At 42.0% G+C, this 55,347-nt stretch overlaps 1 protein-coding gene and 2 non-coding genes across 3 annotated transcripts; 1 reads left to right on the top strand and 2 right to left on the bottom strand.

The window, feature by feature from the left end:
- Window positions 1-1,434: 1,434 nt before the first annotated feature.
- Window positions 1,435-1,506, top strand: trnaw-cca (transfer RNA tryptophan (anticodon CCA)). The gene has a single exon. It is a non-coding gene; the product is annotated as a tRNA-Trp (tRNA).
- A 20,603-nt stretch (window positions 1,507-22,109) lies between these two features.
- LOC148808713 (uncharacterized) lies at window positions 22,110-36,428 on the bottom strand. The gene is made up of 2 exons (XM_088909377.1): window positions 35,828-36,428; window positions 22,110-27,273 (listed from the first exon to the last, which is right to left on the bottom strand). Exons 1-2 carry the CDS (start codon window positions 36,120-36,122, stop codon window positions 25,163-25,165), a joined length of 2,406 nt encoding a protein of 801 aa, XP_088765503.1. The 5' UTR covers window positions 36,123-36,428; the 3' UTR covers window positions 22,110-25,162.
- A 13,892-nt stretch (window positions 36,429-50,320) lies between these two features.
- Window positions 50,321-50,414, bottom strand: trnai-uau (transfer RNA isoleucine (anticodon UAU)). Its single transcript has 2 exons — window positions 50,377-50,414; window positions 50,321-50,356 (listed from the first exon to the last, which is right to left on the bottom strand). It is a non-coding gene; the product is annotated as a tRNA-Ile (tRNA).
- Window positions 50,415-55,347: the final 4,933 nt, after the last annotated feature.

The raw sequence follows: 55,347 nt of genomic DNA, 5'->3' as shown, positions 1-55,347 counted from the left end.
TTTTAAAAAGTACGAGAAAAGTACAACATGCTTAAGAATATTTATGGTTACATCCATATTACAATGAAGGTAAATATACCAAGATATTAAAATACAATTGTACAGTCCTAACTTAATAATGCCTGTGAAGTTTTCCAACAAATCCGAACTGTAATTTTGAAATATTATTGCTGAGACTGATAAGAGAGTACAAAGATCAAATTCAATGAGTGAAAATGCACCCGTAGTTCTCTAAACTGAGTTTCTTCCCTGAAATGACTTGCTTGCGAAGCACCAAGCAGCCTTGAACGGATCGCGGAAATCAAATATACAGTACAGATGGATTCAGAGTGTGCTTTCCAACTTTTGTGCAACATTTTCCTTTGATAGGGCAGAGTTGTCTTCACAATCTGGGTTAAATAAAAAGGAGTGACGTCAGTGTTAAACAGCTTTCCTTTTTGGGGAACAACGGTTGTGTTCCATATTTCTAATTATTTTGGTTTCAAGATCGCAATTTAGTGTGAAACATAAAAGCCAGCTGGATAAGCTTTATTAATTTCCCTCACGGGATCAATAAAGTATCTATCTATAAATCTCTTACACGTCATTTACAATGGCCTTTCAACTAATAGCCCGTGCAGGGACCAAACTCTAGCTGTTGGTACAGTACGAGTTGCGTAAGGCTCTGTAACGCGCAGATGAGAAACTAACCTCTGCTTCTTCATTATATACACAGTGAGCTATACAGTATATGCGAGCTTACTGCCTCCTACGGGCTCTGTATTTGATTGCGGTACAAGACCGGCCGTGGAGATAAAGTGAGACTGCTTTGTACCTTAAAAGGCTCATAGCGTCCCTGGGAGGGCTCAAACCACCACCCTTTCGGTTAACAACCGAGCCACAAAGACTCATGTACAGCTTAACACTTCTCGGTCTCGGTGAAAGTGATACACTCCGTAAAATTTCCAGAGATTCATTTATTTTTAAAGGAAAATCACCAACAGCGGCCGAGAGCTACTGGAGTTTTTTCATTCTATACTGCGATTTCTGAAGGGTACCCTGTGAAAATACGAGTTTTGACGAGAAGGGATGGACATATAAGGTCAGAAGGCTTGAGGAACTGAACTTTAAGGTGAAGACTGCGGGTTCAGTAGCAGCAGAACCTGATCAGTATCAGTTGACTCCGATATACCTTGAAAATGAACTTGGGGATTTAGAGTCAGACGTGCTACCGTTGCACTATGGGGTACTTAATTTAAAAAAAAAATAGGAAAACAAATCAGTGTTCCTGGATCTGTAATTGAGAACAACACCTGCACAAGAGCTGCGCAGGAAGAATAAAATGTTGTCTGGGAAGAAGAGACTCTCTTCGGAAGAGCAGCGCTCTTCACAGGAGATTTTTTTTTGTGAGGCTGATTTGTCTCCTTTGAGGAATTCAAAGACGCTGATGACCGCGACCTCGTGGCGCAACGGTAGCGCGTCTGACTCCAGTTCAGAAGGCTGCGTGTTCAAATCACGTCGAAGTCAGCTGTTAGTTTTTCAGGTTCTGCTAGTCCTGAACACCATGCAGTTGAGTTCTATCTGAACACCACATAGATGATCTAAACAAAATAGAGCAGTACAGGACACGCAGTGTGGAGCTCACACAGCGAACAGCCTTGAACACGAGAAAAGGCACCGTTCACATCTGCTAAACATCACGTCCAACTTTAGAGACAGCTACATCATAGAATGGAATCCCGGAAGTTTCAGGTAACTTTCTTTTTAAAAAATACAGGTTCAAGCAAACCTGAAAGTTAGGGAGTTTCGGACACTTTTCTTTTATTAAATAGTGTCTGAAGCCTGAAAATGTAATTTGAAAAAAAAAACGCTATTGGACATTAGCAGGTGCTTTTTGTAACGATTTGCTATTTCATGCTGGAAAACAAAGGAAACAGACCCAACGTTTGCTTTCAGGTGCGGTTCATTACATAATAGACATCTATTACTGAGGAGCTTGAATAAAATGTACACGAGTCAGGTAGAAGTCGAACCTATAATCTTATGATCCGAAATCAGCTGCGTTATTTATTAAACCGCTGGTATTTCACATAACCTGAATTCCCCCATAGTGTGCTCAGCGCCGCTGCTAGTAATACACCGCCACGTCTAAAATTTCAAAGTGAGAAACGTGTTTTCTGATTTTTTATGTTTTAAAATATCATCTCATTAAATCAGACAAAGGGTTTATGTTTCGCACTGAAATTCCGATTGATTGAGAATTCAAAGAAAGACTTTCTTCCACAACACCGTATAATTATCACATCCACCAGACTCTCCAACCTCTCCAGACCTTGCTGGGTGAGCATTTGCTCCGATAAATTAGGTCACGTATCATGTTAAATCACTTCTTCTCAACACAACATTTCCTGGTGCACGTTTTCTCTATGAAAAAAAAAATACATTTTTCCCTTGCACGATTTCTCGTTTTTATCAAAGCGTACAGAAAGAAAAAAGAGGAAGAAATAGTGTTGCAAAAGAACTCTGTCGCCCTTGGGAGATGTCAAACCCATTGGACATGAAAAATGCCAGATAAAAGCCAGTTCTCTTCGTTTCTCAGTGTCGGGGCTGCTACTGTATGTAAAAGAGGCAATTTGCTCTGAGAGCAGGTTCAGCGCTTACTGAACGCAGATGTCTCAGAGCGGTGTGTCCAAGTGGCTGTAAAAGGAAACAGCTGTCCTGTCACCATAGCTTAGTTGGTTAAAGCGCCTTTTTATTAAACAAAAGAACCTAGGTTCAAATCCCAGCTGTGTATTTTTTCCTATCTTGTAGTACAGAACGTACCATTTTGGTCACTCACAAAGGGCTTGATTTCGTTAAATGCATGTGTTCATTTCCTTTCTGGAAAACTTGTTTTTGATGAAATTCACACAGCTTGCGAAAAATGAAATTCAATTCTTGGTTATCAGTGCAGAAGAAATATTACCGGCTGGCAAAAAGAATGGTAAGAGATTTTTTTTAACCGGAAACTTGTGATTCGAGAAAAAATGTCCAGCAGTTAGTCTCTGTGGCGCAATCGGTTAGCGCGTTCGGCTATTAATCAAAAGGTTGGTGGTTCGACGCCACCCGGGGAAGGGCTTCTTTGGCGATGTAAATATTGTCTTCGCATAGGTCAATTGGATTTCTCAGCGAAACCATAGCCATTTTAATATTTGTAGGAAATGCGAGTGTTCAACACGTGTCAAAAATGTCCAATAATGCCCAACATCGCAACTCCCCAGAAAACCATATTCTCACAAGAAAAATGATCGTCGAATCATTTATACTCCCGTCACATCCTCTGCTGAAATATTTTAAAAATACAATGCAGATTTGTTTGAGAACTTGACTAGCATTGTTACGTTAGCACTGTGCAGTTGGATTTTGATATTTTGACATATTTACCTTAATTTTAAACATAAATACAATCTATTGTAATTGTGTTGTAATATTAAAATATGTTAGCTGAGGATGCAAAGGGGTGAAAGGGAAAGGTCAGAGGGTATAGTAACAACAAGGTTAGGATTGGTGGAGGTGGCAGGGGTGTTGATGGTTTTTCTCTGTAGAGGATGATTGAGTTTTTTATCCTTCTCTGAAGTGAGAAACTGGAAGAGTTGGGAGTTGAGAGATCTGATGAGGTTAGATATAAAAGGAAGATGATGTTGAGCTGTTAGCGGTAAAAAATACTTAATGTCTTTGATGTTGTCATCAAAGATAAACTGCAGTAAGCAAAGATAAAAAGAAAATTATCTTTGCTTACTGCCCTGTCTTTCTCACACCTGAAGAAGGCTCCACGGCCAACAAGTTGTGTTTCCTTTCTTCTCTTTTCAGCATGGAATAACCCTTTACTTGTTCCTTTGCAGCATACGCATGCTGACGCAGCTACTCACCTGATATTTAAATTTCCTATAATCACAAATATGAATGTCCACTGTGGGTATTTTTTCCATGATTATTTATTCTGTCATTGAAGCATATTTTATGTCATACCGAAGTGTCATAATCACTGAATTTTTTTTTTTTCATTTAGAAAGTAAGAAAGTGATAAATCACTATGAATTGCATTTAGCCTGTTCTGATCTAGATTGTCTATATACTTTAACATGCCATGTTCACAATGTCACAACTCAGAAATGCAACAGTGAAGTGTTGTAATTACCAATGTACATAGTGTCGGAACATTGAGATGTTTTGGTAATGAGGAAGGAGGGACATGCCAGGTTCACAGGGTCATATTTAAAAAAATAGCACAGTAAAATTTCCTAAAGTTCAGGATTTTGATAGTCTGTTCCATTGTCTCTCACACCTCAGTGTCAGAATTTTTAGATGTTTTTATACAGATGCAGCCATTCAAAGTGCGCGTCACAGACACGTACCGCAGGTGACGTCGCTCAGTATGACGCAAGATGACGCGTGGCACCGCAGTAAGTGATTGGTTGACCGACAGGGGCACTCGTGGTCCGTTGGTCTGTCGTAGAAAGACTTACAGTAAAAACGTCTTTGCTGTGCCCGTTGTAGATATTGAATTTTACCACTGAAGGGAAATCTTAGTAGCTGAGCATAAAAAGAATAGGAGCATACTGTAACGCGTGTGAAAGCCATAAACGATATTAATTTTGGAACATAAACATACAGTATATAGCTGGTCTTGGTACTTTAAAGAAAAAAATACACACCGGTATTCCATTTCTCCCTAAACATTGTAAGCTTCGAAGTCTTTAACTAACGTGATACCGGAGTCAACAAGCATACTTTTAGAATTTGATTAAAAGGGAATATAATATGGAATCGCGTATCTCAAGAATTTAATAACGGTATGATTATATCCGTGTACTGCGGCAGGGCTGTGTAGGGCTGTTTCGCCTGCCTGCTCCAGCGAGCTGACTGTAGCCGACTGGTCTAGGTGCGTGCCTGCCAACGGGCAGGCTGTGTGCTCGAATCCAGCTGGACCTTCTAGTTTTATTTATTTATTTTTTAATCGCGTAACATAAACATATTACCGTATGCAAACTGTACTGTATACAGTATGTATATGTATATTTAATGTCTTAACTGTGCCCGTTTAATTGAATTTAAAAAAATTATTTAACACGAACATTAAGCTGTTTACATCTTCCGCCTGAGAACAGTCACCCGTTGCTACCCAACGCAGAATGGTGATTGGCTGACACCATCTGACACCCCTCTGATTGGAGAAAAAAGACGTGCTGGTTTGCTATACATACTGTAACAGGAAGAGGATTTCTTTCTATTCAAAACGTGTATTTTAAAAGTTTAAGTAAAAACCTTACAGCGTACACAGATTTCTAAACTGATCAGGATCGTTATCTTTGTCTTATGCATAATAATATTCACCGCTCTGTGCAGCAAATTAATAATAGACTTTATTTTATATAGCGTTTTAAACGAATAAGTAATTAGATTGCTCATAAACCTAATCACTTGCTTTTTCTTTTTATTTAGGCTCAGATTTCAACTATAGATCGTATTATTAATAACCATAATAACAACCAACCAACAAAAACAACCATATAAACATAATACCAACCAAAAACATAGATAACAACCACAATACAAAATCAAATATATCAAACCATTTTACTCTCGCAAAGTCCTCCAATTATCATAATCCCGCCCCTTATGCAAAACCAAACCTTCCTCCCATCCCAGTTTATCCTGTTTATCATAAACAAAATCCACCTCAATTTTCAACATAAAGCATTACACAAAATCAATACCTCAACACTCCATACTCAACAACGATAATTCACAAACAGCCAGAACATGTAACTACACATTCCCAAACAGACCTAATTTCCATAGCCCCGCCCCTTATGCAAAACCAACATCCCTCCCCTGTTCTCTCTCTCCCCTGGCGGTTGTAATTGTTTTTATTTTCAAATAAATTTTAGCAAAGTCATGCATTTTAAAAATCTTAAGATTTTTATATTTATGTCTTTCTTTAGTGGTTTCATTAGTGACAAAGGCTAAACTTTCTTGGAAAAATGTCTTTTATGTAAACCATGTTTGCTATTTATTCATTCAGGGCTAAAATATGTTCATTGTATTCTAATGAAAGAAGGGTTCCTTTCGCCGTAGTCGGGAGCCTAGCCTTTAACTAGTAAGTACTGTACTTACTGGGTTTTTGAGGGGGGGGGGGGGGGGGAGTGTCTTTCGCTGGAAATCTCGCCTCCTACTTTGAAAATACCCGTGAGACGGTTCAATTCGTCACAGCCAGCACTCCTGCAGAGAGGGGGGTTGTACTTGGAGTGTATACAGTACACGCGTTATGCTCTTCGTTAATGTCTAAGCCGGAACATATCATTATATCTCATTTTGTATTTCTTAAAAAAAATCGTTTTCCCAGCCTAACAGTATTGTTTTTAACCTGTAAATTTGCTGGACAGAGAGGTGAACATTATTACACAGAAGACAAAGATAGCGATTTACGTTGCATTGTGTATCGTGCTGCTTTAATACAGTTTTAAATAATTGGAAGTCTAAACAGTATCAGCTTTATTTATGGGTTTTAAATAAAGGTGATTTAAACGCGATTTAAATCAATATAAATGTTTATATTGTAACGCATAGGTGACTATTCATTGTTATTAAAATGACTTAAATTCGATCATGTTGTGATATTTAGAAATATACATTTGTTTGGTGCGAGTGAAGTTTTATTTAATCTCTGAGCCATACTGATTATTCTGGAAGCGAGTTTCCGCCAGGGAGTAAAAAAAAAACACACTATGGTATTCTCTCCAATGCAGTGCAGTTAAAAACATACCTCTGATGCTGCTCCTAAATGAATATCGTTTATGACCATCAGAGGCTTTATGCTCCTTTTCTTTTTTCCAGTGGATTGAACAGGGAGAGGCATTTCATGATGTACTTTTCACTGATGAAACAACAGTGGCTCTGGAACAGTTTTCAACCATGTTGTTTTATAAAAAGGGGAGATATGTACACGTTACTGAAGCTAAAAGTTTAGCCTTTGTCACTAATGTAAACACTAAATAAAGACGTATAGAAATCCCTACGTTACAGACTGTATATGGCTGGTATTGGTAGTTTAAAGAAAAAATACACACCAGTATTCCACTTTCTCCCTAAACATTTTAAGCATCAGAGTCTTACATGTGGTTATTTATTGCATAATTTAATTTTGAAAGCCACTGAGACATCAGGTACTACTGTTGTATTTATGAAAAAGAAACAAAACAAAAAACATACTAACAACTGTGCCATCCTACTCCTTAGTTAATACATTTTATTATTCATAAACAGTTAACATTGTTAGCAAAATATTTTGAATTATATTTATCCCTATTTTTTCTTTAGTTTTGTATTTAACTTATTATATGATAGTCAGACTTAATGTATATTTGAACAATGAAATGAAAATATATTTTTACAAGATTTTACATTAAGCACTTAAAATTAATATGGTTAATAAAAGTAAACTGTAACATGCTGTAACAAGATCGGTTAAACTGCGAAGAAAATGCTTTCAGAGAAAATGTTTCAGGTGTGAAGAACATAGATCTCTAATGCAATTTCAACCAAACCTGTTCCCACACACCCTGCCCCCACTACCATTAGAATATACACAAACATTCGCGTTTCATTCTGAGCAGAAGACCCTCACACCTGAAGAGTGCTGGCTGTGACGAATTAAACCGGTCTAACTGGCTTCAATCACAGACCATGTGACATGGGACTCAGTAAACTAACAGCGCCACTGGATTTGATAATACCTAACCAAAATCCGCAATATGGAAACAGAACCTGTGTGATTGTTGATAGATGATGTACTCGTAACATTTTTTCAAGACGAACTACAACATTTAAAAAATGACTTGTATGTACTTGATCTCTAATCAATCCACGGGTCCCAGCACAAAACGAAAGTAAAATGCATACCGTTTCGCGCTTCTTATTAGTTGCTCAAAAGTAATTTGACCGTATGAAATGCATAATATAAACCTAGAAACATATACGTGAGCAGTACTTAAGCACTGTAGTATCGGTGTTAAGACATACCTCTCAAATACTGTAAATCAAGTTAAAAATATCTCAAGACCGATTCTGGTCGTAATGAAACCATGTTTCGTGTATGTTTTCTTTTTCATCTTGAAATAACTCATTTCTAAATACCTTTTTCACTGTTAACATCTTGCAGCAACTTTGCGAGCAAAATATACACTCTGACAGTTCATCCTGCTACCAACATTAAATAAAACAAATCTTAAGATTTCTATATTTATGTCTTTATTTAGTGGTTTCATTAGTGACAAAGGCTAAACTTTCTTGGAAAAATGTATTTTATGTGTTGCAGAAAAAACTGACTTGCTTTAACAAAATATGTTTACAAATCCTTTCACCTGGCATTTTCGTAGTTAGAAATTATGGAACGCTCTGTTAAAAGCAAGGGAGTTTTTATGTCCGTTGCAGTTCTTTTGCAACATGAATATAATTATATCGTTATTAATTTCTTGAGATACGCGATTCCATATTATATTCCCTTTTAATCAAATTCTAAAAGTATGCTTGTTGACTCCGGTATCACGTTAGTTAAAGACTTCGAAGCTTACAATGTTTAGGGAGAAATGGAATACTGGTGTGTATGTTTTCTTTAAAGTACCGAGACCAGCCATATACTGTATGTTTATGTTAAGATTTCCCTTCAGTGGTAAAATTAGATATGAATATTCAATACTTAAACGGGCACAGTTAAGACATTAAATATACATATACATACTGTATACAGTACAGTTTGCATACGGTAATATGTTACGCGATTAAAAAATAAATAAAACTGGAAGGTCCAGCACCTTCCACCTGGATTCGAGCACACAACCTGCCCGTTGGCAGGCACGCACCTAGACCAGTCGGCTACAGTCAGCTCGCATGAGCAGGCAGGCGAAACAGCCCTACACAGCCCTGCCGCAGTACACGGATATAATCATACCGTTATTAAATTCTTGAGACACGCGATTCCATATTATATTCCCTTTTAATCAAATTCTAAAAGTATGCTTGTTGACTCCGGTATAACGTGAGAAATGGAATACCGGTGTGTATTTTTCCATGTGATATTTTAAGCTCTAGTTGAATGATAGGTGTCGCATTTTAAATCATTTTCGTAGTTAGAAATTATGAAACGCCCTGTTAAAAGCAAGGAAGTTTTTATGCCCGTTGAAGTAAAACAAAATGCCTGACAAAGTATGGCTTGGACAGATTCCAAGTGCTTGTACAAATGTGCTAAAGAAATTATACTTTGAGTATACAGCTTGTCCAAAGTCATCCATTATTAATACTATTAGTAATATCTTCGGTAAAGGCTTTGATGCATAAATATTTCTGATAAAGGTAGGTTGTGTACTTTTGTCCAACTGAGCAATCTTGCTTTCATAAAATATACCAACATTTTAATGACTGAAGATTAACATGCTGTAATACACTGTTCAAAATTAAAGGCTCAAATGCTGTACATGAGAGGTTAAGCTCCCCCTGGCGGTTTTACAAGGTGACGCCGGATAGTTTCCGGCAGAGCGTCAAATGATGCGCGATTAACCACGTGACACTGCGTGATACCGCGACACGCCCACCGGGGTATGCCGCAAAATAACGCACCCATTTTGAATGGCTGCATCTGTAACCAGGGGGTAGGTTTATAGCAAGAAGCAGAAAGTGCCATCACCCGTTGCTCATCCTCGGTTAACCATATATTCTCATATGCCATGTTCTAGACGTCCCATTTATATTAAAAAGTTCTTGTAAAATGCAAGATTTTAAGACTTTTTATGGTCAGAAGGCAAGGTCGTGGTAAATATGCAGAAAGTGCCTGTGAACTTCTGTTTTGTCTTATTTACTTATTGTGTTTGTGTTACTGTGAGTTTTGAAAATTGGTTTACAATTTTCTGAAATGTGTTTCACACAAAAATGTTATTTGGATAGTCACTACTTACATATTCCCATTTACTGAGGATAAATACAGTAATCCATCCCGATTAGTACTTTTAAAAATTACTGTAAAGAGCCATCTACAGGCGAAAGGCGGCATAACATCACAGCAGCAGCATTTAAGGCAGAAGAAGAAGCTGGCGAATAAGAAGCCAGCTTCAGCCTCGTTAATGCAATACCATTGGGTGAAGTGGAAAAATATTTCTTGCTCTGAATCCTAACATTTTTATAGGAGGTGTTCTAGTACTTCTTGCCTCAGATAAAATTGCCAATACACTTATTTCTACTCCATCAATAGTAGCAGCGTTATCGGTACTGAGTCCTAAATGTACGTCCTGTCATCATATAAAATGTCAAAAGTTTCAACTGCATTCAACTGATCAAAGTTCTCTTCGATGACAGTTATAATTTTATCCAAAATACATCCGAAACAAATTCGCACTGTTTTTTTTTATCCAGAAGAGCATCATCATGAGACTCAAAACATACCTGTTTTTTCTTCTTTCCAGGAGGAAGGATTGTTCAGATGCAAACACTGGTCCAAAATCAATGTACTCTCCTATCGCTGTTGCTTCTTTAAATCCTTCATTTGAACGTCGATATTGAGGGATGATATCGTACAAATTGTGGTTTTCTTTTAAAGCAAATTATATTAAAGTATGAGCCTCTGTTATACTGTAGTTGTCTTGGAAGTTTCGAAAGGTATAATATACCCCCTTGTGCCCTCAGCTAAAATATGATAAAATACAACAAAATTTATTTACATAGAACAGCACTTATGGTTACATGTATATTAAAATTAAGATAAATATACAAAAGTATTGAAATACAAATGTACAGTCCTAACATAATCATGCTGTCCAACTATCTTTTTTGCTTGTCAAGTTCTCCAACAAATCTGTGTTGTAATTTAATTTTAAATATTCTAACTAAGGATGCATCAAGAGCATAAATGAATTCTTCTGCCAGCCGTTCAGTCCTTGGCTGAATATGATGTCCTTGAATGTTGGTCATTATTGGCCATTCCCAGTGATATTGACTTACGTACTTAATTGTTTAACAAAAACATTCACATGTCTTGCAAATATCAAGTGGGTTAAGGTTTTGCTAAGAAATCCGAATAAGTAGAGATGAGGTTTACATTGCAATAATGAGAAGTGCATTTCTGGGTGGGCTCAAACCACTAACCTTTCAATTAACAGAGACTCACATGTGTCCCTTTTCTCCATTTGCAAGCTTAAAAAAAGAAAATAATGCTTTTTTCTTACCAGCCTGCGATATACAAGGCAAGATTTGTATTTCATCTTTCACAAGCTGTATGAATTTCATGAAAAGCAAGTTGTTCCAGAAAGAAAATGAAAACTTGCGTTAAACAAAATCAAGCTGTACGTAATCATCCATAGTGATTCATTTTGTAAGACAAGCACTGCTGGGATTTGAACTCAGCATCTCCTGTTTTAAGAGGAAAGCATGTTAACCAAATCAGCCAAAGTGCCATCAATGGATCAACACCATGTCTGAGTCAGTGATTGCAGCTGACAGTCACTGGAGGACAGTTCATCGTTCAACAAGTCAGCCTGCATAATGAGGGGGAAGAGACTGACTTCTGTGATGCAGTATCGACAAATACTAACCTTCTGTCCAACTGTTCTCTGCTGCATTCTGGATTAGCAGGTAAATATTGGTTTCCATGAATGTGTAGGGGTTTTGTGTATTTACTGGGACAATTATTAATTGTAGCAGTAAGTCACAAAATGATTCTTTGATGGCTATTAGAAAACCGACCTTGTGAGTTAACTCATTAACGCACACACACAGATACTAATACACTTATTAATACATAAAATGTGCATATAAACATAACAGATCTTAAGAGTGTGGGTTAGCAGAATACAAAAGGTATATATTAAATCATGAAGAGTTCCAAACCAAGAGGGACATACATTCCGTATACCATTCATTTAGACTGTTTCGTAAATGAACTGGGATTACAACTTCTACACTAGATACTCAAAAGCAAGTACATCACTCATAGGTATTAGATTGATATCAATTGTGGTTGAGGTAACAATTGAATTCTCGAGCTGTAATGCAGAATGTTGAATACTCATCCGATCTGTGTGGATTCAGATCTCCCGCGGACAAAAGAAGTAGTGGCAGGCTGTTGCTGTGTGCAATCGGCACTCTCTGGCTCGGTGCCAGGCAGTGGCCGGTGCGGCTGGCGAGAAGGAGAGGAGGGAGAGATTCCTGTTGCGATGCGCTGCTGATGCTCTTTGAAGACCGGCTAGTTAGTGTTGGCTGAAACTAGCAGAGCTTGTGCACATGGAAAGTGACTGCGGGTCCAAGCCAGTCACACTCTTTAGATGGGAAGAAGACCAGTTCGTTCCCGATGTAGCGCTAGCCCTGAATCCTGAGATTCAGCTGTCGACAGTTCCGACCGTAGTTCACTCGTTGATCAGGCAAGCTTTGGCGGTGGAGTACCGGTGGTTCACGAGGCTGTCAGCTGGGCTAACCTACGGTAGTTCAGTGGCTAAAAGTTCCGCGGGCATTCGAGACCCATGTGGGGTTACCCTGCCCTACCAGTTCCTGATTGGCTGATTGAGGTGGAGGATGAGTAACAATGACCTCTGTCCTTAGGGTTGTAAACCTTGGGATGAGACTCTCCCATGGAATCTCCCAGACAGTAAGGTGCCAGAGATGACCATTTATTAGGGTGGCTGGTGAATCTCAGCCCTGGGAGCTGTTCCTTATCAGGAAACTCTATCAGCTAGAAAAACACCTTAAATGTGAACCAGATGGAATGGCCTCTCTGTATCCAGCTGCACTGAGATGAGGGAGAGAGGGACTGGCAAGGGAGCAGCAAACTTAATTCCTGTATTTTAAATACGCCTTGCTGCTACAGAAGTGTCCATAGACAGAGAGATCGCTGAACCTCACTGTTCTGGCATGTCCGTTAGCCTCCATCCTGCTTCAGCAATGAATGCAGCGGGGCACATTCTGAGAGAGATGCGGTCAATCAGGTTGCAGGAAAACCACGCTATGCTTTTTTTTGAGATCCTGAAAAGGCCAGAGAGGCCATGTATATGTGTGCAGCTGGATGTGTATTTGCAGGTGGCGTAGCAAATTCTGCTGAAGCCCCACTGCCTGGTGTGGACGGTAGCTGTGCATGTTGCAGCAGAATTGTGCATGTGAGATCAAGGGGGCATGTCATGTGTTTCAGCACTTCACTCCCTTCAGTAGCACGTGATTCCCTGAGTCCAAAACAATTGTGAGTTCTTTAGATGACCTGTGGACCAATCTTTCACGATGAAGAATTCCTTAAGAAGAATAGATCTCGGCCCACCATCCCAATGCCCCCGTCTCAAAACAGCAACCTCCCACTGCCCTTAGTCTGCAAGGCAGTCCTTTCAAGTGCGATGACAACGCCGGGACCTTCATTGCCTATTGTACAAGCTGAACTTTTGTGCTCATCAATACAATGCTCTTTCCATCAACTCATCTTGTCTTTTGACGCTTCGTGTTTTGCGCTCCTTTGACCATCGGCATATCGGGTGACTGCAAACACTGAAGTTCTTGCTTACGGAGTGTGGAACATTGTTTTGAAAGGATCGCTGTTCTGTCATGTTGACGCCGAGTGAATCTTTCTTTGGGCAACATGGGCAGCCTGACAGCAGCGCGAAAGAAAGTAATGGCAAATTTCTTGACTTATTTCTGAATGTGAATGTTCTTCAGGAAAGGGATGCGGCATTGCTTCTCCCCCATGTAAAGGTCACACGTTCCAGACGTGGTTATGAGAGAACAGTTGCCGCAAGTGTCTGAAAAGAGCAAGAGAGGAAGTGGCCCTGCCCCGAAACTCACAACTTTCTGATGATGAGGTTATGAGGATGCGAGAGGTCCCTCATTTGTAAGGAATCCACTGTAACAGCTGCTGCCCTGTAGTCGTTGGTGCAGTAGGTGACTAAGCAGAACACCAGATGATATTAGAACGTTCCTGAATATAGTGGAAATAATATCCTCAGTCAGAAATGAACTTGCATCAGTCGCTTGAATTTTATTGTAATATTTCCCTAAAATTGCTATAAAGACACACCAGAAATATACACAGTGAAGTTTAATTAATTCTTGTTTATTAATCAGTGCAATTTAACAATGTATTTTAATGTCTATAAGATTCGATATTTCAGCTAATAGATGTAGAGCCTTAATATGCAATAGTGAATTTTCAGAATTCCTGGGGAGCAACAAGAACAAAAATTAAATACATATTTAAATTCAGTGTATGTCTTAAATGCGATCTGGCCCCTCTGGCTGTTAATTTAATAGATTTGTTGAAATTTTCATTAGGATGGTACTCTACACTTTTGAGAGTGAAAAGGGATAGGATTTGGGGATTCCGAGTATAACGTTTGTAGGCCAGTGTAAGGACATGTCCTCTTTTTAAAAGTCATTATTTAAGACAGTTCTGAACACTCTCACTTCTCTCACTCACTCACTCACAAAGTCAGAGGAGCAGATTGTTTCAGGTCATTTTAGTTCACTGTAGTTACAGAGGTCTCTCCTCTGTAGCATTTTTGACTTATAAGTAAAACAGAAATTATATTTGCAAATTAATTGTATTTGCAGCTCTAAAAAGATAAACTTCAGAGACTTCTGTAACAGATCTTTTCAGGTCATTTCAGCTCAGTGCTGCTCCTCTGACCTTGGGAATGAGTCTTAGGAAATTCAGAACAGCGTGTTGCTCGCCTCTGACTTGCTCTGCGGACCAGTCCAGTAGGAGCTGCACAGTCACTATGACGTGTGCAGTCCTACACCGCCTTGATATCAACAGGATGAACCTCCTCTTCCATCTGCAAGACTATCAGCACTCTGGCTGTATATTACTGGACCACAGCCACAGGACAGAGAAGGGGCAGTGTTCCTACGAACTATCATGAATAATCACTTTTAAAAAGACGTAGAAGGTTCTTTCCTTGAACGTACCCTTACATTTGCCACCACAACTTAATTCTCTGTACCCCCAAATCCCCAATATCCCTGCTTTCCCCAGAGAGTCCTGGGACCCTCTCAAACTGCTAGGCGGTGCGGTCAGTTACAAAATAAAAGAAATTCCTTTATTTAGGCATCGTCATTCCCCGACATTTCCTTGGCCCAGTGTACAACATTGGACACACACCTTCGGAAATGTCTAAGAGGACACATTTTGTGGATATCAGAGATGAACCGCTGTTAATAAAGACCCTGCCCTTCACAAGCACTTGAATATTCATTCAACCTCTGGGTGAAGCCATTTCCAATTGGGGCTCCTTCTCACCAGTTACTTCCCACAAGTAACTCCAGTCGTTGGGATGTTGGAATGACAGATGACCCAACTGGTGATGTGCTTGTGTGAGCCTCAGTTAACTGGTGTCATGGGATACCAGATTACAGCGAACAACAGTCCCTCGGTAACAACAACATAGTGAGAGCTATTACAGCAATCTACAGCTAGTCCATATTAGGAGAGCAGGACGAATGACCGGAGACAGTTCATCACATCCTTTTACAGAATACATTTGGTTACAAAACAGATCATGACCCTTTTGCCCTTTCTATTTCCACATAAGATACAAGAACAGTGTTAGATTGCAAGGCTTAAGGAGTTGTTTCAGACCTTGCACAGGGAAATGTAAATATAATTAATATGAATATATTTAGAGGTCTCAGGTTTTGCAGTCTTATTTTCCAATAATAGAAAAACACAGTGACAGCAGTTAATTAGTACAAGTACACATCTCATTTCATTTCAAGTACACCTGTACTTCACCGGGTGCCAACAGCGTCCGAAAGCGATGGTCGAACGGGGATTGATTTCTGTTGTTTAAGTTGTGGTACGTGTTGCCAACTAAAGTTCAAACGCTTTCTACAATCTTTGGCTGAACGTGGATCTTGTAGGTCAAACAAATGTGTCGTGACTGAGGATGCCTCTTCTTCGTGTCTTCGAACAGCTTCCAGTCCATTTCGTCCAGCAATTTCCCTCACGGGATCAATAAAGTATCTATCTATCTAGCCAGCCCGGCAGAAGAACATGCTGGATTCTAGGGAGATGCGCGATGGCCCTTACACAGGCGACGACCAGGCAGGAAGAAGGTTTCAGCAGATGAGACACGGGTCTGGAGATGTCCACCTTCACCAGGTTACTCAGGCGCCCCAGACAGTGGAATAATTCCTGCCAACCTCTTTCTGTGGTGTTGATGCTGTGATCTATAATGAGTTTATGAAGTCCAAGGAAATGGCCATTTTGAGTTGCCTTTGCTAAAAAAAATATTTATATTTATTTATTACATGGAATAAGATAACATAAGATCACTTTATTAGCCATATACAATTTCTTGCATTAGGAATTTGTCTTTTCGCATACCACAGCTTGCCTTCCATGAGACAGACAGACAGAGAGAATCTTGGGGTCAGAGCCCAGGGTCAGCCATTGTACAGCGCCTCTGGAGCAGTTGGGGTCAAGGGCCTTGCTCAGGGCCCCAACAGAGTAGGATTCCTCTGCCGGCCGCGGGATTTGGACCAGCAACCTTCCAGCCAGAGGCAAAGTCCCTTAGCCACAGAGCCACCGCTCCTCCCATAGGCTGAATACAGTTGTGGTATCACAGCTGTAGGTAAGGACAGCTAATCAAGCATTTTAATTCATTTGGATGTCATTTCCAGGAACGTTTCAAAACAGTAGTATCAACCAAGATAATGTTTTCCTGATAGATAGGTTTAAACAATATTATTTTTTGAGAATACTAATGCTACTAAGTTTATATATATATCTAATAAAAAAAACTTCAATTGCATTGAAAAATGAAATGCACTATTGTTAGAAATAGAACTACTGTTTTCTTACAACACAGTCCTAACTTAATAGGATAACAATTCTGGCATGCAGCTTATAAAAAATTAGAAAAAGCTCTATTTTATTTTAACCAGGATATCCCACACGGGGTCGGAGGGGAGCTGGAGCCTATCCCAGCAAGTAACAGGCATAGGGCAGGATACACCCTGGATGGCACACCAGTCCATTACAGGGCAGACGAACACACACTCACAAACAGCAGGGTTAATTAACCTACCAGCATGTGGGTGGAAGCCCACATCAACACAGAGAGAACATACAAACGCCACACAGATAGCATCTTAGGAACTGAACCCAGGGCCCCAGCACTGACAGGTTTGATTTAGTTCTTATTTTTACACCATTTGAAAATCATACAGTAGACTTGTCATAACAAGCACTTATTCTGTTCTAGATCTATTCTAAACATAAAGGATCTCTGTACAACTTACCAAATGTGACAAGACTGTCATCTTTCAAACAGGAGTGCATTCGAAGGGACCTCAAGCACGGCAGTTTGACAAACTTTAATAATCATCTCAGCTGCCTTTTTAATGCCTTTTCCAAACGGCAGATGCAAGACTTCAAGGTTTTTAAGTTTCTGCAGTGCACAAGGTGAGAACACAGATAATTAGCAGCACTTATTTACTCAGCTCTATCCTATCCTCCTCAGCCTATCCCTTCAGGACATTCAGTCTCTTTACTATACATACTGTACAAATATGTGCAAGAGGGGAGTGAGTCAAGACAAACTTGAGGTTCTTGTCTGGACCGCATTTCCCAGAATGCTGTGGGGTGTGAGCTGCTGCCCGCTGTCACAAGACCTGCTGGTGGAAGATTATTGGTCAGGTGTCAGATCACAAAGAAGGAAGCTCAAGCTACCAAAAGTCACATGTTTTTTGTGAAGAGTCACAGAGAGAGAGAGACTGGAGTTAAGAGTTGTTCAGTTAAGGCTGGCAATTAGCTTAGCTGCCCACTCCTGATAGTGAGAGACTGAAAAGGAGCTAGATTATTCCTTTGGAGTTTGTTTTTTATTTCCCTGCACTATAAATAAACAGTCCTGTTTCTGAGCCTTATGCCTGTATTTGTGCATGTCTGTTTCTCTGCATTAGCCTGTGTTTAAAGACTGTTACAGCAAGTCCAATGGACAGTCAAATGTTTTCATCATTTGGTTTTCCATCACAGGGCACATATAGATGCCAGCTGTAGATATTTTAATGTTTTATAGACACACATACAATACAATATCTATGCAATGTATTTGAAAAAACTGATAATTCTGTCAACCAAATTCATCCATCCATTTTCTAGCCATGTTATCCAGTACAGAGCTGCATGGCAGCTGGCGTCTATCCCAGCAAGAAACACGTGCCTGGCAGATACATCCTGGATGTATCTAGATGTGCACATACCTATATAACCTACCACTGTGGGAGGACTGTGGGAGGAGACCAGAGCATCTGAAAGAAACCCACACTAAATCGGAGAGAACATGCAAACTCCCCACAGACAGAACCCAGGACCGGAATTAAACCCAGGGCTCCAGAACTGCTAATGCAATGACAGGCAATGCCAATGTCCCAGCAATACACCCCAGGGAGCCACCGTGCCACCCATGGACAGAGCAAGCTAATTGGTTTTAGGTCAACACAATCATGCCCAACATCCCAAAGAAATTGGAGCTGAATTGCAGAGCAAACAATCATTTCGCCTATATTAAAAAACTCAAAGAACTTTTGATCAAATCATAAATATGTTACAGTCACATTGTCAATAAGACGAGTCGTTCACATGAAAGCTTCAATAACTCAGTGAGAAGTGCCTGGCTTTTTAGAAGTTAGTTTCCACCTACCGAAAGCTGGCGTTACTTCCACAGTTTCAAACACTTCATTACACAGCTTCAGCACTTTCAGATTTGTGAATCTTCCAAGCTGTGCAACTGAGAAAAAAAACAAAACATTACAATTAGCAGAGATCACAACTACAACTGTTAGAGTGATTGTTTACTTGATAAAAGACCTCTTACATTTTCTCTTCTATTATGTCCAGAAATAGAATACCTTCTGTACAGTTTGATCTGTGAAAAGGTTGTGCAAGGGAAATAAACCTAGAATCACAATTTATTTTACTTTTATTCACACACTGTAAAATACGTCCTCCAAGTGAAAAACAAATGGTCAGACACTCTAAACAGTAATTTCAAATGAAAATGAGATAGAAACACTGGCTGGACATCTTCAGAATGAACAGTGAAATGTGAACCAAAGAGGACAGAAGGAAACTATGAGAGTGCAGAACAAGATACCCAGGCATGTTGTTGAGGGTAATGCCCTGGATTCAAGTGTTTCATAGCAAAAGCAGTGAACTACTCATGCAAGTTACATTCTGTCTTAGATTTCTAATTGATTTGGGATGAGCTGTAGACTTTTGTTATTTTGACATTATTTTGTCAGTAATATGTGAAAAAGTCTAGGCCAGGGTTACTAGTTTTGATAAACTCTTTAAAACCCGTTGGTGTGGATAAGAACTGCTAGAACAACAATCTGGAATATGATCCATCAGAACATGGCACAGACTCATTGGCAGAAGGAAACGGCTCACCAAAAGAGCTCAGCTGAGAACCGGTGAACGCTATGCAGCCCAGTCTGAGCTCCTGCAGGCTAGCGCAAGGCAGGGGGCTGATGATGCCTTCCAATGCAGGACAGGAGTCACTTTCCAATACAAAGCTGGACAAGAGTGGGAAATGTGTGAAAAGCCACGCTGAAACAGAAACAAAAAAACAAAAACCACCCATCAGCAGCTTCATACTGTTACTGGTGCAGACGATGACTGGTCACTCCTCCTGAAAACCACAGCCTCTGGTTCTTTCACCAAGAAGGGCAGTGCAATCACATTGCAATAATACAGTAGGAGTTTTCCCAATAATAATTACTGTATATTGATTTGACCTCAGCATTGTCCTTACCTTGATTCATTTTGGTATTGGTATTCTTAATTTATCTGCTTGTGCCTTTTCAAACAATGCTGTGACAACTCCCAAAGTGCGCTCTATTCCTTCGTCCTTTAACTTTCCATCAGTACTTTTGTAAGACTTACATTTTGGTTATTTGTAAGCATTAATGTAGCTTCTACTTGTCACACACTATCGCATTTATAAAGGGAAATTTGTAGTTGATTACATAAATAAGTTTGGAAATTTAAGATGGAATGCAGTTAAGGCAGATATTTAGATTCATGCAGCAATATTTTTTGCATTCGTATTGCTCCAAGGAACACATCTGTTCGGTCATGTTAAGTGTTTTTAAAGATAAAATGGTTTGATGTTTTAGAAGAAAATGCAGTCCAAACACCCATATTTGTTTGCTCTGGCACAATATTTCTGGAATCATGTTTTGATCACCTAAAAACTGCTTCCCAGTCTTGGTCAGGAGTAGCCATTCATTCCAATAGATCTTTGTTAGTCTGACTCATCCATCCACCCTTTTTCTAACCACTTATTCCAGTTCAGGGTTAGGGTTAGCCTTGTAGCGCAGTGGCCCTGGGTTCAATTTCAGTGCTGTCTGCATGGAGTTTGCATGTTTTCCCTGTGCTCATGTGGGTTTCCTCCCACATTCCACTGGCAGTGCTGGTAGGTGAACAGACCCTGATCTGAGTGTGCATGTATGTTTGTATCTGTCTGCTCTGCAGTGGGCTGGCATCCCATCCAGGGTGTATCCTGACTTACCCCTGTTACTTGCTAGATAGGCTCTGGCTTCCTCATGACCCTGTACTGTATAAAGCACTTTAGAAAATGGATGGATGGATTAATCTGATATTACCTAATATAGCGTCTTCCTCTTGTATGGTAATATTCAAGTACAGTTTCCTTAGAGTAACCACCTTACTGAATCCAACTGGTAGGGCACACACAATTCCTGGAGATGGACCCAGTACTAATTTCAGTTCCTGGCAGAAAATTAAAATTCAGAAAATTAGAAAAGGCGGTTTATTCATTAAACTCTAAGCTACTAACAGCCAACTTTCTGTAGTAAAACCGTGTTCAATATTCATGATTTCGCTTCTTTGCACAAAAGTGTTATAAGGTTTTACAATGTTATAAGGCACAACTGCATTAACATGACTTAACATGATTCTGGAGCAGTGCATCCTGGGTAATGCTTCAGTTGTTCAGTTTCCTTCAGGAAAGCGTAAGAAGTGGCTTGTATGTGGACCTGTTACCAGAGCAGTGCCTGTGCGCGACTCAGTGTTGTGTTGCCAGATAAAAGAAATATTATTAAAACAAATATCTTCCATGAATCCCTAAACTATCAATTTCAATTTACTTTCCTGTCAGTTATTCCTGTGAGGTAATAAACGTCATTACAAGACGATAGTGCTGCATTTTTTAACAATAATAAAAATAAGATCTAAAAGGAAAGAAAATGCACACAACAATGAAAAGAAAAACTTAGTCCAGTACATGGTAATCTGTTATATAGCAGTGATCTTATTAGTTTGCACATACAATAATTAGAATTATAGGGAGGACGGAATGCTTTTCTGAAGTTTTCAGTACTAATTTTCTTTAAAAATACTAATAACTAATATCACTTATTTCTGATATAGTTATAACAAAAATAATTATGGTTTTGTGAACTGTGGAACCACACATATTTTCCCGCAAGGCATTAAGTTCCATGTTTGAAAATTCACCATCTGAGGAGACCTCAAGGCACCTAACCCTCATAAATACCAAAGTGTTACTGTACACTGTACTAGTACACTAGAGGGCACAAGTGAATTTCAAATTGGCTTCTTTACGAAAGCAGCTGTAGGTGTGTGGAACATGCTGCCCAGTGATAGTGTTGAAGCCGATACCCTGACTTCATTCAAGACAGCTAGATGAGGTCCTCCAGTCAGGAAGGGAGGCACTCCTTTACACAAAGGGATGTGGGAGCATGGAACAAGCTAAATATCCAAGTTGTTTCACAAATGGAAACCACAGGGAAGTACATTTAAAAATGAGCATGGGAGACAGTAGCTCACACAAAGGGTGGTGGGATAGTTTTCTTTCAGGAAACAAATGGATGACATCCTGGGATCAATTCAGTACTAGCTACCAAATAAAAAAAAGGTCAGAATGCTGTTGTAGTGTGCTCTCATGAGGCACCAGTTCTGTAGGGGTTTGGGCATTTACTGGGACAATAATTAATTGTGGCAGTAAATCGCAAAATGATTCTTTTAATGGCCTTAGAATCCAACCATGCGGTATAACTCAAACAACGCACACACACAGGTACTAATACACTAAAATACATTTATTAATACATAGAAGGTGCATGTAAATCTAACAGATCTTATCGTGAGGGTAAGCAGAAAACAAAAGGTATATATTCATTCAGTTACAAAGAGTTACACATATCAAGAGGACATACATTCAGTATATCATTCATTTAGACCGTTTCTTGAATGAACTTGGTTACAACTTCTACATTAGATACTCAAAACAAGTACATAACTCTTAGGAATTAAATTGATATCAACTGGTTGGGATAACAATTGAATTCTCGAGCAGTAATGCAGTGAAGTTGAATACTCATCCAATCTCTGGGGATTCAGATCTCCCCCGGACAAAGAAACAGTTGCAGGCTTGTTGCTGTCCAATCCGTGCTCTCTGGCTAGGTGCCAAGCGGTGCTCGGTGCGGCTGGAGAGATTCCTGCTGCGCTGCTCTCTGAAGACCGGCTAGTTAGTGTTGGCTTTAACTAGCAAAGTTTGTGCACAGGAGAAAACTGACTGTGGGTCCCAGCTGGTCAGGAAGAAGAACGGTTCGTTCCTGATGAAACGCTAGTTCTGAATACTGATTCAGCTGTCCACAGTTCCGACCTGTTCACGAGGCCTGCTGCTGGTGCTAACCTCGGGTGGATCCTCTGGTTACGCGCTGGCAACCTCCGCTCTAGACTCTTAGAACAAGGAAAGTTCTGGCACTCGGACACACTGGCCGTTACATGGTGGTCCTGGCTGAGTCTCAGGATGGTCAGGAGGCGTGCTGCGAGAATGTCCTGCACTTCCCAACTGTTCTGGCCTGCGGGCCGTCCTGTCCTGGAATCATTCACACCCCTGGAATTGTTCTTTTTGGAATTCTTCTTCAGGCCCTCTGTGTTGCCTGTTTTTACCTGGAGGAACTTCAGGTCGTTCATTGGCTGAAAGTTTAATGGGCATCAGAGACCCACGTGGGTTACTCGGCCCTACCAGTTCCTGATTGGTTGATCAAGGTGAGATGTGAGTAACTCACCCCTGACACTTAGGAATGCAGTCCAGATGTCCATCTGGCACTCCCTAGACAGATAGGCGCCAATGGATGACCATTGATCATGATAGCCAGGCTTAGCTAAGTGCATCCCCATTTGGGAGCTGTCCCTTATCAAAGAAACCTTAAATCAGCCTGCATGAATAGCTTATCTGTGGCTGCACCACAGAGATGAAGAGAGAGATGGGGCCTCACTGGCAAGAGAGCGCAAAACTTAATTCCTGTATTTTAATAAGCCTTGCCGCTACAGGTGTAACAGTAATAGTATCATGAAATCTTTATTCCTCCCTGCAGTCTCACTCTCTAACAATGTAAAATAAATGCATTATGACATTATCCATAAACAAATATTTCTGGTAGTAGCTGATACATTAATGCTGCACACTGGTATCTTTCCGGGAGTGAATAGGATGTGCATATAAACTGTGCATCATGTGATACCTGTCAGTTACACCTTCAACAGGCTGACAGGGTTAGCTTGAGAATACCAGCAGAGTTAGAAGATGAGTGTTAGTTGTTGTGAAGCAGGGTTATGGAGTGGTGTAGCTTCTTCTACACTCTGTTGTGTTAAATCCTGCTTGACCTTAAAATGCCTTTTGTCTTGTGTTTTTGTGTGTGTGAATTACCTGAGTCAGGGTAGTGTCAGCAGGGTCTTGTCACAGTAGATGAGTGTATATACAGTGCCTTCAGAAAGTATTCACCCAGTGGAATTTTGTTGCATTTTGTTCCCATTACACCTCCACATTTTAACATTTTTTCCTCGTTTTAAGAACACTAAATTCAACACATTTATGAATCAAAAATATTTTTTATTCAAGAACATTTGTTTTTCAAAATGAAAGATTTACATTTCTCATTTACAAAAGTATTGTATTACAAGAGATTGTTTGTGTCTGCAGTTTCTCCCATTTCAGCCAAAAAGCTCTGCAACTCTGTCAGTGTTGGAGCTGGCCACTTTTGGTCACTTTTCTGACAATCACCATTCTTGTCCGGTTGCTCAATTTGGTAGGAGGGCCTGATCTTAGTAGTGTCTGGGTTTTGCCATGTTTTTTCTATTTAGTTACAATGGGATTTAACGGTGCTCCTAGGAAGGTTCAAAACTTTGCCAATCTTTTTATAACCTTCTCCAGTTTTTTTTCCTCCTAACAACTTCATCTCAAAGTTCCAAAGGTAGCTCCTTGGTCTTCATGACAGCAGGACTGATCTGATCTGCTGTTTCAGTGAGACCTCACAGTCAGTGATATCTATTGTGCAATCAAGCAATTGAACACCGGTGAATTTGAAATGAACACAGGTGTACCTTGTTAATGTATTTAGTGTGATCTCTCAAGATAATTGACCCAAATTAGGTTGTTGAAACAAAGGGAGTGAATACTTATCAATTAAGTAATTTTCCATTTTTATTTTTAATAGATGTCTTCAGAATTATAAATACTTAATTTCATTTGAACATTATAAAGAATTGCTTCTACAGGAGTGGAGAAAAACATTTAAATATGATTTAATTTGACTTTGCAACACAGCAGAATGAGAAATAAACAATGGGGTGTGAGTACTTTCTGAAGGCACTGTATATATAGCTTGTCCTGTCTGCAGTTGCATTGAAAAAAAAATTGAAGTATTACTAACGGTGCCAAAATAGATTTTCTTATTAAAAGAGATTCATACAGTATCTTATTCTTTATTATTTACCCTTTATTGCATAAATATTTCTTGTATTTGATATATATGCTCTCTTATCCACATAAATTAAACTCTGTGACAAGAACTATTTCTGTTTTAGTCAACTGTAAATAAGAGTATAGTCAAAATTTAACTGACCAGACGAACTCAAAATTGGGTGACTACAAAGTGACTATGACTAATAGACATTTTGGGAACAAGTAAAGGTTTGTTCCATGCTGAAAAGAGAAGAAAATAAATGTCTCGGCTGTGGAGCCTTCTTCGGATGTCACATGCTGACGCACCTACCCACTTGAACTAAAGACATTTTAGTTGACTTGACTTAGACTATGATTAAATAAAAAACCTGGTGACTAAATTGGTTTTTTTAAGTCACCTGACTGGAACTCTTCCCACACTGACTGTAGCTGAATGGTCTGTCTCCTGTGTGAATGCGCTGGTGCTTTTTTAAGTCATGCGATTGAATAAAACTCTTCCCACACTGACTGCAGATAAACGGTCTCTCTCCTGTGTGAATGCGCTGGTGGGCTTTTAAGCTACGTGACTGACTAAAACTCTTCCCACACTGACTGCAGCTGAATGGTCTCTCTCCTGTGTGAATGCGCTGGTGCTTTTTTAAGTCATGCGATTGAATAAAACTCTTCCCACACTGACTGCAGCTGAACAGTCTCTCTTCTGTGTGAATGCGCTGGTGGGCTATTAAGCTACTTGACTGACTAAAACTCTTCCCACACTGACCACAGCTGAATGGTCTCTCTCCTGTGTGAATGCGCTGGTGGGTTATTAAGCTACTTGACCGACTAAAACTCTTTCCACACTGACTGCAGCTGAACGGTCTCTCTCCTGTGTGAATGCGCTGGTGTGATTGTAAGTGGCTTTTCTGACTAAAACTCTTCCCACACTGACTGCAACTGAATGCTCTCTCTCCTGTGTGAATGCGCCGGTGGGCTATTAAGCTACTTGACTGACTAAAACTCTTCCCACACTGACTGCAGCTGAATGGTCTCTCTCCTGTGTGAATGCGCTGGTGGGTTATTAAATTACTTGACTGACTAAAAGTCTTCCCACACTGACTACAGGTGAACAGTCTCTCTCCTGTGTGAATGCGCTGGTGGGTTATTAAGTTACATGACCAACTAAAACTCTTCCCACACTGACTGCAGCAGAATGGTCTCTCTCCTGTGTGAATGTGCTGGTGGGATTTTAAGGCATGTGACTGACTAAAACTCTTCCCACACTGACTGCAGCTGAATGGTGCCTCTCCTGTGTGAATGCGCTGGTGGGTTATTAAATTACTTGACTGTCTAAAAGTCTTCCCACACTGACTGCAGCTGAACGGTCTCTCTCCTGTGTGAATGTGCTGATGTTGTTTTAAGAGCTGCAAGTGACTAAAACTCTTCCCACAATGACTACATCTGAAAGGTCTCTCTCCCGTATGAATACGCTGGTGTCTTTTAAAGTCACTTGACTGAATAAAACTCTTCCCACACTGACTGCAGCTGAATGGTCTCTCTCCCGTTTGAAGGTGCTGGTCGGGTTTTGATTTGCTAGACTGACAGAAACGCTGCTCCTCTCTGTGCCATAATGGCAGTTTGTCCACTCCATCTGAGCAAGGCCTTGAGTGATTCTTCCTCATTCTCTGATTGTACTGGGGTCTCTTATTCTGCCAATGCTCCATGGAATGGTCTTGCTCCGTGTGCTGAGATTTGTTTTCTCCACCATGTCCTTCAGTGTGCTGCTCAGCAGTGTGAATCATCCGGGGCTCCTTCTCCAGCTCTCTGAGACTAAAACTGTCTAGTTCATTCAGTTGTTCTCCTCTTTGCCCAAGAACAGACCTACTCTCCAGTTCATTAAAACTTTTAACAATTTTCTCAGTAACCAGATTAGTAAACCTGTGTGTAAAGCCATCAGATACTAAGGGATCATATGATTGTTTGAGTCTCTGCAATGACAGTCTCTCCACTTGAACAGAACAAGGCCTAATTATCAAGCCCTGTAGGAGCTGCTGTTGCTCCTCCCTGTACTGACTCCTCTCTGTGTGCTGTGACTCAGTACTGTTCTCTTCACCAGGTACATCAGTCTGCTGCTCTGCAGCGTCAATCAACTTGGACTTCATGTCCTGTTCTGTAAGATTTAAAACATCCAGTTCTTCACTGTGCTCTCGTACAGAGACACAGCCCAGTTCATTACAACCTTGTGTAATATTGTTCGAGTCCAGATTATTAATCTTATCTATAAAATCATCACATACTAAGAGCCCAGGTGTCTCACTCTCAGGCTCTGTCTTCATCATGGTCACAGAGTCCAGATCCTCGACACTCTGTCTGCTCTCTGTGTGCTGCTCACTGAGTGTCTCTTTCCCTTCTGCGACAGTGAGCTCTCTCTCCTGCACCAAACTGGAGCCCCACTCCTCCTCACTGTGCTGCTGTTCAAGAGGAGCCATGTCCCCAGCATCAGAGAGAGCACTGGTCTCTGTGCCTGTAAATACAGGAAAAGAAAACAATAACTTTATAATAATAATAAACTTTATTTTATATAGCACCTTTAAAGGTGGCTTCTCAAAGCACTTTACAGAAGGCCAACAACAAAAAAGACACAATATAAGCATGATGAGAATATAGTTAGACGAGTCAGTAGATGGTGGTACTAAGTCCAGTAGGAGCAGAGGGGTAAAGAACAGATAAATAAAGGCTCTTCTGAAGAAGAAGGTTTTGAGTCTGGATTTGAAGAAGCTTAGAGAAAGTGACTCTGATATCCTTGGGGAGAAAGTTCTAGAGCTTGGGGCAAAACAGGAGAAGGCCATGTCACCCATAGAGTGTAGAAGGACTGGGGGACAAATAGTTGAACACAATTAGAAGAGTGAAGGTTGTGAGGTGGGGAGTAGGGCGATAACTCAGACAGGTACTGAGGTGCCAAGCCATAGAGAGCCTTATAGGTAAGCAGGAGGATTGTTAAGCATCACAAAACTTGACAGGAAGCCAGTGCAAGGACTCCAGGATAGGAGTAATGTGAATACTTGCACTAGACAAACTGGAAATTACAGCATATTAACACTGCACTGACAGAGATGGGTAAATACAGACACACTGACTGGACACTGCAGCATATTAGCACTGCACTGAAAGGGGTTAATATAGACATGCTGACTGGACACTACAGTACATTAACACTGCACTAAGAGAGGGGTTCATACAGACACACTGACTGGACACTACAGTACTTTAACACTGCACTGAGACGGAGGCATTTATACAGCCATGGACTGCTCAGAGAAGGGGGGTAAATACAGACAGACTGACAGACAGGACACTACAGTACATTAGCACTGCACTGAGAGAGAGCGGTTAATACAGACACACTGACTGGACACTACAGAACATTAACACTGCACTGAGTGACAGGTTAATACAGACATGCTGACTGGACACTACAGTACATTAACACTGCATTGAGAAAGAGAGGGATTAATACAGACACACTGACTGCATATTATAGTACTTTAAAACTGCACGGAGAGAGGTAGGTTAATACATAGACACTGACTGGACACTACAGTACATTAACACTACACTGAGACAGAGAGGGGTTAATACAAACACACTGACTGGACACTCCAGTATATTAACACTGCACTGAGAGAGAGAGGGGTTGATTCACACACACTGACTGCACACTACAATATATTAACACTGCACTGAGAGAGAGGGGTTAATACAGACACACTGACTGGACACTACAGTACATTAACACTGCACTGAGAGAGAGGGGTTAATACAGACACACTGACTGGACACTACAGTACATTAACACTGCACTGAGAGAGAGGGGGGTTAATACATACATACTGACTGGACACTACAGCACATTAACACTACACTGAGAGACAGTGTTCAATCAATCTTTATTGACAGAAAAAATAAAGAAAGTATGAATCTTGATTCTTAGGACCCCACCTTAAAAATTATTAAAATAAAATCATAATTGGAATATTAATTTTTTATTCACAATCCTGCACGTTTCCAAAACACCAATGCTTTTCAAATGTTCCACAGTCATTATGAGATAATATAAAACATATATTTTAACGACATCCTGCTCTTCACCAACCCTTCAAACATCCTCACCAAGTCTACAGACCCGGAACCAGAGATCTTATTTTTCAGAGTCTTGTAGATGGTGAGTTTGGCCTGGCCCAGTAGAAAGTTGGCGAGGAGGGTCTGAGTTTTTTGTTTTTTCGTATGACCCACCCCGAACATGAAAATAATGTAATTGAAGGCCAGGCCAAGGTTGATGAAGAGCCAAATCAACACGGCAAACATGGGCGACAGGTGGGGGCAGGCACTGTAGTAGTGGAACACCGTCTCCCTCTGAGCGCAGAAGGGACAGGCCCCTTTTGTTGAGGGGAAATCTGTAGAGGCTACCCCAGGCAGGCCGGACACCATCTGGCACCCCCAGACGAGCCCTCCAGGGAGTGTCAGGGAGTGCAGACAGCTGGGCTTGGTGTCTAGATGTTACAACTAGTCTATATAGACACTTCCCCCCAACACCAGCCAGAGACCTCTCCTCTGAAGCAAGGGACTCAAGGAGAGATCCTGTCGGCCCGGGACTGAGTGCAGGAGACACTAGCAGACCAGGGAAAGGAGGCTGTGTGGTTGGAAGGTGGCGTTCCTCAAACAGATCCTGGACTAGCAGCATCTCCTCAAGAGGCAGAGCAGAGCAGAGCAAAGCTGAGTAAGAAACCCGTCCACACACCGCCGCGAGTGTAGTCCCAGAGCGTCACATGCCCACTCCATGCTGCGCCAGCAGTCCTGATCCACGTCAAGCAGGTGGTGGAGTTGTGTGACATTGGCGCGGACCAGTCTGCTGGTAAAGTCCAAGGAGCGGCCCAGTTCTGTGTCCATTCACGGATTGTGTACTAGTGGCTCTCAGAGTGTCCAGTATAGACTGGGCCGCTCCTCCTCTCTCCGCACGTGCAGATGCCGCCAGGCTTTCAGGAGACTACGCTGGAAAGGCTGCAGTGGAGACAGGTCAACCCTGCTGGTGTCCATCAGGAAGAGAACAGAGTCGATCCCGAAGTGTCCTGCTAGACGCAACAGGGTGAAGGTCAGCTCCTTCCAGGACAGCGAGGCCGGGCCATACAGCAGCTTCTGTACTGCCTGCATACGAAAGGCGTCCACCCGGCTCCGGATGTCAACGAGTCCTTGTCCTCCGTCCTCTCTGGGCAAATAGAGGACACCCCTCCACAGCCAGTGCAGTCCATCCCAGAAGAAGTCGAGAAGCGTGGCCTGCAGCTCCTCGATCAGTCCAGCTGCTGGCTCCAGGCACAGCAGGCAATGCCACAACATTGAAGCCACCAGGGTGTTGACAATCAGAACCCGGCCTTTGTAGGAGATCTGGGAGAGCAGCCAGCGCCAGCGGTCCAGCCGACCTTTCACTTTTTCGAGGAGCCCCTCCCAGTTCTTCCTCACACTGGCCTTGTCCCCCAGGTACAACCCCAGGTATTTGAGTCCTCCTCTGGTCCAGCTGAACCTCTCTGGCAAGACTGGGGGACCCGTCTCGCTCCACTCTCCCAGGAGTAGGGCGCTACTCTTGGCCCAGTTTACTTTGGCTGATGATAGCCACTGGAAATCATTCAAAGTTGTCTGTAGCGCCCTGACATCCTGTTCTCCTCCGACCACGACCATGATGTCATCAGCGTATGCCAACATCTTGACAGTAGAATTGGGGCAGCCCGGGATGGACAGCCCCTTGATGACCCGGCGCAGCTGATGTAGCAGAGGTTCAATGGCAAGGGAGTAGAGCATTCCTGAGAGTGCACAGCCCTGCCTGACTCCCCTCTGCACTGGAAACGGAGCACTCAGCCCTCTGTTGACCTTTAGCACACTGAAGATGTCACTGTACAGCACCTGAATCATGGCAACAAAGACAGAGCTGAATCCGAAAAACCTCATGGTTCTCCACAAATACTGATGTTCAACCCTATCAAAGGCCTTTTCCTGGTCTAACGAAATGAGACCAGTATCTAAACCCAATAGTCTGGAGGTGGCCACAACATCTCAAATCAGAAATATATTATCAAAGATTGTCCTTCTGGGTACACAGTACGATTGTTCGGACTGCACCACTGATCCCAGCACCACCCTCAGCCTGTTGGCCAGAGCTTTGGACAGGATTTTATAATCCACACACAGCAGGGCAACAGGTCTCCAGTTCTTAATGTCACACAGGTCCCCTTTCTTAGGCAGCAGGGTGACAACAGCTCTCCTGCAGCTCAGTGGCAGGTCCCCGTGCTCCAGACTTTCCGAGAACACATCCAGCAGGTCAGGTCCCAGCACGGCCCAGAAGGCACAGTAGAATTTGGCCGGCAAGCCATCAAGGCCAGGGGTCATACCATTACTCAAGACACTGAGTGCAGTGGAGAGCTCCTCCAGGGATAGAGGCCTCTCCGGCCATGCCCCCTCCTCTTCGGGGACCTGTGGAAGGTCTTCAAGGAACCTGCGTGTGCAGACCAAGTCCTCACTTGCCTCGCTGGAGAAGAGTGTCTTGTAGAACTGCATGGTCCTCTCCTGGATCTGCCCAGCCTCGTGCAGCTCCTGCCCTGTCTCCGAGCGCAGGCAGAGGTTCTGCCTGCTCTGGCCCGGTTTCTTCTCTAGGCCAAAGAAGTAGCGAGTCGGGGCGTCTACCTGTGATGCACTCTGAACCCTAGATTTTATTAGAGCTCCCTGTACTTTTGTGTCCAGAAGGCCAATGAGTGATTCTTTTTGAGTGTGGAGGTTATCAATTAGCCTCCTGTCTGCACAACACTCCAGAGCCTGGTGGAGCTCCAGAATGTCTCTCTCCAGAGCCTTCATGGACTCACGGATACCTCTCGTGACAATTCCAGTGTACTGCTGGTGGAACTGGCGAATCTGCACCTTCCCAGTATCCCACTACTGCCTCAGGGAGACAAAGTGGGCTTTCTGACTCCTCCACTGCTACCAGAAGAACACGAGGCAGTCACAGAAGTGAGCATCGTCAAGCAGTTGGGTATTAAAGTGCCAGTAGGCACTGCGGGACCTCACTGATGGGACGACGACTGTGCAGATGGTGAGACAGTTGTCCGACAGGCCCACTGGACAGATGGGAGTACTGCTTGACGATGCTGTAATGATGTTTACGGCAGTAGATGCGGTCAAGCCTGGCCAGAGAGAGGGTGTTCCCTCAGACCTGGGCCCAGGTGTACTGCCTCGTGTCCCCATGACATCTCCTCCAGATGTCAGTGAGGTCAGATTTGACAAGGATCCTGCGCAGCTCCCTGGCCGACAGGCCATGTGGCTCTCCGTGATTCCTGCATAATTCCTGTCCAGTGTGCTGCTCTCTGTGCAGTTAAAATCATCCCCCAGGAAGACCAGCTCTTCAGGCTGGCAGGTCACCAGCGCATTTTCAAGCTCCCTGAAGAAGGTGACCCTCTCTCCGCCGTCTGTGGATGCGTAAATGTTAATAAAAACAAAGGTTTTCTTCCTGTAAACTACTCGCATGAGTCAAAGGCGACCTTTCACAACCTCATGGACGGCGATAGAGAGGGGCTTGAACCCCACAGAGAACAGCACCGTGATCCCCGCGCTCACAGGGGACCCATGATTGTACACAATGTCCCCCTGCCACTCCCGCTGCCAGGCAATGATGTTGGAGCTGTCGGTGTGGGTCTCCTGCAGGAACGTCACCTGCAGGCTGTTTTCTTTGATGACCTCCAACACCGCAGCTCGCTTCAAAGCCCTCCGGCACCCATTGGTGTTCAAACTCCCTATTCTAATGCCGCCCATGTTTGCGGAAAAGAAAAAAAGAAACAACATAAAACACAAACAGACACATAGCACGCAGACGGATAGTGATGTGATGTAAGAGACGGGACTCATTCGTGCTGAGGTGCATTCCGCGGTCCTGCCCTGATCTTACCCAATAAGCTCTTCAGGCACCATCTCTCTTGATCGCTGAAGTCATTCGCACCTGAGCCTTTTCAGATGGTGGGTCGCGGAGAGGACAAAGAGCTCAGTGTCGGGAAAAAAGTCCTCGACCACAGTTCCCCTCTTACCTTTAGTCTTCTCTAAGAACTCCCTGATGCTCTGGAAACTGTAGCCTACTCTGCAGCTCTGCCGGGCCGAGGAGCCCGAGGCGAGAGAGGAGTCTGGGAAGCCGCCCTCGTCATCGTTGCTCCCGGACTCCGAGGAGCTCCGGGCGGCGGCGGCGAGGACACTCCAGCGCGTCCTTACTCTCCCAGTGTCGGAGTCACTCGCGGCCCCTGGGCCGGCGACAGAGCCGCCCTCCACCGAGCTCTCTGTGCTGTGCTTTTTCTGCACCGCACTCTGCATAGATTTTTTCGTGCGCTTTCTCCACGGTGTCTTAAAACCATTGTCTATTTTTCTGGATGTTAATTAATTTCCTCCCCACACTGTGTCTACAGTTTTCGCTGCCACTTGTGACGAGTTTTCCTCCGTCGGTGTCACTGCCTGCTCTCTCTCCCTGACTCTCCTGAGCAGCGGGGCTCTGCAGCTCCCCTGCTCCGCCAGCGCTCGTATCTTGCTCCCCGGTGTGGGGAGCTCCCATCTGAGGGCTGAGGTGGTCCACTCTTTGCTATCTGTTCTCCTGCATGGGACACCACCAGCTCGGGCTCACCTGCCCCCTCCAGCGATCTCCTCTCCTGCACCCCGGCCGTGGGCTCTGCCTCCCTGCTGCCTCCCTGCACTGCTCCACTCCCCGCTGCCTGACACTGTCTCCTGGCCTCCTGGCAATTCTTCACCACATGCCCCTCGCTCCCGCACCTGAAGCACTTCGTCAATTCCAAAGTCACGAATACAACATAATCACAGGTGTCAATCCGAAATTTAAGATCCACATTGATCTCTTCCATGGGGTTTTTTTAAGATCACGTAGACTTGTCTTCGGAAAGAGATGACATGCTTCAGTTGAAGTCCCCTGCAGCCCAGAGGGACCCTCCTGATCGGAGAGACCACCTGTCCGTAACAGGACAGCTCCCTCTACAGCAGCTCGTTTCTCATGAACGGAGGCACATTGGAGAGGGTGATCTTCCGAGCTGGGGCTGTGAACGGCAGCACCGGGGTGAAGGTGCCGTCCAGGACAACCCACTTTACCACCAGGGCATTTGCCAGATCAATAGATTGCAGGAAAATAACTATCCCTCCACTCATGCGGGAAGCGGACTTGATGTTCCTGCAGCCCACAACCATCCCAACCGCAAGAACGCACCTCTCCAGCGGTTCATACAGACACACTGACTGGACGCTACAGTACATTAACACTGCACTGAGAGAGGTTCATACAGGCACACTGACTGGAAACTCCAGTACATTAACACTACACTGCAATCAGAGAAAGGGGTTAATACAGACACACTGACTGACTGGACACTACAGTGCATTAACACTGCACTGAGAGAGAGGGGGGTTAATACAGACACACTGACTGGACACTACAGTACATTAACACTGCACTGAGAGAGAGGGGTGAATACAGACACACTGACTGGACACTACAGTACTTTAACACTGCACTGAAAAAGGGGTTAATACAGACATGCTGACTGGACACTACAGTACATCAACACTGCACTGAGGGGGGGGGGGTTAATACAGACACACTGACTGAACACTACAGTACATCAACACTGCACTGAGAGGGGGGGGGTTAATACAGACACAGTGACTGGACACTACAGTACATTAACAATGCACTGAGAGGGGAGGGGGGGTTAATACAGACACACTGACTGGACACTACAGTACATTAACACTACACTGAGACAGAGAGGGTTTAATATAGACACACTGACTGGACACTACAGTACATTAACACTGCACTGAGAGAGAGAGGGGTTGATTCACACACACTGACTGGACACTACAGTACATTAACACTACACTGAGACAGAGAGGGTTTAATATAGACACACTGACTGGATACTACAGTACATTAACACTGTACTGAGACAGAGAGGGGTTGATTCACACACACTGACTGGACACTACAGTACATGAACACTGCACTGAGAGAGAGAGGGCTTGATACAGACACACTGACTAGACACTACAGTACATTAACACTGCACAGAGAGAGAGGGGGGTTAATACAGACACACTGACTGGACACTCCAGTACATTAACACTGCACTGAGAGAGAGAGGGGTTAATACAGACACACTGACTGGACACTACAGTACATTAACACTACACTGAGACAGAGAGGGTTTAATAAAGACACACTGACTGGACACTACAGTACATTAACACTGCACTGAGAGAGAGAGGGGGGTTAATACAGACACACTGACTGGACACTACAGTACATGAACACTGCACTGAGGGGGGGGGGGGGTTAATACAGACACACTGTCTGGACACTACAGTACATGAACACTGCACTGAGAGAGAGGGGGCTTGATACAGACACACTGACTAGACACTACAGTACATTACCACTGCACTGAGGGGGGGGGGGGGTTAATACAGACACACTGACTGGACACTACAGTACATTAACACTGCAGAGAGAGAGGGGGGTTAATACAGACACACTGACTGGACACTCCAGTACATTAACACTGCACTGAGAGAGAGAGGGGTGAATACAGACACACTGACTGGACACTACAGTACATTAACACTACACTGAGACAGAGAGGGTTTAATAAAGACATACTGACTAGACACTACAGTACATTAACACTTTATACAAACAAGGACAAACTGGAAATTACAGCATATTAACACTGCACTGACAGAGAGGGGTAAATACAGCCATACTGACTGGACACTCCAGTACATTAACACTGCACTGAGAGAGGGGTTAATACAGACATACTTACTTCACAGTACGGTACATAAACAATGCACTAAGAGAGAGAGGGATTAATACAGATATAGTGGATTAATATTCCAGAGGAGTTAATACAGACACAGACCTCACCAGTGAGGAAGTTATAGACACTGGTTTTAAACACACACACATACTCTGACTTCATACACGTCACCACACTGACCTGACAACAGTTTCATGTCCATTTCTTCTTTTATTTCTGCAGTGACTTCACAGGGAAGCGTCTGGGTACCCTGATCTCCTCTTGCTCCCGAATCCTCCTCCCACAGCTGCAATCTCCACTTCAAGCTCTCGTTTTCCTTCTTCAGCTGCGCCATTTCACTCCCGACAATGTCCTGCACACACTGTGTGATTTTAAACACGGCCCGTCTCACCAGGACCTGGGAGACGCTGCGGAGTTTGTTTTCAAACTCGTTCTGAGTCAGACATCCTGTTTCCAAAAACTTCTGACACTTCATACACGATCGATTTGAGCAAAACGTGCATGAACGAGTCAAGCTGGATTTCCAGATTTAACAAGTACTCCGCCATCCTTCTTCAGAGTCGATCAGAAACAAAGGCTGACTTGCGATGTTTAAACAGAACAGCTTCTTTATTTCTATTCTTCACAGATTCTGTTGTCAGGGCTGTGCTCTGTTCAAGCATAAACACAGCTGACAAGATGCTACGTTTTCAGAAACTGAAGTTATTAAAAAAAACAACTTTCTTCTTTATAGAAAGAAAATCATTCAAGCACCCACAGCTATGTTGTGTAGCGCCGTGTGATGACGTCATTCGTTAGCGCGGCCGCGACTTCAAAACAATCGAGAAGCGGAGCTGAGAAAGAGGAGTTTCTGCAGCCTGATATAAACTTAACTGCACCTCCTAGCGCCACCTAGTCAAGAGGAGTGAATCACCTGCGACTTGCGCCGTTCGTAAGTGTGAATTTTGTGAAACGGAACATATTTACTGTTTTGCCCTTCCACAACGAAAACGTCTCCCTTTGCAGGTTTTTGGTTAAAGAAAAAAAATGCTGTCATATTCTTCCCAGCTGGCAGTATTTATTCTGCAACATAAGCAAGATTTGTATTTCATATTTCGCAAATTGTATGAATTTCTCGAAAAACACGTTGTTCCAAGAAAGGAAATAAATACTTCTAGTAACAAAATCAAGCCATATGTGATTGTCCTTAATGATACATTCTGTATGACAAGACAGGAAGAAAGGCACCTCAGGATTTCAGACACAGGATCTCCTGTATATTGAGAGAAGTTTATACCATCTGTCAGTTTTCATGTCCAAGGAGCTCAATTTGCATTCCATGTACAACAGCGTGTCCTCTACACCCGCCACTGAAGCACAGCACAGGCTCAGCATCTTGACATCTTCCTAACAGAGACACGTAGAGACCTTTTGGTGGGCAGTGGCTCAAAAGGGGAGAAGAGACCATTTCTGGAGCAGGATTTGTTACGTTGGAGTATTCTGGACACAAATCAGTGCCCGCTTTTATTTCTGTTTTTTTTTTAATTTTACAGAAAGTTTAAATGTGACTTTGAAGGCATTATAATTCACAACCATGGCAAAAAATGGTTGTCCATAATTGTTGATTATGTTTGATTAACAGACAAAATATGACAACCCCTCTACTGAGCATATACTTTATTTTCCTGATGTAACACATCTTAACAAGAGGGCAAAGTAAATAAAATAATTAGCATCTAATTGCATGCAATACCAAATGCAATCTCTTTCCATCTTAAGAGCAAGGGTTCACATGATACATCAATTCAATTTTTTTTTCCCAAAAAAGTGTCTATTGTGGGACGAATACTGCTTGAGCAGCCTCTGTTCCTCAACCACCTGGCTCAGGTCTCGATGGAGTACATGTTTCTATGAGGCTGAATTGTCTTAGTTCAGGGATCTTCTTTACGAAATAAAGGATGGCTTTCTACCTGCTCAAGCTATTGTCGACACTGTGCGGGAGGTTGACGATGAGCTGTCTGGCAGTTAGATCCTGCAGGACTTTGAGCAACTCAAACTCAGCCTCCTGGACAGCTGGCTGGAGAAGCTGTGACAGGTGCATGGCTCAGGGAGATGACAGTGAAGACGGGGGACCATGGGGTGAGCCTTCTGGGGTGCACCACCATCGTGTTCCACAGGCTGGTTGTGGCAAAGCAGTTCAGGGCACCAGTCTTGGATGTGGTTTGGGGAAAAATCTTTCCCCACTTCGAGCCGGCATGGCTGTGGGTATGTCTGAGGCTGCCTTTCCTGCCCCAGAGGTTGAAGCAGCTCGACAATTTCATCCAACATAATTGCATTTTATGAAAATGGTGCTGCAGCAAATTCTGTATGTCTGTTGTGTCCCACAGCTTGTGAGAAGAAGAGAGAGACCCCTATCTCTTTTGCCTTCCGTTACTCCCACTCAGGGGTCTTTCCACTGACTCTGTGAGGGGCAGGTGTGTCCAGTAGATTATCGAGTGGAAGTTAGGGATGTTGGAGATGCAGCTCCTTGCATTCACAACAAGAGTCACCAGCAGCAGCAGCAGTAGTGCCTGCAGCTTTCCATTCTGTAGTGGTTTCGCCTAAACGAAAGGTTTCCCAAGCGGAAACAAACCACCTTTATTCGCATGCTTCTCAACTGCATAAAGGTCCCTAGCGACAGGCCATCTTTTCTCAATGTATTTCTGGTGTTTCATGGCATCTCGTACCAAATGCACTTTCCTTCTGTACACGGAGCTGATCACTTGAAATTTGGCTGTGCAGAGAGACCAAGATGAGCTTTGTCGACTCCAAAGCAGCTCCTTTGTAAAACGCTGTTTGTTCACATCACTTATGTGGGGCTTATACACGGCGGTCTCTAAAGGTCTTTGCTACCTGATAGTGGGGCATTGCAGTAGTCTAACCTGCTGTATGCAAGAGCATGCATTAATTTCTCTGTGTCTTGAGTGGAGAGAAACTGCCTTAGTTTTGCAATTTTTCTCAACTGTAGGAAGTATGTTTTGATACTCTTTTAACATGAGAGTTAAACGAGAGCCTTGCGTCTAATATGGTTATGTGCTGAGTCTTTGAGGCAAATTTTTGAATGCTCTGAGTAAAGTGCTGAAGTTATAGTAGTCCTATCAGTATTGTAGCCACCAAACAACAGAACCTGTTTTATCAGAGTTGAGGAACAAAATGTTTTCACACATCCAAGTCTTTACTTCATTAATGCAATTAGATACTTTATTGATCCCTCACGGGATCAATAAAGTATCTATTAAATAAAGTGATAATAGACGAGTTGTTGTTAGGTGTAAACAAAATGTTTATTTGAGTGTCATCAGCATATGAATGAAAGTTAATATTATGTTTTTGTATTATCCTACCTAGCAGCAGCATGTACAGAGAGAACAATATTGGCCGCAGCACTGATCCCTGTGGTACCCCAAATTGACATTGAGGAACCAGTTCAATTATTAGATATTGGAACATTTAAAAAGCATCAGATATTTTTTTCTTGATATTGCATTTATACTTTATGTTACTCTTTTCTATATATTAACTGTAGAAGTCCTTCCCAATTTTTTTCAAATATCACAATTTGTAGGCATGGAACTAAGGCATGTTATATCAGAATTTATTTTACCTTCATTTACACATTATAACACTCAACCTCTAAGTAAATAACAAATGCTCAAACATTTCGAACAGTAATTATAAATCCTCTCAGTCAATAACTTTGGAAAATCAAGTTAGAAACACGTAATCTCTGTCTGTAATAGATTCTTGTAAATCTTGGATTTTAAATAAGTCTACTGTAGCTGAATATATTTCATGTAAAAGCAGAAATGTTGCACATCCTTAATCTCTTTAATTACCTCTCTGCTACATAAGGCATCTCAGAGAAAAGTATTAAGGGGGTGGTATAAAGAATCTCCACTTAATCTCAATCTCATCTCTACTTAATTGGATTTCTTAGCAAAACCTTAACCCACTTGATATTTGCAAGAAATGTGATTGTTTTTGTTAAACAATTGAGTACGTACTGTACAGCCTTTAATATGCGATAGTGAATTTTCCCGTATTCTGGGGAGGGAGGAGAACTGAAATTAAGGAAATACATATTTAAAGGGGGTGAAAGTCTTAAATGTGTTCTTTCATATCTGGGCGTTTGAATAGATTTGTTGTATAATTTATTGTGATTTCACTCCATACTTGTGTTTCTCAGGAGAAAGTAGTAACATTGGGGATTTGAGGGTACAGAAAATACATTGTACTGTACGGGAAAATGTAAGGTTATGTTAAAAAAGAAACTTTTCAGCACCCTTTTGAACGCGATTATTAGACACCTGTTGAATCTCAACCGGGATTTCTTGAGACATCATTCAGTGAGCGAAGCCTCCCTCTGGACTCCGCACTGAGTTGAAAGCTATGCGAGCTGCTCACTCCTTGTTCTGTACTGTTACCAGAAATCAAGATAAATCATGTCAGACATTTTTCCATCTTTAATGTGACCTTGCAACCAACAAAATTCAAGAGAAAACAGATAATTATTAGGAAAAATAATTGAAATTAAAAAACCTACTGTCACGGACGTCCAAAAGGACTAACCGTGGAGAGCAGGAGAGCGGAAAAAGACCCATATGCGTAGCGGCGAAACGGGGAGTTAGCCCGGGCTCATTCGTGCAAAGAGTTCAGGAGTGCCGTATAGAAACCAATGCCCTCAGGTAGCGGACGTAGGGCGACCTGGTGCTAGGCGGGTCTCAGGACATCTGAATGTCAATGCTGAGCCAGGGCAGAGTGCAAGACCCGGAAATATATAGCCCCAGAGAGAGAGAAATACCGGAAGGACAGCAAATAACCGGAAATGAGAGACAGGACAGAGAAGGAGCACCCTCTGGCTGCAGAGGGCGTGACACCTACAACACTCTGGTTGCATAAGTGTGCACACCCTTTTATTATGGGGGCTGTAGCTGTGTTCAGAGTTAACCAATCACATTCAAAATCATGTCTAAAGTAAAATAGCATACACCTGCCATTAATGAAAGTGATTCTGATTAACCCCAAATAAAAATCAGGTGTTCTTGTAGGACTTCCTTGAAACTTTCGTGGTTGAAGTCTACTGGGATAGCCATGGTCCTCAAGGAGGTGATTAAAAATATAAGGGATCTTATTGTTGAAAGGTACTGATCAGGAGAGGGGTATAAAAGAATATCAAAGGCATTGGATGTACCATGGAGCCCTGTGAAGATTATCATCAAATGCGGCACCACAGGGACATTGACAAGATCAGGACAACCCTCCAAAGTTAATGACGGGACAAGGAGAAAACTCATGAGGGAAGCTACCAAGAGGCCTACAGAAAGCTACAGAGACCTACAGAGCTGCAGCAATTTTTGGTGGGTATTGGTCACTCCTTGCATGTGACAACAATCTCCCCTATTCTGCACGTCTGGGCTATGGGATAGGAGGCAAGACAGAAGCCATTTTTCAAAAAAAATAAAACTAAATTTTGCAATAAAATGCATTCAGTCACCCTAAAAAATGTCTTATGGTCTTATAAGACAAAGGGTGAGCCTTTTGGCCTTAAGTTTAAAAGATATGTTTGGTGCAACACAGCCCATCATCACACACCACTTGGTGGTGGAAGCATCATGCTTTGGGGATGCTTTTCTTCAGCTGGGACAGGGGCTCTACTCAAAATAGATAGGATAATGACTAGCTCCAAATATCAAGATATTTTGGCACAAAACCTGCTGGCCTCTGTCAGAAACCTGTCATCTAGACACTGTTCCCAGAGCTGGATAAGTGACTCCAGATTCTACAGCTCTCTAGCAATAGAGAAAGTCAGGCTACAGAAGTGGAGAAATGGAGAAAATCTCCTCTTCACAATGTGGAAAAATATTACCGAGACGAGTAAATTTCTTGAAGTTCAATACTCTATACAAGTTACCCCTTCCCACCTGGCAAAATTTAAGGGCTTCAGTACAAAAGCTGGCTGAAACAAGCGATCACTATTATTACACATTTTTGCAGACCTCACGGTGCTCTACACTGCTCTTTTCTAAACTGAGCTGCTCATTTGGAAACCAAAAGGCAACAGAGAGGCGTTCTTATACTGGGAGCCAAACCCGGGCCACCTGGGTGAAAACCAGGAATCCTAACTGCTAGACCAACGTAGTCATTCTGTGCATAATGCAGGCAAATTGTAGTTCCTGTCTCTATGCCGTGCTTCCTTGAGAGCTAGCTGACAACCAGAGCGCTGCAGAGTCTAAACAGAAGGCCACACCTGCATTCAACATATTCACACCAGGAGTTGAACACAGATACACCTGATGAAAATCTTCCCACATTATAAACTTGCAGCCCTGGGTCTCAGTTCGTTTTTGGTAGCCTTAGCCAATCAAAGCCTGTATGGCTCCCAATTATTTACAAAGAATTGTCCAATCACAGTCTCAGCTCTCATTCTTGGTAGTTTTCACCGAATCACAGCCCTCCCTGCTTTCAATCAACTGGGGAGTTTATCCATTTGTGTGCTGGTTAATCAATCCGGTTTTTCAAACTAGAAGTACCAGAAACTGTGGGCTCCTTGTGTTTCTTTGTCCTTTTTAAAATATGTTTCTGGTTTGTAAAATATCTGTTTATGACATTATTGACTCAGCTTTCTCCGGTGCTGTTAGAAATAAATATAAATAGGTATGTGGTATTTTAACTAATATGGTGTTTGAATCAATTAAGGGGTGGCTCCATCTGCTTTGTAGTTATAAAAAATAATAAAAAATGTAAGTGAAGCTTGATATGAGGGTAATCTGTGTTTTTACAAGTTCGGTACTTAATAGACTTTTGGGTTTGGATTTTGAATCATTATTGTCATGCTCAGGGTGGGACCAGCTTCTTTCTTCACAGAAATGTTCACACACAAGTAAACCGTGTACACTCAGGAAAAAATCTCAATTTCAATTTCTCATCTAGTCTATTTTGACCTTACAGATTGATATTATTGATATATTATCTTATCTGTATTATTTATAGAGCTCATGTATTTGTTGTAGAGTATTTATATTCTTGAGAGAACAACTGTATAACTGTAGTATTAACAGAGACTCTGCATTAAATACTATCTCCATTGTTGTAACTGCTTCAATCAATTCAGAGTAGCGGGGTAGGCAGAGCCTATCCCAGCATTAAATGGGCACAAGACAGGATACGCCCTGAATGGGACACTACAGACACACACTTACACCAGGGCTGGTTTTCCCAGAAGCTAATTAACTAAACCCAAGCGAACAAGGGTACATGCACATACCCAGGGAGCAGATTGAATGCACGAAATGAACCCAGCAATGCTAACCACTGCACTGCCTCGTCACCCTGACAGAGATTTAATATAGAATAATCCACAACATAAGTCATTGATCTCCCTTCTTCCTTTATTTCTTATCTACACTCTGGTTTATCGATTCTCTCTTCCTAGTGTAGTGACTCCTTTCCGCTTGATTCTCAACTTTATTTCAGAATTTTTTTCAGATCCCTTCTTCTCTTCATTCTAGTCTGGTGAGAAGTCAGGCTCCAAACAATACCTTGAGCAGTTTCTGCAATTTTATTAATAATAATTAATTCTGCTTCTTCTACTAATGATATCACTCCTGCTGCTGCTTACAACAGTAAATTCCCCCCTTATGTTTATAGTACTGATGACACTACTAGTGCTCTGAATAATATCACAGCTGTATCTACTGCTGTTCCTGCTAAACCTACAGTCTAGACATACCTAGAGGCTGCTCTTCTCTTCCTTCACTCTCTTCTTCTGAGCTTTCATTTCTCTCTTCTTTTTCTCCACTTCCAGTCTCCTCTTCTCGACCTCCTGCTTCATCTGTTCCATCTCCTTCTTTTTCAAGATTTCCCCCCTCTTCTCCTCCTGCTTCATCTGTTTCTTTTCCTCCTTTTTCCTCCTAGAGTCTCTACAGTTTATACAGATGAGACTATACAGTGTGTCCAATAAGAGTCTGTCCAGGTAAGACTATACAGTGTATCTAGTAAGAGTCTGTCCAGATGAGTTTATACAGTGTGTCCAATAAGAGCCTGTACAGGTGACTCCACACAAGGACAGAGGTTCTGTTCACTTCTCACCTGTCTCTGAGTCTCAGGAACTCTGAAGTTCCTCAAAGGAGGGGGCTCCTCCAGGGCTTGATGGGGGCGGCATGGCACAGTCACCAGGGGTTTCTCTGAGTTCAGATGATTGAGGAGGGAGGGCCCAGGGGCGCCGAGGTCCAGGAGAGGGAGGGATGAACTTGTTTTTTTTAACAGCCTCGCCAATCTGGATCATGCGTCTCCTTGGCTGTGGAGACTGAAGACACACAGAAGACCTTTCTGTTCCTGCTGAGTCCCACAACAAGTCAGACTGTCCTAAGACTACTACAAAGAGAAAAAATTAACCTGCTATTCACAGACCTCAGTTACAGGGACTCCCAGGTAGTTCTGCAGGATGAGGTAGAGCTATGCTGCACACTGGCGGAAGCACTTGTCCACCTCAGAGAAGTCACACCTGACCTTCATGTTTTCGAAGCAGGACTTCAGTGTCTCCTTCGCCTCCTCCTAGTCATCCTGCTTCATGATTCCTGTGCCCTGGAAGGGAAAATCCTAGGAAAATGGGGAGAGAGAATCAGGCAAGATGTCCTGACCATGTCTGCTGCTGTCAAACCAAACCTCCATTATCAGAGCTCCCGTTGTGTTGCCCGTTGTCTTCACTGTTTTAATTTTGGGATTTGGTAAAATTTCTTATCATATCCTCTGTGAAACTTCACTAACTCAGTACCAACTCCTGTACCAGAGAGAGAGAACAAAGACAGTGAATCATCATCATACCTCCACAGCGCCAGACAGGAGATGCAACCTAGGGGTGGAACTGTGGTATCTCTAAAGCCAAAAGAGAGGGGGAGGGGGGTCACCCCCCTGTTAATAGAGCCAATAGAGAGACAGAGACACCCCACTGTTAATAGAGCCATTAGAGAGAGGGGGAGTAACCCCACTGTTGCCATCGATGACCAAGAGTCTCACCACCCACTCTATGATGCCCGCTAGTGGTGATCTATAAGCGGTGTGTCTTTCAGCCAACCACTTGAAATAACAGCAGGCTGGTGTCCCAGCCCAGCTCCTGTCTCTCTCCCCTTGGATCTGGGAAATTTCCAGGTTGAGTGGGGTGACGCAGGTATCTTGGAAAGCTGAGGGGGTCAGGAGAGTCGCCCCAGCCCCTGTACCGCCCTGATACCACAGTGTAAGCTGGACAAGGGGAGGGGTTTCAGGGACTCACCAATCCCACATATGCTGCCTCCGATCCAAACTTGGCCAGGACCTCATCGTACAACTCCAGGCAGTCAAGCTGGATGGAAGACATCGCATTCTGAGCCCAGGTCCGCACCCAGCTCTCCTCAACCTAGAGAAGCCCCTCCAGTTCGACCCGCAGGCCCTCCCCGAGCCACCACAGGGCAGCCGGGGCCTTACCTACACTCTTACCTACAGTTACACTATAACTAACACTTACACAAATACTGCCAATATTACAACAGTAACACTGCAATTAAGGCTTACAGTTTGTATATTACTAACAATAACACAAACTTAGTAGTACACTAATAATACCAATAATAACAGTAATACTATCAAAAGAACTAACATGACAATGAGTATTAATACTCTGACACTTACACTATGATTATCACTAATATTAACATGAATACTAGCATTAAAACTAAAATTCAAAGTAGCTCTATCATCACTAATTCTCACATGAATACTAGTATTCAGTAGTGCTATCATCATTAATACTCACATAGACACACAGACACTACACATACTCATGGACACACACCCACACACATCAAACACTCACAAACACCCACACACCCACAGACACCACATACGCTAATAGTGATAAAAACACAGCACTCACAGATTTCTGTTCGTTGGTCTGGACTCTAGAAAGTTCTAAAGTGCTCTAGAAATTTGCAAGTGACTCTGGACCTCAACACCTGTTGATGGGTCACTTCTGTCAGACACAGCATTGGAGCCCAAGCCCACCTACACACACATTCACACACACTGACAGATATACACCCACACATTCACACACATTATGACATACTGACAGACACACAACCACACACTCACATACATTCACACAAACACTACACACACTCACAGATACAAACTCACAGACACACATTCACAGACACACACATAGACACAACACACACTCACAGGCACCACACACATTTATACACACAATCAGACACTCACACACATACAGTACTCGCACACATTCACAGACACACACATAGACACTACTAATACTTACAGACACACACCCACACACTGATAGACACCACACACTTGCAGACACACCCACACACACTAACAGACACACACCTGCACAATGACAGACATATCACACTGACAGACACACATTCACACACTGACAAACACCACACACTCACAAACACCACAAACTCACAGACACACTCTACACTTATAATAACAGTAATGATATCACTAAAACTAACACTACTGCTACTGTTAATACTGTAACAGTAACTCTATAATTAAATTTAATATTAACATTAATATGACCATTAAAACTAAAATTATCAGTAGTGCTATCATCATTAATACTCACATGAACACTAGCATTAGTAAAACTACCAGTTGTACTCTCACTAATATTAACATAAATACACTAGCATTAGTATTAGTTGCTGTCCGTGACGTCACACCACTCTTTGTGACGAAGGCGAGACATCTAGCCAGGCACAGTGATGTGCCACGTGTCGCCATGGTTACCATACTTATGATTTGTAAACAAATGGAAAATGCATTTAAACTGTTACTTACACAAATTTATTAACTTTGAATATAATTTTCTAGCTCTAGGATACAATTCCTAAATAATAATTTGAATAAATCATTCTTTAATTTCAGATTGAACATTATTAACACTAAACGCAAGTTAATTAATCGATTTTGACTCTTTTCTAGATTTTAAAATGGGTCAAGAATGGGAAAAGAATCAGTGCTCACCAATCGGTGAACTTAATCGATTATTCTATGTTTTTTTAGTTGAATTAATTGCTTGATAAGTGATCAATAACTCTCCTCCGTGCGCTCTGCGCGTCTCCCGCGGTCTCGCTTTCCGATTCCGGCGCTCTGCCTGGTGTCTGTGACGTCACAGCGCTCTTTCTGACAGAGCAGAGCACGTCTCCGCTGGAGACGACTCCTGTCCGGAGCCCGGAGGGCTTTTCTTACAGATATAACATCTCCAAAAACAAACCACACCGGGCTGTTAAGAGAAGCGATTCATAACAGCAGAAGGAGGAGAATGACAAACCAAGAAATGAAATTCATTAAACACTAACAGAAAAAAAAATGTTTACTTCACAGAATAATGCGTTATAAAGCATACTCCTGTGGAGCAGAAGAGAAAGAGAAGGAGCACAGGTCTCTATAATAAGTGCTTTTAAGCATTTTACACGAATCTCCATAGAATAGAAGCCAGGAGGATCAGACTCCTGATCCTGGAGGTTGAAGAGCAGCTCTTGGTTTTATTTTCACTCGATCTCTCAGTTCCTCAGCCAGTTTGATTATTTAATTAACTATATAACTGTTATCAGACTCTGTTTAACTGTATATTTATAAGACTCCACATGAGAGACGTGTGGGAGACGCTGAATCCCAGGGCTGGTGTGGAATCACACACAGACAGGTCTTCTGTGTGATCTGAGTCCCACTGCTCAGAGCTACAAACTTGTCAACTAGTCACTATTGTAGACACGACCATCAGTCTGCTGCTGCTGATAATCATATTACACTTATAAGAGTGACAACACTGCTGTTCATTAAATAAGTAAAAATAATAATAAGAGATAATCACATATTGCTCAATTGTCAGTCAAACACTTCTGACAGATAGGTTTATTCCATGCTGAAAAAAAGAAGAAAGAGAACACAACGTTTCGTTCGTGGAGCCTTCTTCAGGTGTGAGAGAGACAGGGCAGTAGGCAAAGGTAAAGTAGTGGGAGAACAAAGGCTGGGAGGGAGGAGGAGTGAGAGGCGGGAGCAGGGGACAGAAAGAGAGGCCAATCAAGAGGTGTGAAGTCAGAATAGATGTAGAGAGGTGTGACAGAAAGAGGGTCTTGGAACAGCTGTGAAGAGACGGAATGGTGGTTTAGTGAGAGAAGCGGGCAAGTGGCCCAGGGAGGAAGAGATTTTATCTGTTTCTCTACTGTGCATGTTTAAATCCACTTAATATTGAATATTAATATGGAATTTTACAACTAAGGCTAAATTTTGGTAGCTGAAACAGAAGTACTGTATAGTACAATTTTGTTTTGATTTGAACCAATGTTTGCACCTCAATAATCCATTCGTCATCGAAAGAAGCAAAGGCAGATGTGTATTGAATCTCACGACGATCCTGTTCTCAATCCGAAAGAAAGGTTTAATGTGATCCCACTAGAAAAAGAGTCAATTTCTATATCTAATGATGTCCCTCAAACATTTTGTAATATCTCTGGGAGTGTATACTGTAGAAGCCTGGTTAACTGCTTAAATTCAAACTAAACAGGACTATGGGAATGAGATTTGATTTTGAACTGGGATTTAAATAAATAGAAACGTTGCACTACATTGTGCTTTATTTAAGACAAAAGGTGGGCTTCCTGTGTTTTCGATTACTCAGTTGTAAGAGCGGAGGAATATAGTGGAAACAGCTGGGAACTATTTGTTCTCTGGTTTGAATCTGTCTGGAAGAAAGGTGTTTTTTATGTTCTTTAATCAGAAAGTGAAAATTTGTCATTCACTTAGTTGTCCAACGAAAGCTGAGTAAACGGTGAAGCAGAGCCTCTTGTTCTGAATTCTTCTAACATTTTCTAGGCTTGTAGACTCCTCACTCTTCCTAAAACAAAGTGCCGCAGATAAAGATACAGTAGTTGTCGGGAGTTTAGGTCAGTGGTAGAGCACATACAGTACAGTACCTTGCATGTATATGGCTGTTTTCAATCGCCGGCGTCTCCACTCTGGATTTCTTCCTAAGCGCGATATCTTTCCTTACTTGTGTGTGAATTTCAGCGCAACACATAAAGCCTTCGTCTGTTTTATAAAGATTCTATTTTAAATCAATTAAAACAAAAGAAATACTAATTAAATACACATAGAAAACACATGTATCTAATTAGAACATTTGGGCAATGTATTACTAGCAGTTGAGCTGAGCTCAAAGTAGAGCAGTTGATATTGTTAAACCACGTATTGTTTTTGAATGACGCTACTAAGCACTGGCACGGTGTTTGTGCAGTCCTTCCCAACCTTTCTATCGACTGGATGAGTCTCCTGTTCCATCTCCAATTCTTTCCGCACATTTCGCCTGTTTCACCACCATTATCATTAGACTATAGCCACTAATACGAGAATACTGTTCTGAAAGACTGTCTTAAATAATAATGTTGAAAAGGGTAATGATAAGAGTTTTTTTTCATTAAGGTAACCGTACATTTGCCTGTATAGTACAACTTATTATCTGTATCTGCAAATCCCCAATATTAATGCTGTCTCCTGAGAAACACAAGTGTAGAGTCAAATCATATTAAATCATACAACAAATCTATTCAATTAACACTCCTATGTGACAGAACACATTTAAGACTTACACCCCTTTAAATATGTATTTCCTTCATTTCAGTTCTCTCCCCGGGATACCTGAAAATTCATTATAGCATAATAAAGTCTGTGCATGCATTACCTGTAATACAGCTACTAATAAAGATAACATTAAACTTCATTATTAAGATATCACGCTTTTATTAATAAAATATGTATTGATAAAATTCCTTGTGAATAATTGTAGTGTCTGGAAAGCAATTGTTCATTACTTAATGACGATATTATTTCCACTACATTCAGGACAGTTCCAATGTGATCTATTGTTCCGCTTAGTCTGCTTAGTCTCCTACTTTAGTAACGTCTAATGGGCAGCAGCTGTTATTTTAGGGTTGTTGCAATTGAGAAGAGGTTTGGTACAGAGCTGCTGACAAATTTCAGCAGCCAGTTTGTTTCAACTGACCCGTTGTAGCTACCAATCAGAAGCAAGGAGAAACAAACATTAGTTTAGCCTTTTTTTAAAAAAAAAGGAAAACAGAGTAGTAGTTTATGTGGTAATTTCAGGTACAATGTATGAACTAAAGTTAACTAGTCCCACAGTAATGCGTGGGGTCCTATCAAGAAAAAAATAGTTGTAACCCGAAAACACAACAAACACAAAACGAGAAGTCTTCCGGGAACCTAGGTAAATCCCTGTAGTAGTCTAGCAACTATAAAAAACAACCAAATGCAACAACTTCAAAAGAAAAAGAACATTTAAAAACAAATCTGGGGAACAACAAAAACAGAATCTAATGCAAGAGCTTTATCAAGTCTTCAGTGCTCCACTCATCTCAGTAGACCTCTCTCATATATTTGTGTGCAAGTCAACTGGAGGTACACATTCCATGCTGAAAAGAGAAGGAAACACAATGTTTCAGCTGTGGAGCCTTCTTTGATTGTGACTCGAAATAAACCTTTACCTTTACTTGTTCGTTTGATGTTAATTTATCTCCATCAAATACCTAAGAGTATCTAAACTCGACAGTTGCTTTCAGTAGCTAAAGACACTGCTCCAGGTGAGGCTTGAACTCACAACCTCGGCATGACTCCGCTGTGTACTGCTGTATAAGTACCACGCGCTGACCGATTGCGCCACTGGAGCTGAACAAGTTGTGCTCCTCATACAGACTGACGCTGCAGAAACACAGGGTGAAACCAGTTTCGGTTGTGGATCCATCTCCAGATGTGGAAAAGGAACAGTAAAATAGCAAGGAAAATACAAGAAAAGAAACTGAAAGAATTGTGCTAACAGCAAAGGGGGACGGAGGGAGGTGGTCGGACAAGAAAATCAACCCGGCGGATTATTTGTAGCGACATTTTTTGAGTCAATCAGCACACCGAGTAGTCCAGTAAAGTGACAATAATGGAGAACTAGCTGACGCACCCCGTCGTGAAGACCCTCTGTAAGGTGATTACACGTTTCATTTTCAAGTCGCCTCCTTTACACGCAATTGCAGCCCCGACACTGAGAGAAAGCATGAGAAATGGCTTCAATTTCAATGTAAAAACTCACCATAACACGGACTTACACTGGGAAAAGGTGTTGCACTTTATGCTTATTGCTACAGCCTTCCCCCCGGTTATGAAAATGTCTCACAGTTCCGACACTGATGTGTGAAAGACAATGTAACAGACTATCAAAATCCTGAAGTACAAGAAATTTTAATGCACCAATTTTTTTAATATGTCCCTCTGATCCTGGCATGTCAGAATACATTTCGAAAAAGTATGGCATGAATTGCACGAATTGCAATGGCACAAATTGTTGAGAATATCACTGACCTTGCCGATATTTGCAGGGGATACGAATGTTTTGCACATGTTGAACTACAACACGTAAAAATTGAGCTCCTTAGTCATTATCACCGGGAATGTCCAATAATGACGAACATCAGTAGCTTCAAGGAAACTTAGACTCGCACATGGAGTTTTATCTTGGAATGGAGGGTGGGAGAATTCATTTAGACTCTCGTTGCTCATTAGCTAAACTATATGACACAGCTAAAAATAGCTAAAAATATGACACAGATTTGTTCGAGAAACTTGTAATCACCTTAAAAAGAGTCTTCTTGAAGATGTGAACCAGCTAGCTCTCCACTGTCAATTGACAGGACTTTAGAAGAAACTGTTCTCATACAACCAACATAAAATTACACATCTTAAGGAACATGAAGAGAAATCCATGTACTAAATAACATAAAACTGTCGCTGCAAATCATCACCAAGCTGTTTTATGTGTCTGACCACCTCTTTCCTACTTTGCAGCAAGCACAATTCTTTCTGTTTCTTCATCGCTATTTTACTGTCTCTTTTCCCCACATGGAGATGGATCCACAGCCGAAACTTTAGGTCGGTTCCTGTTACTCTGTCCGATTGAAAGAGCTGTATTAAAGGCACTCCCACCTCTGCAGGAAAGTTATTGCTGCTCTCAACACAATATACTGCAGTCAAATGTGATAGCGATACTGTCACTGCGTGTGGGCCACGTGTTCCTGCTGTCAGCCTATTATGTCATGTTCATCCACACCCAGAAATATTACTGCTGTAGCACAAGAGTTATATAGGCGCAGTCGAGAGCGCATGAATCTCTTAATCTCAGAACTGTGGGTTCAGCTCCCACATTGGGTCCCTCTGTGTCAATTTGATCCCCCCAATTCTCCTAGCATGACCCGATGGCGTAACAGTGATACCCAGTGCCTTATGACCTTTGCGTAATTCAGCTTTCTTTCCACTTGATTCAGATTTTGATCTGAAATCATCGGCCAAACAAGAGTTTGTCTAAATCAAGGGTGATTCGCTCACAAGCAAGTATTAAACACTTCAGCATTTTCTGTTCGAATACCACACTTTGTCAAAACACTGCCGCTTCTTAAGCTACCAAGTAACGGTTTTTGAGCACGCGTTGTATTGTAAATACTTATATTAAAAAAGCATAAATTCACATAATGGAATTTGGACGGAACAAAGTAGTCCAGCCCCTATACAACATTACATACCCACTGATTAAGTTTAAAACTACAGCAACAGGAGTAACAATAATGGCAACAACATCTTTGGAGTTCGGCATTTCATTTATTCTGCAGAAACATCGTATCAGAATGAACTGCCCGGATAAAAGAATAATTGCGGCTTCAGATCGTTTTTACAGAGCAGTGCGTTGTTCTGTTCATGCTGACTACACGCTTTAAATATATGTCATTTATTGCAAGCATTGCTTTTCCAGGTTTTTCTGAAATTCCTCGCATTTGAGACAGCACTAAAATATTTCATTCGCGTCGCTGAATACATCGTGGAAACGGTATTTGCCATTTTGTTATTCGGTTCTGAAGTTTGAAAATGAAAATGAAACGGGGGTCACTTCGTAGCCTTGAAAGAAGTCCAAGCAGCATAAAAACCCGAGGATTCTCACAAATTTCTTCTGCTGTTTTTATAATTCGGACTTCAACATTTGAATGCATACGTTACTGCTGCTAATCACATTCACGTGTTCACGAAGCTTTTTTCTGTCCATTATGTTGTTGCTAAGCAGTTTCTCCGTTTTCCTCGTATTGTGATTGTCAGCGAGCACAAGACTGAAACAGTGTAAAGACAGGGTAAAACGCCTGACTGTCGGGAGTGGGATTTGAACCCTCGCCTCTATCTGGAGAGCGGAACACAAAGCTTAAAAGACACGAATCTATGAATCTGCTGTTCTAAACCACGCGCCTATCCTGAAGAAATGTACGCCGAATGCACCAGTTGCATCCGATTTTCCGTAACTTTAGGACGATTGACACGACTGGACGAACACAATTTGTGGCGTTTAGCATGACATAGTCTTGCAGGCAGACAATGTTTTGTCCCACTACTTATATAATTCTATCGTTTACTCGTTTTAAAAAAACACGGTGTTCTCGTTCCTAATCAGATTTTTAGTGCTTTCGGACGTTACTTCCAACCTAGACTGACAGCTCACCCGATCTGTTTGTGATCAGACCATGGAGTGGGGGGGCTGTACCAAATGCCCGTTCCTTCCCAATGCTGAGACGATCATTCGGAAGATGGGTGTGAAGAGAGACAGGCTTTGTCGACTAAAGAACAAGACAGGATATACAAGAACACTCATCACTGGCAACAGTTACATTCTTTTACTATAGAGACTCCTACTTTGCGTGTTTTTTAAAGACACTGAAACTCAAGGAAAGTGGTGACAAATGAAACAGGTGGAGCTTGAACCCACGATCTTCGGTTTACGAAACCGACACCTTACCACTTAGCCAACGCGCCTTCAAGCAAACAGGCTACTAATGTTGTTCAAATTATTTGTTTCTGAATCTGTTTTACATCGCCTGGAGGCAGCAACAACAACAAAAAAGGGATTCTTAACAAGGAGATACGCGGCAGCGGTGTGATTCCAACAGATGCCCCTGAAGAGACTGGAGCTTTAATCCAGCTCCTTAGAGCGCTCGGCCGCGTTACTCTCGACAGCGGCTCTTCAGTTCTTGTGGTCTGACCTAGTGGTGTTATGACGCGTGGAAGCGACTGCAACTTCATTTTCTGAGATGCTTTCTCTCACGTGGTGAAATCTCGACTTTGGCACCTCTGGATATAGTTATTCTGTGGAGCAGGCTTTCAAACCTGTGCTTATAGCGCCCTTGAAGTCATTTTATTTTTACAGGAAGACGTATTCCAAAAGACGCATTCGTACTGGATTTGACTGGGATTCTGAAATACTTCTTGCAAAGGTATTCAGACGTTCTTGAACCTATAATAAAAAACAGACCTGAAACTCCATAGCTTCCAATCTCTGATGTTACTCTCCTTAAACTCGGACGTGATGTTCTGCAGACGTGCAGTGTCCCTTTACTCTCGTGTTTTCAAAACGGCCTCCGTTGTCGGGCGCAGTAGAAGTGGAACTGGCCTGACTGCACAGGAAAGTACGGAATAATAAAATGTTTCTACGGCTCAAACATGTCCCTTTAGACCCTCGTCACGTCTCTGTGAAGAAGGGGCAGGTAGAGAGATTTTACAGATGCTCATGATGTTTCGCACGGTATGTTACCTGTTGAAGTGTCTCCCCAGTGGGCAAAAGATGTAGAATATAAGTCTATTAAATGCATACCTTAGAATTATAAATGTGGTCCATAATTTGTCTAGAATGAAATTCTAATATACGTATATCATTATACGTCAATTACACATCTATGATTATATGTCCATTATACATAAATGGTTGGAGTTCTAATATACGGATTAGTTTAGCGGACTATTATACATATATGGCTGGAGCTCTATTATACAATATATAGTTCTATTATAACATTAACTGTAGAGGACTATTATACACATATGGATAGAGATCTATTATACATCAAAGATTTTAGTTTTAGTTTTAAAAGTTTTATAGGCACAGAAACAAGTAAATCAAGCCAATGATTTGGTTTAGAAATTTATTCTGTAAATATACAATCATTCACACCTGAAAAATATCTAGTTCAAATTATAGTACATTATATACAATATTGTAATCAACATATGGCTAATCATCAACTGCTACTAGATCTTCACTAATCAACCAATCAGACATACCCATTACACATTTTCAAACATTAACTGCACTTTTCTGCAGTCTTTGCTCAGTCCTAGAATACAAAATGACCATATTTCAAAGTTCAAAAGTTGTAGTAACTTTTTAGAACATGGAGCTTTTTGTAAAACACTTTATTTTGGCATTAAAAGATCAGCAAGATTATACATTATAAACTAAAAATAAGAAAGTATGCCAGAGATGGATCCTATTAATCAGATGTAAGCTGTCATATAATGACCTATCTGTAAACTGGAATACTAGTAGTGGATATTTTCCACACCACAGAGAGAATATAATATCATACAAGTAGGTTTTGATTGTCCATATTGTCAAGGACTCGCTTGTGTGTACAGAACTCTTCCATTGTGCTCAGCCTCTTGATGTGGAATTGGGAGTCCACCTGTTCTATACACTTTCCCACACAACTCAGTTCATCCTCTGATCTCTATCAGGAGACCCAATACCC

This window comes from Atractosteus spatula, unplaced genomic scaffold, assembly GCF_055471065.1.
Source record: "Atractosteus spatula isolate fAtrSpa1 unplaced genomic scaffold, fAtrSpa1.hap1 Scaffold_199, whole genome shotgun sequence".
NCBI classification, from domain to species: Eukaryota; Metazoa; Chordata; class Actinopteri; order Semionotiformes; family Lepisosteidae; genus Atractosteus; species Atractosteus spatula.
The sequence above is the reverse complement of the archived record's forward strand: the minus strand, read 5'-3'. Positions and strand labels throughout refer to the sequence as shown.

What these genes read in the sequence shown, in the direction of transcription:
- LOC148808713 (XM_088909377.1), bottom strand. Translation starts at nt 36,122, where the DNA reads ATGAAGTGTCAGAAGTTTTTGGAAACAGGATGTCTGACTCAGAACGAG. An exon ending in GGACATGAAACTGTTGTCAG is followed by an intron (nt 27,274 to 35,827) that starts GTCAGTGTGGTG and finishes CTGTATTTACAG; the next exon opens with GCACAGAGACCAGTGCTCTC.